The sequence below is a fragment of the Lactuca serriola genome, chromosome 9 (assembly GCF_051521515.1).
Source record: "Lactuca serriola cultivar US96UC23 chromosome 9, Lser_US96UC23_V15, whole genome shotgun sequence".
Taxonomy (NCBI): Eukaryota; Viridiplantae; Streptophyta; class Magnoliopsida; order Asterales; family Asteraceae; genus Lactuca; species Lactuca serriola.
In genome coordinates, this window is record NC_136416.1 from 181,428,364 (window position 1) to 181,500,452 (window position 72,089).

Sequence of the window (72,089 nt, forward strand, 5' to 3'; positions counted from 1 at the left end):
AAGGTCTTCGTTCCAGGGGGAGAACTCATCGCCACATTCTTCAAGCTCTACTGTAATTCCAACCAAAGAAGGGGATACCAATACTGGTCCTGAACAAAAGTCATTCTTCGAGGGGGAGAACACCAATGTCGGTGATGATGACATTCTGTCTGAGCTAGAGGAAGACATCAATGCCGAATTGGATCCTATCTATGGTCCAAATTTTCCTCCACTTATCAAATGGACCAAAGATCACCCTCAAAGTCAAATTATCGGGCAATCTTCAAAAGAAGTGTTGACTCGCTCTCAAATCAAAGCGAAACAGGCTGCACGCTTTTCTAAAGTCGAGTTTTGTATGTTCAACTCCTTTGTTTCCAAAGTTGAACCGAAGACTGTTAACTAAGCTCTTGATCATTCAAACTGGGTTCAAGCCATGCAAGATGAATTAAATGAGTTTGAAAGAAACAAAGTATGACGTCTTATTCCAACTCCAAAGGATGCTTCGGCTATTGGTCTCAAATGGGTATTCAGAAACAAGATGGACAAGGAAGGGAATGTCATTCGTAACAAAGTGAGGCTGGTGGTCAAAGGATATTGTCAGGAAGAGGGAATCGAAATGAACCAAAATCAAGTTCGACTATGAACCGAAATGAACTGAACGTTCGGTCTATTTCGGGTTCGGTCCTTCTGAATCGTTCGCTGCTTTTTCTTAACAAGGCATTTTGACTATTTTCTAATGTACACTTTTTTCATTACTTCTTTTCCACATATAAAATTCCAAAAATATTTTTCTCTTTTATTCTCTTTCGTTCAATTGATCAATTCTCTTAAAATTCAAAAAAAAAATTATATATCTAATGTTTTTATTTTTGTCTAATTATGATTCTCGATGGCGAAACTAAGGTAGGTAAATGGTTTTCTTAGTTAGGAGTCCCTAGAAGCACGCTGATGTATGTTGTCTAAAGCCTCGAAAGATTTTGAGTGAAGCCTTAATAACATGATATATACCAATCATGTTTTCCCAATCCAGGCTGTCAAATTCACTCTAATCATGAGCTACCTTACTCTACTCACATTAAGTTTAGAGTTTTCTACTTGGTCCTTCTTTTCTTTATAGTAGAGGTACATTCGCTTCTTATACCATCTCCATCACTTTTCTCCATTATACTTTGTTTCACCAATATAACCCTTGAGACTCTCAGTATTAACCACTGAGGTTTACGGTTACACAAAATCTACGTTCATGATCTTAGTTTCATGCCACTATGTACTAAGTGAAACCCAACGTTCAACACCACTAATGAATTGACGGTGAATTCTAATATTCAAGATCTTACTTGTTACCTAATGAAATCTCTTTTTTTCTTTTGAGTGATCTTTATGAGCTTGTCTTTCACCAAGGCTTCTCTTACCCTAAAAGATCCATTTTTTTTTTGAGATTTCCTTACTTCCTTTCGTCACTATAAAGTTTATCTTACCTACTTGTTCAACAAATCACAATGATCTCACAAGTACTTCATTCAGTTTCAGTCTTATGTCAAGTATCAAAATTATGAATTGAAGCGAAAGCCACCCATTATCACCTTCAAAAGATGTCTTTCAATACTTCTCAATAAGTAATTGATCGTTATTCAATGGGAAACCAAGCAAGCACTTTAATGTCTCTCTTGACTTTGAAGGAAGTGATTTCTTCCTAGAATCCGTTGTTTTATGTCTACTTAAGACATCACAGATTATACCTTAAATTTTGCTTTATTTCTTTATCTTTTACACCCTATGCTCGAAAATTTTTAATTTTCCATACTCTAGTTCTTTTATGGCTGTCCAATAAAGCATTATAGGCAACGGAGATTCAAACGTATTATGAAGAGACGATTGGGATAAAGTGAAAGCTGACTCAACAGCTATCTAAACGGTTTGGCGATTTGAAAAAGTGCATTTTATGGAATGGCGTGTAAAAAGGAAAAGTCATTTCTCTTTCCTGCGTCATATTCGGCATGCCAACTGTCCTTCCATCAAATCAGGCGCTATTTTTGAGATAATCCAAAATCTCAGCCGGATTTTTTCTCTCTTCCTTGTACGTATAAATGGATTGGACCGGTACTCTCTCAACCTTTACCACTTACCCTTCTCTATCAAAATAACACAGGCGATTTTCTGCAACTGTTCATCATCTTATCCAAGCTACTACAATGGCAGACTCTTCATCCATTCACGATACTTTCGTTCGTCAACCACTTCTCACCATCAAACCCCAACAGAACCTGATCATCGATCTCACCCCATTTATCTATGAGCCATACATGCTGTATGTTGTTGAATGTCTCAAATACTCACCTCTCGTCGACGCACTGACTAAAGTCGAAGTTGTTCCTATGTCTTGCCTGTCTCTTGTCTACTCTACTGCCTACTACGACAAGGTTAATGAACGAATTCACTTCGAACTCCACGATGAGAAGACCTCCATCTCTAAGCATCGATTATGTGCCATAATTGGTCTTTCTCAAGATCAATCTCTGGTAAACCCTGACTCCATTACCACTGGTCAATTGTTTTCTATGTTCTATCAGATGGGGTATACTGAAACCCTAACCACCATCACAAAGTTCAAGAAGTCCTCCCTTCCTCCTCAATGGAATGGCCTTTTCATGCTGTTGTTCAAGGGACTTTCTGAGCAAAGTGCTGGCTCAGATGGTGCGAGCAAGTCTTTCATGACTGTGTTGTATGGGTTGTACCATGGGATCGACCTAGATTATGGGTCTATTATCTGGCAGCAGTTGGTTCAAAGCTTGGTCTCTTCATCCAGGCATTCTGAGATCTCATGTGGGCGCTTTTGGTCGATCATCACCAACTGGGCAATGGACCGCCTTTGTGTTCCAATAATGGCGGATTCTCTGCTCTCATCCATTGCTACCTTTCACACGACAAAAATCATTGTCACTGATCCAACCAAGTTCTCTTTTATTGGATCCATTCCTAAAGCAATGCTCGGTCGTATCTCTGCGTCGAGTAATGTTCTCCAAAAGTACAAGAAGCGTTCATCGTCTGGTCCAAGAGAGCTTACGCCTGCCATGATTCGCTCTATTGAAGAGGCCGGCAAGCCAGCCAAAAGGGGTAAGAAGCCTGATACACAGAAGGAAGGCCCTGTCCTTAAACCAACTAAGGGGCAAACCCCCAAGAAGCAAAAGTCTAATAAGGCTGCAACTTCTCAGGCTCAACCGAAGAAGTAGAAGAAGCCCGCTCGGAGGCTTATTCATCAATCCACAAGTGATTCAGATTCAGAATACGTCCCTTCTAAGCATAAGAACGCTCCTCCTTTAGAATCTGAGAGCAAAAGTTCTGATGAAGAGGCTTCGAGCCGAGGTGATACTCCGCATCGCTCCCCTACCCCAGAAATTCCAGTTCGCTCTAATCCTCCTTCACATCCACCTGTCACCATCCTAGTATCCATCCCTCCTATATCTCCCATTCCAACCACTCAACCATTCACTACAATTCCTATCCCCACTCCCATTTTCACTGATACCATAACTACCACTACTACCACAAAACCTCACTTTACTGTTCCCAATCCACCTGTAACTGAACCACCTGTCACAACCGAACCTCCACCTACTTCAAAACCCTTATCTCCCACACAATCCACTGAAACAACTCCTATTCTGGGTGGTGAGGACTTGGAATTTGATTCCACGTATTTCATTCCTTACCGAGTGCAGAGCGATGATGATGACGATGAGCCTGTTACAAAGTGTCATCTCAACGCGGTAAATGAGAAACTTGATCAACTGCTTTCATCCTCTTCCTCCGGCGCTTATTTTGAAGCTGCATTGAAGGCCTTGTTCTCCTCTGTTATTACAGAACACAGTGCCACTTTATCTGCTGCAGCCAAAGCAATCGAAGCCTCTACTTCCCAGTGTCAACAAGCCTCTCTTGCGGTTGATGCTTCTACTAAGGAGTGCAAGGAAGCGACCGCAAAAGTCGATAAACTAGTCTCTGAAGCTCATTTGTTTTTAGATTCGTTGTAGGCTGCTGCTGCTAAGAACGCTCAAACTATCAATGCTTCAGTAGAGAACATTCAAAGGTCTCTTTAATCTGAACGCTCAAACCTTGAAGTTGCACGCCAAGCCATTGAAGCAGCCAACGAAACTCTACATGCTAACGTCAATGACCGATTAACTCAGCTGGAGGAGGAGTTAGCTGTAGAGAATCGTATTATGGATGAGCTGGACAGACGCACCGCACAGCTCAAACTACAAACCCATAAGCTGCGTACTGCTAATGCTGAGATTAATGACCTAAAGTTAGAAAGGGAGGTTATTAGGAGTTCTGCTACTAATGTTCACTCCATCCTCCTTCATCTCATTGAGGCTCATGATCCGCTCATTACCATAACCATCAGGCGTCATCTGGCAGACAAGCTCAGACCGGCATTGGACATCCTTAGTCGTATCGAGGGTGTTCTGGTTACAGGGGTCCAACCAAAACAATGGGGAGAGAAGGTGACAACTCAACCTCCTTCTGGACCGAAACCATCTACTGAACTGAAGGGTAATGAAGCTTCGGTCAGCAACAAGGAGAAAAAGAAGAAGAAAATTGGCGAGGACGACACAGACAATGAAGATGATGTCTATGCCTAGGATCTCAAGAAACCCTTCCAGAAGGTTAAAACCTCTGAAAAAGAAATGGAAGAAAGTATCAAGAAACAACGAGCTGAGCTAGAACAGAAGCGAAAGGAGGCGGAGCTCCTAAAGAAGAAAAAGTCCATGTTTCCTGTCTGGACCCTAGATGCGCTTCAAAGATGTGAAATCGATGAGCCAAGCATTCTCTGGCTTGAGCCAATAATGTCCTTTGGACTTGAAAACACCAAGGATGCACAGTTCGATATGCCAATCACTCGAAAGGCATTTATCTTCCACTGCTTCAGTTCGACTGCTGATATTCCATCCCCAGACCCGAAGGTAGACAGGGATCTTCTAGAGTTTTACTTGGAGTTTGCTCAACCTCAATACCTGACTTGGTGCTCAAAGAAAATTACTATTGTCAAGTTTATGAAGCCCTATTCAGCGGGGAAGTTTATTAATGTAAAATTCAGGGTGACTCAAGGAACCGAAGGCTCAGTCTACCACTTTACCCTCGCTGATCTACCGGACCTTAATACCCATGACTGGATACTCCTCAACAACATTCTTCTGTCAAATCCTTAGGAGTACCAGCCAATAATTGATAATGTCAAGCGTATGCTTGTTTGCTACATACATGAGATAGCGAAGATAGACCAGGAGATTGCCTCTGCCAAACAACGACCAAGACTATGGGCAGAGATGGCAATGTCAACACTATGATCAAAGGGAAAATAGATTCAAAGTACCACACCGTTATTTCTTCAGAGGCGAAGGTCAAAAATGCCTGTTCGCTCTTGTTGACAAACACCTCTTCTCAACGCCTTGCCTGGAGCATATCTTGGAGATTATTCAAAGGTGTGATCAAAACAGTGCTGCTGATAAGAAATTATTCACTGACATGCTGAGGTGGTACATACAGTTTAGACAGACTCTTCTCGCAATAACTCCTCGTCTGTTTAAAGTGATAAAGACAGTGAAGCCCACTCAGAAGAAATGATCTCTCGCCTCATTTGACGCAAAGGGAGAGATTGTTGAATCTATTAGATTGCATCATTGGCTCGGTCCTTAGCCAAATTTTGATTGCCAGTATTGGGCCTATCCAACCGTGCATGTTTTTGTACTAGGGTTTAGTATATAAGCTGCATGCATGCAGTCTTAGTTGTCATTGCTTTTATTGTTTATTTTCTCTAAGTTTTATAAACCCTAGCTCGCCTCTACAGCGGAAGTTCTTTATCGAGCTCTACTGAGGCGTGACTTTATTTTGAATCATAAGCATACATTTGATTCTATTCTGTGTTCATTGTCTTATTGTTTTCGACTGGTTTGATTTTCATAATCATACCTGTGAAAGATCTAATCGATCTAGAGTTTAATTCTCAACAGTTTCGAAGCCAGCCCCACAATCTTTTTTAACTCCAGAATTTCTTACTCAAAAGTTGAATTTTCTTGATCAAGTCATTCAGAGGGTTGTTGCTCCTATAATGAAATTTGCTCAAAATGTTGCCTTCGAATGCCCCACTTGCTGTCACAGGGGTGCAAGGAGCAGAAAATAAGGCCAATGAAGGCAAAAGCAAAGTTTCTGTTTCGAATGTGAATGTCTCAAAGGCTGCTAATAAAGAGAAAGTTGTAACTTCGGGAATTCCATCCAAAATTGTTTCTACTCAAATCCCAACTCCTATTGTTACGAAGGTCATAATAGAAGCAATCAAAACAACAACAAAACCGATTAAAGGAATTGTTATTGGTTCGTCTACAGAAGGAGGAACTTCAATCTCAGCTAAGCCAAAGCCTTCGGATGATGATAAAGGGAAAGGTGTTGTCTATGAAAAGACTAAGGAAGAAAAGAAGGCAGAAGTGGAAGCAAAAATAGAGAACCAAAAACAAATACAAAGCATAATGAGGCTAATAACAAGTGATCCTCCTGGTATAGATAAGGGAGATCCGAAAAAGCTCTACGGCTATGAGAGCATTGAATCCAGGGTAGCATTCAATTGAATGTATGCCATTGAAAAGAAGCCAAAGAAAAGCTACTCGATTGCAAACATTGATATGAGCCAACTGGATTTTCTTGTGAATAAGATGATATTCATCATGGATCAATACAAGATTGTTGAAAAGTTTGATAATAAAGATGACTTAATTTACTTGAAGATCAGATTGCACGCAGTTCTTGGGAAGGAGCCTGATGAGGTTTGGTCATTAATTAAGATCAAGAAAGTGGTGAGCATAACGAAGGACGTTTTATTCGAAGGCATGCTTCAAAATTTCAGATATCATATTATTCGTGCAAATAATCAGAGATGTGATTTTTCCATTGCTAATTTTCCTTTAACGAATCTGAATGATTTGATTGAAGTTGCTTTGATCCTTAAAGATATGGAAGTTTCTCAACTCAAAGGAACTGATAAAGATGTGTTTAAACTTGGTCTAGCACACATCAAGATTTTCATAGACAATTATTATGATTGTATAGCGTTAAATGATGAAGAGTTAGCTTCTGGAGTAGGAAGAGAAGTGAAGGTTGCAATGGAGTTGTCGAAAACTCAAGCTGAGTTAAAGAAATATGTTGATGGAGAAATCTGCTTAAAAAATTTTGGATTCGTCTTTGCAGGAAAAGATAAAAATGGAAAAGCTAAAAGGTTTTTGTTTCAAGTGAGCGAAGTGGAAAGGTATACGACAACTCAGTATATGAACTTTATTGTTCGTGTGAACAATTATACGAAGATTAATGAAGGAGACAAGACTGAGTTAAAGAAGGGCTTAACTTGGTCTCAGAGATTTGAAGAATGATGCACTTCGCTGCTCAAATTCTCACGAATTGAGTAGTTCGACTCGTTTACAAAGAGGAAGATTGGTAGGTTCTAGATTTTGTAAAGAGTCAAAGTGTCTCTATTGTAATTTCGTATGTATTTACTAAGGTACATGTTCAGTCGAAACTTAATGTTGAGTCCTTAGTATTTTTTGTACTTTCAGTATCCTATAAATAGGGTCTGAACTTGAGTGTAGGTAAGATAGTTCTCACAACTTGTATTATCTGTTTTTGTACTCAAGTTTCTGAAAGTAATTAAAGCTGAAACCAGATCATATTTACTTTGGGTGTTGATTCTGAATCATTACTTGAATTACTCTGTTTTACTTTCGATTACTTGTTACAATTCATCTACAAAACAATTTCTTGCCCCTTAAAGGAACTTCAAAATTTAATGTTTATCGGAGACATTCTGGACCACCCTTATTCAGATACCCCCATCTCATCATTGTCATCCCTTCATGAGACCTTAGACAAATATTAGTCTTTGATTCCTGACTTCAAAAGAATCACTATTTCATGTCCCGATTGCATGCAATTTCCGCCTTTGATATCCCTAGACCTGAATCAATCTTCATAACTTCCATGTAGCACATGTCGTACTGGAGTGTATATTCTGAACTATGGTCCTCCAAACAATTGTGTTATTGAGGAAATCATTCCTGAGATGTGGACATTACTCGGACCAAACTAACTCATTTTGGGCATCCTTGGATAGTGATGTAGATGAAGAAATTAGGTGTGGTGATGTCTCATCATTTAATTCCTTTGTGTCGAGCTTAAAAGTTGTTTATAAGATTACTTTAGCTCCTATGTGGTCTTGTTTCACAAATCCATATGTAGGACAATCTTCTAAGTCAACATTTGACTCCAGGAAGAAACCATGGTTGAAGAAGAAGGATATTGTTCATCCAAAGACGGAGGCTAGGAAAGCTCTTATGAAAGAAACTAGGACTAGAAAAAACTCTAGGTTCCTTGAGAAATCAGACTTGCTCTGCTACTAACATTAAAAATGAGTGTCACTTCTCGCCATTCATATCAATGGTTGAAACCAAATCCATCAAAGAAGCTCTAGAACATTCAGATTGGATTACAGTCTTGCAAGAAGAATTACAAGAATTCGATCGAAATCAAGTGTAGAATCTCTTCCCTCCTCCTCAGGATCACCCTATAACTGGAACTCGATGGGTTTTTAGAAACAAACTCGATGATGCAAGAGTTATCATTCAAAACAAGGCGATATTGGTGGCTAAAATATTTACTCGGATTGAGGGTCTTGATTACGTCAAGACCATTGCTCCTGTTGCACGTCTTAAATCAATCCGAATCTTTCTCGCTTATACTGCTCACAAGGCCTTCAATGTTTACTAAATGGATGTCAAGAGTACATTTATCAATGGTGAACTTGATAGTGAAGTCTATCTCTAACAACATCATGGGATTGTAAATCTAGCCTATCCGAATTATTTTTACAAATTTCAGAAAGCTGTGACTAGCCTTACACAAGCTCCATGTGCATAGTACAACACTCTCACTTGTTTTCAAGCATTCTGGATTTCAAAGAGGAATTCTCGATCCAACTTTATTCAGAATATCAAATGAAAAGCATCTCATGTTAGTGTAAATATATGTCGATGACACCATCTTTGCATCAACCAATCTGATGTGTAACAACGTAATTTTTCAAAACAATTTTTCATTTCTTAAAAACGTAAATTCATCCAAATCAAACCATAAAAATTCAATGTATCATAATCATAGTACAAAACATATCAAATCCCAAAATCAATTATATCCAAATCCGCCTGCGTGTATGTACGAGTCATGCCGGCGCCTTCCCACGGTCCTCGCTAGTACGAGAAACACATCACACAACAACTGTAAGAATAAATGCTTAGTGAGTTCCCCAATATACCACATACACACATACGCCTTCCAGGACATGACCTTCCGGTCCATGTGTCTCAGGGGACTTCCGTCCCGACCCGGTAAACCTTTCGGTCCCACCAGTATCGCTCTTCCGGTCCGTAACTCCCTGACCTTCCGGTCTACATCATAGTGCCTTCCGGCCCATAACATAATGCCTTCCGGCCCATATCAAGCATAGCATACATAACGCATACAAAACATGCAACTTAACATACAATGCATATATCTTATAGCATACCAGACCTTCTGGTAACACATAGGTACCCTTCCAGGTACAGTATAGTGAGAAGACTCACCTCGTCTGATGTCTATGTTTCACGTGCTCGATATTTCTGAATCTCGTAACCTCGACTTAGCCTTGCCTAATCACATCAAATAATCATTCTAAATCATTAACGGCTCGCAAGGCTATGCTACACCCCTTTCTACAATCCCACAGAAGGGTAAAAGACCATTTTACCCCTCTTTGACTCAAAAGTCCAACTGTTGACCGGAATCCTAAAGTTCAACGAAAGTCAACGATCACAGCTGACCCTACTCGCCGAGTGGAATAAGGTGAATCGGCAAGTACACGTCTGTCGTCTTCGTCCTTGGTTCTCCCTTGACACACTGTGTCAACCCAACATTCCACGAGTCGACACAGATCGCGAGTCACGAGGCAACCCGACTCAACTCGTCGAGTCCTCCCTTGGAGTCGGCGAGTACATGCCATGCACTCACTTAAAGGACCTTCTGAGGTCAGATCTATTCCTCTAATCCATAGATCTGGCCTTTCCAAGCACTATAATCATGTAAAGTCTCAATCTTGATTCACATGCAACAACCTTATGACCATATATGATGATTTACCCCCAAATTCCTTAACCCAAGGTCATGACCTCCATTGATCTTCATAAAGCTTGAAGAATAGGGCTCTCTGGACCTCTATGGGTCTAGATCCAAGGTCTCATCACCAGAAGGGACTATTTGGACCTCCAATCGATTTAGACAAGGGCACAAGAAACCCTAAAACTATCTATCTTTCCCAAAACAGAAGAAGGGTCGAAGTAATACCTCAAATGAAATGGTCTTAGCTTCAAATCCTCAGAATAGTAACCTCCTTTTCTCTTCCTTGGCTAGAACCTCCTTCTTCTTGCTAAACAACACCACAAAGGTCAAGAATGGCTCCTTCTCTCTCTCAAAACGCTCCAGCACTCAAGGGTTTCTCTCACTGGACTGGTGGCCACAAATGACGGCCATAAGGGCCTTTAAATAGGGCGCAAACCCGAGAAATTAGGGTTTCATTAAACAGCGTGGACTCGCCGAGTCCACTTATGGACTCGCCAAGTCCCTCATTAACCAGACTACTCCAATCGCGATCCTACTCGGCAAGTCGGGGCTCCTACTCGCCGAGTTTCTCTTTAAGAATTCATTATAAAAGAATAAAATAATATACTTGGGAATCCGGATGTTATAATTCTCCCCCACTAGAATCAGACTTCGCCCTCAAAGTCACTCTCAGCAAGTAACTTTGGGTACTGCTCACGCATCTCTAATTCTAGCTCCCAAGTTAGCTCAGACCCCTTCCGATGTTGCAACTGGACCTGAACCACTGGCACTTCCTTGTTCCTTAGAACATTGATCCTCTAATCCAAGATTAAGATCGGCTTCTCAGCATAATTCAGACTCGCGTCCACCTGGATATCGTCTAATGACACTATTGCCAACTCGTCGGTAATACACTTCCTCAGCTGCGACACGTGGAAGGTATCATGAATCTGGTCCAACTCCGCAAGTAGCTCCAAGCGATATGCTACCTTGCCCACCCTCGCGATCACTCTAAACGGACCAATATACCGGGGTCCCAGCTTGCCCCTCTTCCTTTATCGGATCACTCCTTTCCAAGGAGATACCTTTAGGAGCACGAAATCACCGACCTGGAATTCGAGTACGGACCATCGCCTATCCGCGTAATTCTTCTGGCGACTTTGAGTGGTCAATAACCTCTGCCAGACCTGTTGTATCTGCTCTGACGTCTCAAGCACTATCTTTGTACTACCCATCACACGCTGCCCTACCTCGCCCCAGCAAATGGGGGTACGACACCTCCTTCCATACAACAGCTCAAAAGGTGGCATACCAATGCTTAAGTGATGGCTGTTGTTATTGGAAAACTCACCCAAGGGAAAATACGTGTCACAACGTCCGCCAAAATCTAAAACACATGCCCGAAGCATGTCCTCGAGCATCTGGATCGTCCACTCGCTCTGCCTGTCGGTCTGTAGGTGGTATGCGGTACTGAAATACAGCCTCGTACCCAACTCCTCATGAAACTTCTTCCAAAACCTGGAAGTAAAACGCACATCTCGGTCTGAAACAATCGAGATCGAAACTCCATGCCGCAATACAACCTCCCTCACGTATAACTCTGCTAACTTTTCAGCAGATGAGCTCTCACTGATAGCAAGAAAGTGAGCGCTTTTCGTCAACCAGTCCACAATCACCCAAATCGCATCGACACCCCTGGCAGTCCTCGGCAATTTGGTGATAAAATCCATGGTAATCTGTTCCCACTTCCACTCGGGAATCTCTAACGGCTGTAACTTACCATGCGAGCGTTGGTGCTCAACCTTAACCTTGTGACAGGTCAAGCACCTCTCCACGAACCATGCAACATCCCTCTTCATACAGGGCCACCAATACTCCTTCTTCAGGTCCAAATACATCTTAGTGGCCCCGGGGTGGATCGAGAACTTCGATTTATGCGCCTCCTCCATCAAGACGGTACGCGTTCCGCCCACAAACGGTACCCAAACCCAACCCTGGAAGGTCATAAGTCCTCGACTATCGGTAACAAACTCCGATACTTGCCCGATCACTCGCTCTCTCTTGCGGTTCTCCGGTCTCACGGCTTCCGCCTGGGCCCCTCAGATGGCGTCCCATACCGAAGTCATCATTTTCAATCTCATGCAAATGTCTCGAATCGAGGCGCCCTCTGCTCTACGGATTAGGGCATCGGCTACCACATTATCCTTGCCCGGGTGGTACAGGATCTCACAATCATAATCCTTTACTACATCGAACCATCTCCTCTGGCGCATATTCAGGATGGGCTGATCCATCAAATACTTCAAGCTCTTGTGGTCTGTGTATATCATACACCGAACCCCATACAAATAGTGACGCCAGATCTTGAGGGCGAACACTACCGCCCCCAATTCCAGATCATGAGTGGGATACCTCGACTCATGAGGCTTAAGCTGCCTCGATGCATATGCTATCACATGCCCCCTCTACATAAGCACCGCTCCCAATCCGGATATCGATGCATCACAATATACCATAAAATCCTCTTTCCCTTCCGGAAGGGCTAACACTGGGGCTTCGCATAATTTCTGGCGAAGTGTCTCGAACGAGGTCTGCTGCTTCGGACCCCAAGAAAATGCAACACCCTTCCGGGTCAACTTGGTGAGTGGCACGGCGATCTTGGAGAAATCCTTGATAAATCTCCGATAATAGCCTGCCAACCCTAAGAAACTCCTGATCTCAGAAGGTGACCTCGGCACTTCCCAACTCATCACAGCCTCAATCATGGCTGGATTGACCAATATCCCTTGCTGGTTAACGAGATTCCCCAGGAACTGGACCTCTCGTAACCAAAAATCACACTTGGAGAATTTGGCGTAAAGCCTCTCCGATCTCAGAACTCCGAGGATTTCCCTCAAATGCTCCTCATGCTGCTCTCTGGATTTTGAATATACCAATATATCATCGATGAAAACAATCACTGATCGATCCAACATCAGTCTGCACACCCTGTTCATGAGATCCATGAACGCGACTGGTGCATTGGTGAGCCCAAAAGGCATCACCATGAACTCCTAATGCCCATAACGAGTTCTGAACGCCGTCTTCTAGATATCTTCATCCCGAACCCTCATCTGATGATAACCCGACCTTAAGTATATCTTGGAGAACCAAGACGCTCCCTGCAACTGATCGAACAAATCGTCGATCCTCGGTAACGGATAACGGTTCTTGACCGTCAGCTTGTTTAACTCCCGGTAATCAATACACATCCGGTGTAAACCATCCTTCCTCTTGACAAAAAGGATCGGCGCTCCCAGAGGTGAGCTACTCGGTCTAATAAACCCCTTTGCCAACAGCTCCTAAAGCTGCGAGGATAACTCCTGCATCTCGGACGGCGCAAGGCAATAGGGTGCCTTGGCAATGGGTGCCGCCCCAGGCACCAAGTCGATACAAAACTCCACGTGCCTCTTGGGAGGCACACCCGGCAAATCCTCTGGGAAAACGTCAGGGAGCTCCCGCACAATTGGGACCTCATCAGTCAAACTTGGCGTCCCAGCGGCCACTCGTGTGTCCATCACATAAGCCAGAAATCCCATACAGCCCTGCTGTAAACTCTGCCTCGCCCTAGCAGCCGTACAAAATGCTAACTCAGGACGGGCACCCTCACTGTACACCGTAAGTACTCCCCCAATAGGGTCTCGTATCATCACTAACTGATGCTCACAATCTCTAACAGCTCCAAATCGGCTCAACCAATCCATGCCCACTATGACACACACGTCCCCCATCACAATCGGGACTAGATCTATCAGGAACTCAACACCAAAGATCTCAAGGATACATCCTCTAATCACATCTGTGGCATACACTGCTCGCTCGTTAGCTATAGAAACTCACAGAGGTCGACTCATGGCCTCTCGACAAATACTGATATAATGACTGAAGGCTAACGACACAAATGACCGACTCGCTCCCGAGTCAAATAACACTAAGGCAGGCACAGAATTCACAAGAAAAGTACCTACGCATAACATAATATAAGCGTAATATCTCAGACTTAAATAAATAGAGAGAAGAATACATATCGGCCACAACATCGGGTGTTGCACGGACCTCCTCCGCTGTCAACGGGAAAGCTCTTCCACGAGCCTTCGGAGACTCACCCTTCACCGATCGAACCTCGGTAACCCTAGCAGCAGGTGCAGATCCCTGCGTTGTCCCCTGATGCAACTGCGGACACTCGGCCTTCCGATGGCCAGTCTGGTTGCAATGAAAGCAAACCATAAATCCCTTGGGGAAATCCTTGGCTATATGCCCCTCCTTGCCATATTTGTAGCAAGCACCCGATCGACAAGCTCTCTCATGACCTTTGCCGCACTTCCCGCAAGTGCGGCCCTTCTGGCCTCCAGTCCTCGAATCAGCGGGCTTGGCCCGCTTGGCTGCTGGCTGAGACTGAGCTGGACGTCGATCCATCCTCTGGGACTCGGCCTCCTCCCTGGCCTGAGTCTCCAACTCGATCTCCCGCTTTCGGGCATTCACCTGAAGCTCAGCAAAGGCACAGTACGTTGAGTTCGACACGAACTCTCGAATGTCCCTCCTCAAAATGCCCAAATATCGGCTCATCCGTACCTGCTCAGTCGACACCTGCTCAGGGCAGAACATCGCCCTCTCATGAAACTTTCGGGTAACCATAGTAACCGAATCATTACCCTGCTTGAGGGTCAAGAACTCCTGAATCAACCATTCCCTCTCCACCGGGGGAACATACTCATCCCTGAATATGGCGGTGAACCTCTCCCAGGTCACCTCAGAAATCTCTGCCAGAGTGAAGCTTACCGTCACGAACTTCCACCAATACTTCGCTCCCAAGCGAAGCTGGTTCAAAGCGAACCGCACCCTCAAGTGTTCCGGACAAGAACGCGTATAAAAACATCCCTCAATGTCAAAGATCCACCTCATCGCCGTAATCAGCTCCTGCGTCCCATCGAACTCTAGTGGCTTCATGTTGCTGAACTCTCGAAACAACAACGAGTCACCTCCCTGAGGTCTGGCAGTAGCAATATATGTGGTAGCTGCAGCAGCTACAGCCTCAGTCACTGTTGCATACTGCTCATCAAAGGTCTCGATCAGTGTGGTCTTGATGTCCCCAAACATCTCTGGAATCTCATCCCAGATGGCAGCAGCCACCTCCTCACCAATCAATCAACGAATCTCCTCGTCACTGACCCCACTGCTCTCAAGTGTGAGTCGTGTCGCAACCATGATGCCTCTGAAATACAACATAAAAATATCAAAGACTCGATCGAGCATACTCGCACTCGATATCGCCACCCTACTCGTCCTCCAATACCCAAAGGATTCTTACATGGGCTGCTCACTGATCCAGTGTCTTCAGTAATATGGGCCCTATACTACTGACTACACCGCATCAGCATTCACCCCAAGTCCTCCTCCTTGGATCCCGGATCGCAAGTACTCTTCTCTCGCTATGCATTGACTACCTTATCGCTCTCAAGGCATCTCATAGCAACAAGATTCTCCTAGGCTAAGGCATCACAAATCAGGCCACTCTAGTCCTAATATGAATACCTAGCCTACTCTAGCATGCATAACATAACATAGCATATCTCATAACAAATATTGTAAGGGTATTTTTGGGATTCACCGCTCGGGTTTTGGCTGACCGTACACACTGCTCTGCTCTGTTTGTTTCAAAAACTGCTTGCTTTTTTAGAAAATTTAGTTTTTATTGTTGAAAATTTCTCAAATCCTCAGTTTGAGTTCAGATACGCCCAAAGGTGCATCCGAATCCTTCAAAACAAGGCTCTGATACCAACTTGTAACAACGTAATTTTTCAAAACAATTTTTCATTTCTTAAAAACATAAATTCATCCAAATCAAACCATAAAAATTCAATGTATCATAATCATAGTACAAAACATATCAAATCCCAAGATCAATGATATCCAAATCTGCCTGCATGTGTGTGTACGAGTCATGCCGGCGCCTTCCCACGGTCCACGCTAGTACCTGAAACACATCACACAACAACCGTAAGCATAAATGCTTAGTCAGTTCCCCAATATACCACTTACACACATACGCCCTTCCAGGCCATGACCTTCCGGTCCATGTGTCTCAGGGGACTTCTGTCCCGACCTGGTAAACCTTCCGGTCCCACCAGTGTCGACCTTCCGGTCCGTAACTCCTTGACCTTCCGGTCTACATCATAATGCCTTCCGGCCCATAACATAATGTCTTCCGGCCCATATCAAGCATAGCATACATAACACATACAAAATAGGCAACTTAACATATAATGCATATATCTTATAGCATACCAGACCTTCCGGTCACACATAGGTACCCTTCCAGGTACAGTATAGTGAGAAGACTCACCTTGTATGATGTCTAAGTTTCACGTGCTCGATCGATATTTCTGAATCTCGTAACCTCAACCTAACCTCACCTAATCACATCAAATAATCATTCTAAATCCTTAACGGCTCGCAAGGCTATGCTACACCCCTTTCTATAATCCCACAGAAGGGTAAAAGACCATTTTACCCCTCTTTGACTCAAAAGTCCAACGAAAGTCAACGATCATAGCTGACCCTACTTGCCGAGTGGAATAAGGTGACTCGGCACATACACGCCTGTCCTCTTCGTCCCTGGTTCTCCCTTGACTCACTGAGTCAACCCTATATTCCACGAGTCGACACCGATCGCGAGTCGCAGGGCAACCCGACTCAACTCGTCGAGTCCTCCCATGGACTCGGAGAGTACATGTCATGCACTCACTCAAACGACCTTCTGAGGTCAGATATGTTCCTCTAATCCATAGATATGGCCTTTGCAAGCACTATAATCACGTAAAGTCTTAATCTTGATGCACATGCAACAACCATATGACCATATATGATGATTTAGCCCCAAATTCCTTAACCCAAGGTCATGACCTCCATTGATCTTCATAAAGCTTGAAGAATAGGGCTCTCTGGACCTCTATGGGTCCAGATCCAAGGTCTCATCACCAGAAGGGACTATTTGGACCTCCAATCGATTTAGACAAGGGCACAAGAAACCCTAAAACCATCTATCTTTCCCAAAACAGAAGAAGGGTCGAAGTGATACCTCAAATGAAATGGTCTTAGCTTCAAATCCTCAGAATAGCAACCTCCTTTGCTCTTCCTTGGCTAGAACCTCCTTCTTCTTGCTAAACAACACCACAAAGGTCAAGAATGGCTCCTTCTCTCTCTCTCTCTCTCTCTCTCTCTCTCTTAAAACGCTCCAGCACTCAAAGGTTTCTCTCACTGAACTGGTGGCCACAAATAACGGCCATAAGGGCCTTTAAATAGGGCGCAAACCCGAAAAATTAGGGTTTCATTAAACAGTGTGGACTCGGCGAGTCCCTCATTAACCAGACCACTCCAATCGCGATCCTACTCGGCGAGTCGGGGCTCCTACTCGCCGAGTTTCTCTTTAAGAATTCATTATAAAAGAATAAAATAATATACCTGGGAATCCGAATGTTACATGATGATGGTTGATGACTTTTCCAAATAAATGGTTAGTAGATTTCAAATGAGTATGAATCACGAATTAAGCTTCTTCCTTAGTTTGCAAGTTAAACAAACCAATGTAGGAATCTTTATACATCAAGAATAGTACATTTCCGAACTTCTGAGGAAATATTCAATGGACGCCTGTGCATCTGCAAAGGTTCAAATGGGTTTCAGTACAAGATCTTTTCGGACCCATTTGATGAAGTCGTTGATCAAAAGAAGTATAAGGGAATGATTGGATCTCTACTCTACCTTACTACAAGTCATCCTGACATTATGTTCGCAACATGTCTTTTTTCCCGATTCTAAGTTAATCTTAAGGTGTCACATTTCTTAGTCGTAAAGCAAATATATAGATACCTTAAAGGGACTTAAAGTCTCGGAATTTGGTAACCAAAAAATGAGAGTTTCCTCTTGTAAGCTTATTCAGACTCAAATTATGGTGGAATTCAAATTGATTAGAAAAGCACATCTGGTGGTTGTCAATTATTGGGTGGATGACTGGTTAGCTGGTCATCTAAGAAAATGTATTGTATAGCTCTCTCTACAGCTGAAATGGAATACATTGTTGTTGCAAGTTGTACCTCTCAAGTTCTATAGATGAAGTCTCAACTATTAGACTATAGTTACCATTTTCAACAAATTCCTATCTATTGTGATTCTCAAAATGCAATTGCGATTTCTCACAATCCAATTCAACACTCCTTGACTAAGCACATTGATATTCGATTCTAACGAAACAAAGTTCAATCAGGATCGTTAGATTCTATGTAGACAAACAATTAAGAACGTAATTATGAACACGAGAATGGCTTTGAATGTGTTGTATGACTAATGATTCAACACCTCAGAAGATCTCGATTAAGAACTTCAACTATAGAGGTGTTTAGGGTTACAAAATAATAAACGTAATAAACTCATTGTATCTAATACATACATGCATGCATATTTATAGTATAACCCTACTAGATAATCATGGATGGACAGGCCCAATCTGGATACAAAATACAAGCCCATGACGCAACATAATTAAACTCAACAATCTCCCCCTTTGCGTCAATGGAGCCGAAATCTCACTTCGGTTGAGCTACAGAGAGCTTCTTTACTGTTTTGAACACCTTCGGTATGATGGCCAACAGATGATGTCGAAACGTTATGTACCACCGCAGCATGTCCATGAAGTTCTTCTTATCTGCATCCGAGTTCTGCTTACACCGATGAATAATGTTGATAATATGCTCCAAGCAGTCTGTTGAAAACAGATGTTTATCAACAAGAGGGAACAGAAATCTGTGAGCTTCGCCTTTTGTAAACATCACAGTGAGATGTGTAGAATTTATTGGCCCATTTTCATTTTGTTCACATCTCCTGGTTTCGGTGTTGGCTTGGCAGTTGGTTTCTTGTTCATTACTTTCGCTATCTCCTGATCCATAGCAGAAATCTCATGGATGACGGAAGCAACATCCTCTTCAAGTGATCCAGTATCGGCTCATATTCTTTCGGATTAGTGAGCAGAATATTAAACAAAAGAATCCAGTCATGAGGATTTAAATTCAGAAGATCTGCTAGAGAAATAATCGATACAGAGTTTGCTGATCCTCGTGTGATTTTGAAATTAACATTTACGAACTTCCCAGCAGGCGAGGGTTTGAGTACCTTGACAGTGATAATCTTCTGTGCGCTCCATGTCAAGTATTGCGGTTGACCATACTTCAAATAAAAGTCAATTAGCTCACGATCAACTTTTGGATGAGGAAAAGGAACATCAACAGTCGAATCGAAATAGCGAAATGTGAATGCCTTTCGTGTTATTGGCATGTCGAACTGTGAGTCCTTAGAATTGTCACAGTCAAACGAAGCAACAGGTTCCAGCCAGTAAACACTTGGAAACTCTATAGCCTGATTGATAAGTGTCTCTTTTGTCCAAAGGGGAAATAAGTCCTTTTTGCAGTTTAAGGCTTCTTCTTCCTCCTTGTTCCTCCTTTCCCTCTCCTCAGCTTCCTTCACAACCTTTAGAGTTTCATCCAACTCTTTGTCCCTCTTCTTTCTTTTAAGAGCCTCAGCAATGGTCTCTTCAATATCATCATCCCTATCAGCAATGGTCTCTTCAATATCATCATCACTATCATCTTCAATCTCCTTCTGCTTAGCTTAAGAACGAGAACCTGAAGCTTCATTTCCCTTGGGTTCGGTTGTGACTTTGACATTCGGTTAGGCAGATTCGGTTTTCACAAAACCCTTTGCCTTCGGTTGAGCACCTTCTCCCCCTTGTTTTGGAGGTACTAATCTCTCCGAAACACCCTTCATCTCGTGTAACAATGCAAGGGCAGGAAGAAATTTTGTAGTGAGATGATTCCGTATGGTCAAAGTGAGGATAGGATCATGAGCACCAATAATGTTGGTCAGCATATCCTTGACATCCCCTGCACAGCTCCTAAAAACAGCTCTTTCGGTTTTCAACAAAGAAATCTCCTTTTCGGATTGAGAAAGCTGAACCTTCTGAGCTTCAACGGTGGATGCTTGTCGGGCAAGTTCTTCCTTCAGATTACTTTCGTTTGCTAAATCATCGTGAAGGGATTCTAGCCGAGAAGACATAGAACTGAGAAGTGAAGTGTTCTCTGTGTGGATGGAAGAACAAACAGCCTCAAACCTTGTTTGCTCCTCTTGAATGGACTTGGAAAATGCATCCATAGAGGCTTGCACCTTAGCTGCATTTGTATCAGCATGCCCCTTGAGTGAGTCGAGAAAGATCTGAGTTGTATGTACAGTGTCTGCAACATTAGTAGTAGCCTTCTTGCAAGCAGAAGAAGAGTTATTAACAGCCTGTGTGGATTTGTTAATGGACTCTGTGTATTGCTCAAGAGCAGTGTCCAAAAAGGCTTTTAGCATAACGCCACTATAGGACTTGTTGTCATCAAGCAGTTTATCGAGTTTCTCATTAATGGTCTGCAAGTGTTGCCTTGTGCTGGGAGCATCATCATCTTCATCGGTAGGAAGCCTATAGGGACTATAGTATGTAGAATCAAACTCATCATTAGCACCACCGAGAGTGTGTGACAACCCGATATTTCAACTCTATGTAATGACCTAAAAAGTCAAGTATCGTAACCACTTTTGATATAATGAAATTAACTACGAAAATAAAATGCTCAAAAGTCTCTATTTGGTTATCTACTATGTTAGATATCATTAAACCGTGATCGTACATAAAAAAACGTCCAAATCTGACTTCGTATAAGGAAGTTATGATTTTTCCAAGTTCGGCATAGCGACAGATAGCTAAAAACTTGAAACAGAGATCGAGCGACTTATGGCCGGAATGACCTAAATGAGAATCGAAAGTCTCGACAATGGTTTTTCAACGGTAAAAAGTCTAGCAAAAACAGACATCGGACAATGAAGTTATGGATTTCTAACGAAATTTTCTTACCGCGAACTTTTAAAAATAAATAATAAAAATAACTTCAAAATTTGCCGACGGAGTCTAAACGAAAGTTGTAGAGCGTAGTCTCACCTACGCGTGGATATAAAGAACGTCGAAAACGGAGTTCGTATGAAAAAGATATGAATTTTTGAAGTTTATTAAATAATAAAAATTTAAATTTAAATTAAATTTCGGTATTATCCGAAGGAGGAGTCACCGGGCCAATCCGAGTTACGCCCAGCATACTCGAGGACTTAGCCTCAGATCATCCACGTCGCCCCCTATGTGAGGCTATGCCCCGTCCCATTTGAGCTCCGAGGCAGTCGAGGATGCGGTCACGCATGACGCACGCGTACGCCCAGCGTACCGAGGCGGTTCCCAGCCCCTATAAAAGGGATGCGAGGGTTCCGAAGAAAAGGCTCATTTCATCTTATCTTTCTTGCGTTTTTGCCTCATTTTCCGTGCACATGATATCCCGAAGCCCCGGTTTCCATACTCAAGCCCCGAGGGTCATTTGTGCTCCCGAGATTCCTGAGAATCCCAAGAAAATCCGCTTTCTCGAGTCGAAGTTCTGCTCGGTTTTCATCTCGCCTTCTTTGATCTTTCAAGTGAGTTCATACCCTTATAATCCACACTTTTAAATACTTTATAAATGTTTTTATATGCTTTTAAGGGGGGAATACAAGTAAAACACACGATTATTATCGTGTGTTATATATAAAGTTTCATTATACACTTTTTATCAATAGAATCATATGTGAATCATTACTATTATAGGGAAACTTTCGTATGAAAAATATATCACGATAACATCTTGCCTTTTGAAATGAAAAATGTTATATATATATATATATATATATATATATATATATATATATATATATATATATATCAAACACTCCGCTTATACTGTATGTATATGTGTCCATCTTTGGCATTACAAAAGTTATACGTTTCATAACAAGTGAGCATTTCACAAGGGTTTACAATACAAACGAGACACACTTTTAGAAAACTATAATAGGTATAGTTTTACGAGAACATCACGAACTTTTACATACTAGAAACACTATTTCAAAGAGATACATTCATATACAAGAACAAACGAACATTTTCATACGTAAATCTGTTTTATACTAAGTTTTGTGAGCCATTAAACTTCACGTACGTTCGAGTACACATTTCAAGTCCTGTATTACATACCAGAATCCCTTGGAGGGGGAGCATGGTGTTTATGTATAGATCTATATGGGATTGACAACCCCGCGCCCTGACTTTTAGCTACAGTACATTACAATGCCTGAAGAACGTTGTGTATAGGCCGTCCTAGTCAATGGCATGGTTATAAAACTCACATGGAGTATTAAAAACACATTGATTTACGGGGTTTTTCAGACATCTTGGCGACTTTACACGTACCTAAATTAACTACTTTAGGCATGAAAAACATTTTTGTGTTACAGTTTTGGAACTTCTAAACTGCCACCCACATACGGAAAAACATCAATTTTCTAGAAACAAACATTGGTCTTGATAGAAGGCTACATTTATACCAGTAGAAAATATGGGATTTTCTAGGAACAAATAAACAAAAACAAACCATTTCATTTTAGTTCATACAAACATTGTCATTTAATACTTATGAAACTCACCAGCTTAAATGTTGATCTACTCTTTCGAAACTACTTGTATGTCCCAGGGATTCAGTAAATACAGGTAACAAATAGCTTTTGAAGAAGGGACTTTGCGGTGCTAGTTAATTTCATATTTTTGCATCATATTGTAATTGGTTTTCAACATGTACCTTTTAACAATGTAAACTTTCAATTATATATATGATGGTTATATTGTTTTCTTTACTATGTATTCATTTGTTACGGTAATACATGAAGTCATCCGCCCCAGAACGTTTCCGTCGTTCCGGTTTGGGGGTGTGACAGATTGGTATCAGAGCATTGTTTATAGTGAACTAAGTATACCGAACCACATAAGATATACAAACTATAAATGCTTAAGGGACTAATACTCTATGACAAAACATTTTTTTTGTTTTTCGCCTAAGCTGCGTTTCGTTTAACTTAAATTGTTAGTTCATGTAAGTACAAATACATGCATACAACAACTTATTTTCATGATTATAACTATACAAGAAGTATTTAGACAAGTTGGACACTATGATTAAGACTCGATATATGTAATCAGATTTGGGCCAAATATAGCATGATCAACTATATTTATCCGAGATCGGAATAATGTATATCGAGGAATGCTCGTAGTGAGCAACAAGTCGAAACTTACCAAAACATCACAAGGATCAAACACACGAATTTAAGTACTATAGGAGTATTTGTTACATAAAATAGTTTAACCTACATGTTTAGTCTTACATGTTCCAAGGAGGACAAAGAACCCATAGAATTGGATGAAGGGGAGGACTCCGGTATCGACTCAGAGCCGGAAATAATCAACCCACCACCCGCACAACCTCCCGTCTTCGTGAGAAACTTTCAAGGACCGACTCCCGTTTGGGGAAGTCACCTCCACCATTGGAGCCAGCAACAAGGGATACGTTCTCCCTACGACATGTGTCAAGACTTCTACGATGTTCGTGGAGGAGGTTCAGCCGATCGAGCACTCCTAGTCTTGGTGGGCAAACTAGCCAACCAGTCCTATCAATCCGGAGTTCAAGCTAGTCGGATTCGGGAAGTCAACGTGGAAGTACAGGTTCACACTTCCGACATCCGTAGGCTGGACAGAGCTCAGGATAATGCCTAACTCCAAACCGAAGTATTCCAAGCACAAGTGATTGCAGCCCTCTCCGAGATGAGGGAGCAACAAGCCGCCTTCGATAGGCGTCTTATGGAATCAAAGCAATCGAATGCGGAGTCAAGCTCCAAGCGCAACCTACGTCGCAAGTAGTGCTTGCCAAATCCCAAATTTTGTTATAAGTTAGGACCTCGGCTAAAAGTTTTATTTTTCTTAAACTTTGTAACCGGAGACCCGGGTCAAATTTTCGTGATCGTTGTATCAACTATCATATTAATATAATTGGCATGCTATTATTACTACATTGAGTATTTCGTTCAATCCTTAAAATATTATGGAGAAACCATACGCTTGTTTCATATATTCGGATTTGCGAATAACTTCCATTCTTCTATCTTTAAGACTCATACTATCATCTGTTGTTGAACTATAGCGATTTAGTTCATGAGACACATTCATTTTCTATGCTATGGAATTCTTATCTTTATCTTCTCAACCTATAGTTGAAGGATGCCTCCGCGCAGAAACCCGAGACGAAACGACGGTGGGGAAGCACCGATACCACCACCGCCTCCACCTATTCAATTTGATGCTGTTATGTTCCAAGCAGCAGCCACAACAGCTGTGGCGGCTGCCATGTCACATATCAATACCCCTGTTACTACTGGTTCAGGAATTGGCACACATCCTTCCAACCATGGCAAGAGTCATGGGCAGCCCCGGGAGTGCACCTATAAAGACATTACGAATGCCAAACCCCGGATGTTTAATGGAACTGGTGGTGTGATGATTTTGAGGCAGTGGATCAAAAGGACAGAGTCAGTCTTTGCTATCTGCTCCTGTCCCGAGCATAGAAAAGTCAAGTTTGCAACTTACACGCTTACTGATAGAGCTTTAACTTGGTGGAATGGCCACGTTAAGGTACGTACTCTGATAGTGGCGAATTCAATAAGCTGGGAGAGCTTAAAAATCATGCTGATGAGAGAGTACTATCCACGAGGAAAGATTCAAAAACTCGAGCACAAACTCTGGACTCTTGGAATGATTGGTACCGACATATCAACTTATACCAACAGATTCTGCGATCTGACAATCCTTTGCCCAGATATGATTGCTCCTGAGAGCAAGAAAATAGAGACATACATTTGGGGACTGTCGCCCCAAATTCAGTCAAGCGTGTTAGCTTCAAAACCTGACACTTTTGAAAGTGCCAAGGAGCTGGCACAATCTCTTATTGATCACGGAAGTCATCAAAACTCAACGATTTCTACACCAGAACCACAAAAAGGAAACAACAACAACAATAATAGGAAGAGAGGATGGAATAAGGGGAAGGGTGGGTCTTCCCAAGAATCCTCGAAGAAACAACAACTACTTATAGTGAATGTTGCTACTATACCTACTACCGTTCCTACAAATCTCTACCCAACAAAGCCTTATGTGGGTAACCTTCCAAAGTGCACCAAATGCACTAACCACCACAATGGACCTTGTCAGGAAATGCAGTGCTCCAACTGCAATAGAAAGGGACACACTATCCGTTTTTGTAAATCCCCCATAAAGCCGATCACTCAAGTTTCCAATTCTGGTGTAGGCCAAGCTTGCTACGGTTGTGGTGAGGTGGGCCACTACAAAAGAAACTGCTCGAAGGTAGCGAATACCGGCGGAGTGGGATGAGTTTTGGCTATAGTCCACGAAGAAGTTGTAGTTGATCCAACAGTAGTTGCTGGTACGTTTCTTCTTGATAATTAATATGCATGCATACTATTCGATAGTGGAGCAGAGAGAAGCTTCGTGAACCAAAATTTTATTCACTTACTTAAACATAAACCTAGCATGTTAGAAAAATCATTCACTGTAGAAATTGGAAAAGGAAAAACGGAACACACTAATTGCGTATACATGAGTTGTACATTAACTTTAGACGGTCATTCTTTCCCAATCAACCTCATGAAAGTCCAAATTAAAACTTTCGAGGTCATAGTTGGCATGGATTGGTTAAGTCTTCTTCGCGCCGACATCATGTGCTTTGAGAAAGCAGTTCGTCTTAATCTCCCTAACGATGAAACAGTAGTGATTTACGGAAACAAATGAAGTACAAACCTTCACATCATTTCATGCATCCAAGCTCGAAAGTGTTTGCAGAAGGATTGTCATGCATTTCTTACACACATCGTCGATACGAGTCAGGAAGTAAAGGACATTAAGAGCATTTCAGAAGTACGCGACTTTCCCGATATCTTTTTAGAAGAACTACCGGGATTACCACCGCAACGTCAAGTCGAGTTTAGAATCGACTTAGTTCCAGGGGCTACCCCAGTAGCAAAATCGCCTTATCGTCTGGCACCAGCAGAGATGCAAGAACTTTCTAGTCAGCTTAACGAACTCCACCAAAAAGGATTCACTAGAGACCAAGCTTCTCACCTTGGGGAGCACCGGTCTTGTTAGTAAAGAAGAAAGACGGATCGTTCCGTATGTGCATTGACTACAGAGAATTGAACAAACTTACTGTCAAAAATCGTTATCCTATGCCCCGCATTGACGACCTATTTGATCAGCTTCCAGGAGCAAACTACTTCTCGAAGATAGATCTACGATCCGGATATCACCAATTACGAGTACTATAGGAGGATATTCCCAAGACAGCTTTCCGAACTCGTTATGGACACTACAAATTAGTAGTGATGCCGTTCGGATTAACCAACGCACCAGTGGTATTCGTGGTCCTAATGAATAGGGTGTGTCGTCCTTACTTGGATCAGTTCGTCATCGTCTTCATCGATGATATACTTATCTACTCCCGAAGTAAGGAAGAGCATAGTCAGCACCTACGAAGAGTCTTAGAAACATTACGATCGATAAGCTCTATGCGAAGTTCTCTAAATGCGAATTTTGGATTCGAAGAGTCGAATTTTTGGGCCACGTTGTTAGCGAAAAGGGGATACACGTGGACCCCTCCAAAATTAAGGCCATTGAGAACTGGTCGGCACCGAAGACACCTACAGAGATTCGTCAATTTCTAGGTCTCGCTGGCTACTATCGAAGATTCATAAAGAACTTCTCTAGCATTGCGAAACCTCTTACTACATTAACCTAGAAAGGCGTGACCTTTGACTGGGAAGCAAAACAAGAGAAGGCGTTCAAACAATGAAACAGGCCTTGTGCACCGCACCGATACTATCCCTCCCCGAAGGGATAGAAGATTTCGTACTGTATTGTGATGCATCAAATCAAGGACTTTGTTGTGTTCTTATGCAAAGAGGGAAGGTTATTGCCTATGCCTCCCGTCAGGTTAAGATACACGAGGTAAACTATACAACACACGATCTTGAGTTAGGAGCAGTAGTATTTGCTCTGAAGATCTGAAGACACTACCTGTACGAAACAAAGAGTACTATTGTCACCGACCACAAGAGCCTTCAACACATTTTCGATCAGATGGAGCTCAACATGCGACAAAGACGATGGGTCGAGCTACTCAATGACTACGAATGCGAAATTCGTTATCATCCTAGAAAGGTCAATGTAGTAGCTGACGCCCTCAGTCGAAAAGAATACACTGGTCGGAGAGTCAAATCTCTGACTATGACTATCCATTCCCACTTATCCACACAAATTAAGGAGGATCAACTGGAAGCTCTGCAACCTAAAAATGTGACGGGTGAATCCCTGAGAGGAATGGAAAAGAATCTAGAAATCAAGGGTGGCGGAGCATATTATCTCATGGACCGTATTTGGACACCGAGACATGGTGGCTTTAGAGACGCAGTCATGAACGAAGCACACAACACGAGATATTCTGTTCACCTAGGTTCAGATAAAATGTATCTAGATCTTAAGAAATTGTACTGGTGGCCTAACATGAAAGCAGAAATTTCTACTTTTGTAAGTAAGTGCCTTACTTGCGCTAAGGTTAAGGTCGAGTATCAGAAACCTTCAGGATTACTACAACAACCGAAGATACCGGAATGGAAATGGGAACGGATTACTATGGACTTCATAACCAAGTTGCCCAAGACAACGGGTGGACTAGATACCATATGGGTCATCATCGACAGATTGACCAAATCCGCGCATTTTCTACCAATCAAGGAGACTGACAAGATGGAAAGGCTTACAAGAACTTACATAAGGGAAATAGTACGACTGCATGGTGTTCCAATATCCATTATCTCCGATAGAGATAGTAGATTCACTTCAAGGTTCTGGCAGTCACTACAAAGTTCCCTGGGGACTAGGCTGGACATGAGTACAGCCTACTATCCATAAACAGACGGGCAAAGTGAGAGAACGATACAAACTTTGGAAGATATGTTGAGGGCCTGTGTGATTGACTTTGGAAACGCATGGGATATCCATTTACCCCTTGTCGAATTTTCATACAACAATAGTTATCATACGAGCATAAAGGCTGCTCCATTTGAAGCCCTCTATGGCCGTAAGTGCAGGTCCCCTCTGTGTTGGGCTGAAGTTGGCGACACACAGTTAGCTAAAGGATGAGTTCCTAAAAGCACACTCACAGGTCCGGAAATCATACGAGAAATGAAAGAGAAGATCGTTCAGATTCGTGAACAATTGAAAACCTCTAGAGACCGACAGAAAAGCTACGTTGACCAAAGGAGGAAACCTTTGGAATTCCAGGTAGGAGACCGCGTTCTATTGAAGGTCTCACCTTGGAAAGGCTGGATACGCTCTGGAAAGCGTGGAAAGCTAAATCCAAGATACATAGGGCCTTTCGAGATTCTCACCAGAATCGGCCCTGTAGCTTACAAACTCAATCTACCACGTGAACATAGTAACATACATCCAACCTTCCACGTCTCGAACTTGAAAAAGTGTCTGTCCGATGAGACTCTTGTTATTCCACTCAACGAGATCGAGATCAACGAGAGCCTCAACTTCGTGGAAGAACCGGTAGAAATCATGGACCGAGAGGTCAAACAAACAAAACAAAGTCGCATACCCATCGTGAAGGTTTGCTGGAACGCCAAGAGAGGACCTGAATTCACATGGGAACGCGAAGATCAGATAAAACAAAAGTACCCACATCTTTTTCTCCAATTCACAAGTATCTTTCTTACTTTAAATTTCGGGACGAAATTCCCTCTAACGGGGGGATGATGTGACAACACGATATTTCAACTCTACGTAATGACCTAAAAAGTCAAGTATTGTAACCACTTTTGATATAATGAAATTAACTTCGAAAATAAAATGTTCAAAAGTCTCTATTTGGTTATCTATTATGTTAGATATCATTAAACCATGATCGTACAAAAAAGAACGTCCAAATCTGACTTCGTATAAGGAAGTTATGATTTTTGCAAGTTTGGCATAACGACAAACAGCTAAAAACTTGAAACAGAGATCGAGCGACTTTTGGCCGGAATGACCTAAATGAGAATCGAAGGTCTCGACAATGGTTTTTCAACAATAAAAAGTCTGGCAAAAACAGACATCGGATAATGAAGTTATGGATTTCTAACAAAATTTTCTTACTACAACCTTTTAAAAATAAATAATAAAAATAATTTCAAAATTTGCCGACAGAGTCTAAACGAAAGTTTTAGAGCGTAGTCTCACCTATGTGTGGATATAAAGAACGTCAAAAACGGAGTTCGTATGAAGAAGATATTTGAAGTTTATTAAATAATAAAAATTTCAATTTAAATTAAGTTTCGGTATTATCCGAAGGAGGAGTCACCGGGCCAGTCCGAGTTACTCCCAGCATACCCTCGTACGCCTAGCATACTCGAGGACTAGGGCTCGGATCGCCCACGTCGCCCCCTATGCGAGGCTATGCCCCGTCCCATCCGAGCTCCGAGGCAGTCGAGGATGCGGTCACGCATGACGCACGCGTACGCCCAGCCCCTATAAAAGGGATGCGAGGGTTCCGAAGAAAAGGCTGATTTCCTCTCATCTTTCTTGCGTTTTTGCCTAATTTTCCGTGCACGTGATATCCCGAATCCCCGGTTTCCATACTCAAGCCTCAAGGGTTGCTTGTGCTCCCGAGATTCCCGAGAATCCCGAGAAAATCCGCTTTCAAGTGAGTTCATACCCCTATAATCCACACTTTTAAATATTTTATAAATGTTTTTATATGCTTTTAGGGGGGGGGAATACAAGTAAAACACATGATTATTATCGTGTGTTATATATAAAGTTTCATTATACACTTTTTATCAATTGAATCATATGTGAATCATTACTATTATAGGGAAACTTTCGTATGCAAAATATATCACGATAACATCTTGTCTTTTGAAATGAAAAATGTTGTGTTATATATATATATATATATATATATATATATATATATATATATATATCAAACACTCTGGTTATACTGTATGTATATGTGTCCATCTTTGGCATTACAAAAGTTATACTTTTCATAACAAGTGAGCATTTCACTAGGGTTTACAATACAAATGAGACACACTTTTAGAAAACTATAATAGGTATAGTTTTATGAGAACATCACGAACTTTTACATACTAGAAACACTATTTCAAAGAGATATATTCATATACAAGAACAAACGAACATTTTCATACGTAAATATGTTTTATACTAAGTTTTGTGAGACATTAAACTTCACGTACGTTCGAGTACACATTTCAAGTCCTGTATTATATACCAGAATCCCTTGGAGGGGGAGCATGGTATTTATGTATAGATCTATACGGGATTGACAACCCCGCGCCCTGACTTTTAGCTACAGTACACCATTTGGGGTGACAAACGTCAGAACATTCCAACGACTGAAGAACGTTGTGTATAGGTCGTCCTAGTCAATAGCATGGTTATAAAACTCACATGGAGTATTAAAAACACATTGATTTACGGGGTTTTTCAGACGTCTTGGCGACTTTACACATACCTAAATTAACTACTTTAGGCATGAAAAACATTTTTGTGTTACAATTTTGGAACTTCTAAACTGCCACCCACATACGGAAAAACATCAATTTTCTAGAAACAAACATTGGTCTTGATAGAAGGCTACATTTATACCAGTAGAAAATATGGGATTTTCTAGGAACAAACAAACAAAAACAAACCATTTCATTTTATTTCATACAAACATTGTCATTTAATACTTATGAAACTCACCAGCTTAAATGTTGATCTACTCTTTCAAAACTACTTGTATGTCCCAGGGATTCAGTAAATACAGGTAACAAATAGCTTTTGAAGAAGGGACTTTGCGGCGCTAGTTAATTTCATATTTTTGCATCATATTGTAATTGGTTTTCAACATGTACCTTTTAACAATGTAAACTTTCAATTATATATATGATGGTTATATTGCTTTCTTTACTATGTATTCATTTGTTACGGTAATACATGAAGTCATCCGCCCCAGAACGTTTCCGCCGTTCCGGTTTCGGGGTGTAACAGAGTGGCACCGGAATCAGTTGAGTGGGTGGGAGAAAGTGGTTTAGAAGTAACTGGAGGTTCAGTTCCAGTAGTTTCCCCCGTATCAGATACGTTGACTTCTACTGCCGGTTCAGGAATGGTAGTGGTAGTTGATTGGGAAATAATGGGAGGTGGTAAGGGGGTTGTGGATATAGGAACAGAAGTAACCGGTGGTGGTGGTGATAAGGAAGTTGTTGAAGTTGTTGTTTGAGAGGTGGTAGGTGGGTGAACAGGAGCAACCGAAACTAAAAATGTTTGTTTCGGAGATGGAGGTGGTGTAGAAAGTTTTTCATGAAGAGAGTTTGTTGGAGATGGGGATCGGGGAGGGTTGTTACCTCTCGGTGATTCATGATGAATTTCCTCTTCGTCATCCTCCTCGTCATTTTCTGAACTGGGAGGAATGGGACTCTTGGAACTTTTTTCCATCTTCTTAATCTTCTTTGGTTTAGAAGAATCCCCTTTCTGGGACATTCGCTTCTTGGACTTATCATCATCCGTAATTTCTTTCTTGGTAGTAGTCTGTTTCCCTTGGTTGTCAGGCTTGTACACATAATCCAGGGCATCCTGCTGTTCGGGAGAAAAGACTCTCGGTTCCTTGGGAGGAAGCTTGCGATAAGTTGCCATGACTATACTCTCGACTGTAACACACCGGTACATTGTCTCCGGGATAGAGCCAATGTGAGGGAACTTCTGAGGATTGGAAATTATGATTTTCTTGGTGTGAAACATGGCAATAGACGCAACTAGGGCATCCTTCATGACCGGAACTTCCAAAGAATTAATCGCCCTTCGTGTAATGAGATTCCAGAATCGACCACATGAAATTTTAGAATGCCTCGTAGAAGTGTTGAGGCTTTGCACCACTTGAGACCAGATAATCGACCCATAGTCGAGATTGATACCATTATAAAGACCGTATAGAAGGGTTAGAAAACCCTTGCTGGTGCCATCAGATCCACCACTCCTCTCTGCCAAACTCTTAATGAGAAGAGTAAGCAATCCATTCCATGGGGACGGTAAGCATGACTTCTTAACTTTTGTAATCGTGGTTAGCACATCAGTATATCCCATCTCGTAGAGCATCGAGAACAGTTGAGTAGTAGTGATGAAGTCTGGTGAAATCACAGACGAATCCACTCCAAGGTGCAATAGGGAACAAAATCTCCCTTTTGAAATAAAAGCCTTTTTAGAATGGATTTGAAATTAGATTATTTCCTTGTTCTTGTCATATGAGGCAGTGGAGTAAACTTGTGATAGAAGTGACATAGGAACGGCTTCCACCTGTGTCAGGGCCATAACCAAAGGTGATTATTTCAAACACTCAACCACTTGTAGCATATACGAATCATACAGAAACGGATTGAGTTCAATAATCATGTTCTGATTTGGCTTGATGGAGAGCAATTGGGATGAAGCAGTTTGGTCATGAGTCGATGAAGAAGTCGCCATTGTTGATTGAATGAAGAAGATGAACAGTTGGGAATCGCCGTGTAGATACAGAGACTTTGTTGCAGGTGAAAGAGACAAATGGAATTAGAACTCCTTTATATACCATTGCCAAAAGAGATAAAGAGTCGTCATCATATTTATGAGATCACTGAAACGTCGCCTGAAAAAGCGCGATGTGACAGGTTGGTTTCTCCTAGGTTTACGTCAGCACGTGTGGTTTAAGTAACCGTTCAAATTCACACGCCTAAAATCTTATTCTCAATCGTCGTTTGAAATTCAGCTTCCCTCCAAAAATAAACAAAAACCGAACCAACAGCAACCAGAATGTAGGAAAATAAAAATTTCCGTGCAATAGGGTGACAAAAGATAAAGAAATAAAGCAAAATGTGTATGGGATGTGAGTGATGTCTTATTAGAAGACATGAAGCAGATGATTTCGGGCAAGAATCACTTCCTTCAAAGTCAAGAGAGACTTGAAGTGCTTGTGTGGTTTCCCGAGAAAATACGATCAACTGTTTGTAGAGAAACATCGAAAGGCTTCTTTTAATTTGTAGGATAAGGGTAGCTTATCTTCAACCGAACATCAATACTTAACATAAGATCGATCGTTAGTAGAAGTACTTGTGAGACCGATGTGGTCTGTTGAACATGTAGGTTGGATATAATCTATAGTGACTAAAGAAGTGATAAAAATCCAAAAAAAAAAAAAAAATTGGATCCTTTTGGGAAGAAAGGCCTTGGTGTTAGACGATTTCTTAAAAGACCACGCAAAAATAAAAGAGATTTCAATAGGTACACAGTAAGATCTTGAATATAATAATTCACTGTCAATGCATTGTAGGTATTGGATTTTGGGTTTCACTCAGCACGTGGTATACGTATCTAAGATCACAAACACAGATGTTATGCAACCATAAACCTCAGTGGTAAGGACCGAGAGTCTCAAGGGTTACAGTGGTGAACCGAAGGTTGATGGAGAATAGAAGGAGGATGGTTTAAAGAACCGAAAGTACCTCTACTATATAAAAATGACAAAGGAGAAAACTCTTAACTCATATGAGAAGACTAAGGTAGCTCTTGACTTGAGTTAAATGTAGCAGCCCGATTGGGAAGAAACGATAGGTATACATCGAATCATTAAGGCCTTACTCTTAGTCATAGAGGCTTTGGTCAACATGCAGCAGCATGCTTCTAGGGACCCTTAACTAGTTCAAATGAACAAAAACAAAAAAATATATACCAACCTTAGCTCCAAATGTTGTTGTACTGACATACTTGGGACCTATGTAAAAGAACAAGCAAACAAACACACAACACAAACAAAACAAACAAACCAAAAATAAAAAAAATCTTTTTGAGGTTTTGAGATTTTCTGAAAAATAATAAAAATAGAAAGAGAAAATATAAAGTAGCATAAAACACCAAAAAAATATAGTTAATAGTATAAACAAAATGTACAACCAAAACCTTATCTTAAAAGAATGAAGTGAAATAAGCCGAGCGTTCGGTTCATTTTGGTTCCGTAAAATTTTAGAGCCAAAATAGACCGAGCGTTTGATTCATTTCGTTTCCCAAAAATTATGGAACCGAGATAGACCGAGCGTTCGGTACATTTCGGTTCCCGAAAAATCCGGAACCGAAATAGACCGAGTGTTCGCTCTATTTCGCTTGTCTAATTTTTAGTGAGAGATTTGAGGATTCGGTACCGACTCTGCTTCCATCACACCCAGGCCTTGTAATATTTTATTGAAGCACGATTCAGGTAAGGCTTTAGTGAATATATCTGCCAACTGATCAGAGGACCTAACGAAATGCACTTCCACGTTCCCATATTCTACATGGTCCTTGATAAAATGATATCTCAGTGCTATATGCTTTGTCTTTGAGTGTTGCAATGGATTGTGACATATTCTTATTGCACTTTCGAAGTCACAATAGAGAGGAATCTTCTTCTTACTCAACCCGTAATCTCTTAGCTGAATTTGAATCCATATTACTTGTGAAGTACAAGATGTCGCAGCTATATACTCAGCTTCAGCTGTTGAAAGTGACACACAGGTTTGCTTCTTGGACTGCCAGCTAACAAGTTTACCGTCATGGAACTAACATCCACCTGTAGTGCTCTTTTGGTCTAGACGACATCCTCCAAGATCAGCATCAGAAAAAGCTTGAATGAAGAATCCAGATCTAGCAGGGTACCAGAGACCGAGAGATGAGGTTCGCTTTAGGTAACATAAAATATTTTTCACAGCTACCATGTGAGGTTCTCTTGGATTAGCTTGAAACCTAGCATAATAACAAACAGAAAACATTATGTCTGGTCTACTAGTTGTTAGATACATAAGGGACCCTATCATTTTTCGATATAGTGTTATGTCAACAACAAGTTTTTCCAGAGAAGGTGTTAACTTAGTTCCAAATGCCATAGGAACCTTCACTTTCGAATCTCCCATCATACCGAATTTCGCCAGCAAGTTCTTTGTATAAGCCTCCTGGTTGATAAAGATACCTTCTGGTCCCTGTCTAATATTCAAACTAAGGAAAAAGTTAATTGGACCTATTGCGCTCATTTCAAATTTAGTCTCCATCAACTTCCTGAATTCAGTCGTTAAGCTAGGATTCGTGGAGCCGAAGATGATGTCATCAACATAAATTTGAACTATCATTAGATGTTCGCCTTCTCTCTCGGAAGAAGGTTGGGTCAACCGAACCTTGTTTGAATTTTGACATTTTCAGAAAGCGGGTTAAAGTTTCATACCAGGCCCTTGGTGCTTGCTTTAAACCATATACAGCTTTATCCAGCACATAGCAATGATCAAGAAATTTCTCGTTCACGAACCCGGGAGGTTGCTCAACATACACCGTTTCTTCTAGTTCTCCATTCAGGAAAGTGCATTTCACATCCATTTGGAAGACTTCGAAGTTTTTATGAGCAGCATATTCCATAAAGATTCTAATAGATTCCAACCTTGCTACAGGAGCGAAGGTTTCCTCATAGTCTATTCCTTCCTCTTGGCAATATCCTTTTACTACCAACCGAGCCTTATTTCTAATAACATTCCCTTCTTTGTCCAATTTATTCTTGAAGACCCATTGCAAGCCAACCACTGAAGCATTCTTTGGTGTGGAAATCAGCCTCCAAACTTGATTGCGTTCGAACTCATGGAGCTCATCTTGCATTGCTTGAACCCAATCAGAATGATCAAGTGCAGCATTAACCGTTTTCGGCTCGACCTTGGAGATAAACGAATTAAACATACAAAATTCAACTTTAGAGAATAATGTAGTTTGTTTCACTTTCAACTGAGAGCGAGTAAGAACTCTCTCAGATGATTCTCCAATAATTTGAGCTTTGTGAAGATCCTTGGTCCATTTCACTAAAGGAGGATAATTTGGGTCATAGGCTGGATCCAACTCTGTGTTTACTTCCTCTTCAAGTTCTGATTGATCAACTTCGTCAGTTGCATTTTCTTTCTCCCCCTCGACTGGCGAAGTGTAACCTTTGTGAGAATAATAGTTTTCATCCTCAGTGGGAGTCGGATTCTCCCCCTCGATTGGACTACTATTGGGTGGGTTTGGAACTGTATGTTCCCCCTCGCCTGGACCTTTATGAGTCGGGGACGGAATTGGATTCTCCCCCTCGAAAGATATTTCGGTTGTCTTTGGTGCTGATGAACTCTTCCCCTTGAACAATGAGCCACAGTTTGGAGAATCAGTGGAGGGTTGCCCATCTGTCGATTTAGGAGGTTTAGTTTCTATTTGTTTGGTAGCTTCATCTATAATCCTTTTGAAATTATTGATTTTGTTGTCTTCCGCTTTCGCTTCTGAGTGTACTGCTTTCTTTGGTTCATCAAATAACCGAATGTACTCTTCAAACAAGTTGGATATGGGAACCGAGATTTGTCCTGATTCATGAAAGATTTCCCTCAAGTCATTTTCGCTCCTTTGAACTTTCTTCATGTAATTATTGTCAAAGGTTACATAATATGTTTCTTCAATTCGTTTGGAACGTTTGTTCAATACTCTGTATATTTTTGATGTTAGCGAATAACTCAGAAATATTCCCTCATCAGCTTTGACGTCAAACTTATTTTGGTTCTCTTTAGAATTGAAAATAAAGCACCGTGAACTGAATATGTGGAAAACTTTAACATTGGGCTTTCGATTGTTTAAGATCTCATATGGAGTTATTGAGAATCCTTTATTGAGCAAGGATCGATTCTGAGTGTAGCACGCGGTTGCAACAGCATCAGCCTAGAAGTATAACGGAAGGGAAGCGAAGCTTAGCATGGTTCTGGCTGCCTCACATAAAGAACGGTTTCGTCTTTCAACAATCCCATTCTGTTGTGGTGTATAAGGGGCTGAAAAGTTGTGAGTTGTCCCCATGTCAGCCAGAAAGTCCTCAAATTCTTTATTTTCAAATTCCAGCCCATTATCACTTCTGATATTCCTCACCGTCTTTCTCAGTTGTACTTCAACTTGCTTGATAAACACCTTAAACTTGGGAGTGGCATCTGATTTCTGTTTGAGAAATAAAACCCAGGTGAAGCGTGAAAAATCATCTACAATGACAAGAATAAACTTACTACCACCGAAGCTTTCGATAGCCGAAGGTCCACATAAGTCAATGTACAGAAGTTCGAGAGCTTCAACAATCTTTCTATTGATTCATGTAGGATGGCTCTTTCTGCTCTGTTTTCCCATCTCACACGCTGCACACAGATGTTCCTTATCAAACTTGAGAAGAGGAAGGCCTCGAACATGATCACCAAGCACCAACATATTAATTTCTTTGAAGTTTAGGTGCGATAGGCGTCGATGCCATAACCAGCTTTCATCAGTATTCGCCTTTGATAGGAGACATATTGTTGGTTTTCCTCGAATTGGGTTGAGATTTAAAGGATACATCTCTCCCTTGCGTTCAGACTTCAAAAGAACCTTTTTAGATTGCTTCTCAATTATCTCAGAGCCCTCATCATCAAATGAAACCTTTAAACCTGTGCCCACAACTAATTGTGACACACTGTTGAGATTATGCTGCAATCCTTCCACATACGCAACTTTTCGAATTGAGAAGTCTCCATTGGTTATCATCCCATATCCTTTGATTGTTCCATACGAGTTATTGCCAATTTGCCATGCTTCACAGATCCACCATCCTTAAGGGACCGAAACTCCCTCAGCTCTTCCTTCCTTCTTGTCATGTGATGCGAGCATCCACTATCTATATACCATTCATCATCAAACTGCTTGTCACGTATCACCTGCAAATTTAAGCAGATTTAGGAACCCAAAATTTCTTGGGTCCTGGTGAGTTTTTCACAGAAAAAGGAATTGCAGTAGAAATATCAACCAAATATGTTCGTTTTACTAGAGTGGATTGATCTTTTCTTTTGATAGTATACACCTTGATTTTAGTTTTATCTTGTTTAAACTTTGGTGTATTAGTTGGTGTGTTGTTAAATGGTTTTGGTGTTTTCTTTTGAATCCTAGGGTTAGCTGACTTTTTCTTATTATGAATCTCATAATTGAGCTTTCCCTTTCCTTTGATATTCTTTACTAAATTTGATTTGCTGGAAGGACCGAAACTAGACTTTGGACCGAAGCTTGACTTTCGGTTCTAAGAGCCGGTTTGGGGACTGAAACTTGACTTTTAGTTCTGAGAGATGGTTTGGGGACCGAAACTTAACTTTCGGTTCTGAGATCTGGTTTGGGGACCGAAACTTAACTTTTGGTTCTGAGAGCTGGATTGGGGACCGAAACTTAACTTTTAGTTCTAAGAGTTGGAATAATAGGAATTCGGGCTGAAATTTTCTTTTCTTTTCATTTTTTCCTTTCCTTTATCACTTGATTCTTCCTTTGGAGGAACATACTTTGGATTTTGAGATTGCCAATGACATTTTCGCTCATTCAGATTCTTCATATATCTTTGATTTCTTAAGCGTTTATGTTCAGCTAACTCCTTCTGCGATTTGTGGATATTGAAGCTAGCCTTTGGCTTCTCCTTTTGAGTTTTGGTTGTCTTAGTTGGAACTCTTGGTTCTTTCATTGGTTCTTCAGGGATTTCCTTGGTTCCACTTGTGCTTGGTTTGTCGAAACTCGAGGGTTTGTTGATGGGTTCAGGAACATATCTTCCTTTAACCCTCCATGAAGTTTGCTCAAATAAGCCTACGGTTGCGTCTGCGTTGTCAATAGGAGTTGACTAGAAGTAATCGTCACATCCTTCAGCGTTGTCTTTGTCGACCAAGATTTTTAACTTTGTCGTTTGTTTTGCAGTGACACCAGTAACTGCATAGACCTGATTCGACACTGTTTGAACCTTTTGATAGACCATAGCTTTTTCTTTGAGTTTCTGTGGCTTTTCTTTTGACAGGCGAGCGAATTCAACCGAATTTTTAGATATGAGAGGTTTCTCATTTTCGGTTTCACTCTTCATAAAATCAGAGCATTCGAATACGTCTTCCACTGAGATTTCGCACATCTCACTTTCCTCATCAAATTCGGATGTATTATCTAAGTTAATTTTATTTTCTGAAATTAATTTGGCGTTTGACGTGTCAAAAGATCGAATAGTTTCAGACTTAATTTTTAACCTATCATTTTCATCCAAAAGATTTTTGAGCATACATTTATGTTCCTTAGAATCGATGAAGGTTTCTATCTTGTCCGGTCCAATTTTGTAAGACATGGATGTCTCTTCTGACGACACTATTGATTCACACTCAGCAATGACCTCATCCTACTTAAATTCAAGGAAGGGTAAGATCATCTTATGAATCTTCTTCCCTATCTCACAACTTAAATGCAATTGAGCAATATTGGTATATAACCGCTTAGCAATTAAACAAAAAACATTCCTTTGTGTTAAAAACTTTAAATTGTCTCTTTGCAAATAAATACTTTCATCCCTAGCTTTATTTAATTCCGCCTCCTTCAGCTTAATCCACATCCTTCTCTCCTCACTTTTTGAAGACACCCTGCCAAGTTGGTCAGTTAGGTTAGAATTCGCTAAGCGAGTTTGCATGAGACTACCACTTAAGTTAAAAATTTTGAATTTTAATTCTTTTAATTCTTCTTGATAATCTATTGCTAGAACTTTAAGTGATGCAAGGATGGATTGTACCTTTTTGATCAGCCGATCGCAGTCGTTGATCTTCTCACTCACAGGCTTGGTTGCAAAACACTTGTCCTCAGTCAGGTTCGGTTCCTCACTTGCACTTTCAGTTGATGAACCGGCTGTGACCATTAAACACCTTCCAACCGCACCTACTTCCTTTCCCACATAATCCCTTCCATGAGTGGGCTTTCTCACCTCTTCATATTCAGAGTTGGTTGACCAAACTTCAACGCCACCGAACTCATCTTCATTTGCATTCTCCTGCACAATCAAGGAATTCATAGAACCGTTAGTCTCTTTCTTTTTCTTGATCTCTGCCAACTTACACATATAGTACGCCTCATCATCTTCACCATCTCTTTTCTAAGCCATTTTCCTTAGCATGAAATCTTTGGCAAAGTGATTCTTTCCGTGATAGTAATTGCAGTCAAACCCGAAGTCTCCCCCAAGCTTGCTCTCCTTATTGTCTTCATCCTTTTTAGAAGAATTTTTTGCTTCATCCTTCACCTTCTCATAGCTGTAACTTCCCTGCCATTTTCGGTTCTTGTTGACAGGAAATTTTCTTCGTGCAAACTTCTTAGGATTGGTAACCATCAAAGCGTACTCCTCGCTTGTAAGGTCACATTCAGACATATTAGACTCCTCTTCTTCTTCTGCAATGCTTTTTCCTTTTGAGAAAAGGGCCAGCGATCCCACACCTGAAACTACCTTTGCTTGTTTGGTCACTACACTTTCATGGGACTTAAGTATTCCCATAATTTTCGCTAGTGAGTAAGATTTCAACTATTCATGTGCTTTCACGGTTGAGACCATGGCCATCCATTCTGGTTTGAGACCGTTCATGAAGTTCACCTTCTGCTCGATCAACTTTCTTTCTATTCCGTGCTTGATCATCTTACTTAGGAGATGATTGAACCGATCGAAAGTTTGTATGAGTTTTTCTTCTGTTTTCTATTCGAAAACTCCAAATTCTGACAGCAACAAGGTTTGAATGGAGTGTTCCAGATCTTCATCGGTTGAATAAAGTTCTTTCAACATATCCGAGATTTCTTTAGCTGTCATGCATGAACCAACCAACCGAAAAGTGTCAGACTGCAAGGCGAATCTGATCATTCTCATTGCCTTCACATTACACAGCAACTTGTCTTTCTCGTCCTGTGGCATCTTCTCTACATCCGCCACCAGCTTGTTATATTCCTTTTGGGACTTAACTGTTGTGTTCGTTCCTGAGTGAACAAACAGGCCAAGCGTGATAGCTTCCCAGATGAGATAGCCATTGTCTTCAAATCCAACCACGTAATCTTCAAAGTGATGCGCCCATACTTCATAGTCTTGAGTGTAAAGAATGGGAATTCTTGGTAGTTGATCCAATCCTGTTTGGGATGTTGATTGGATTTGTTTGCGAATCTTCGTGAGACATGGTGAGCTGCTAGAATCAAACCTGTAAACTTGAGATTAGGGTTTTATCAGAAACAGAGTGACCGTCGATATGAAGAAGACGGCTTCTATTTATACGATAAAAGCGGAAAACCTAAAGTATTCTGAATACAGAAGGAATGTGTATTGATCACACAGTCTCCTGCTCTGACACCAATTGATGAAACAAAGTTCAATCAGGATTGTTAGATTCTATGTAGACAAACAATTAAGAACGTAATTATGAACACGAGAATGGCTTTGAATGTGTCGTATGATTAATGCTTCAACACCTCAGAAGAGCTTGATTAAGAACTTCGACTGTAGAGGTGTTAGGGGTTACAAAATAATAAAAGTAATAAACTCCGTTGTATCTAATGCATACATGCATGCATATTTATAGTATAACCCTACTAGATAATCACGGATGGACAGGCCCAATCCGGATAAAAATACAAGCCCATGACGCAACACAATTTAATTCAATGGATACCATTTCATAAAGGATCATGTTCTCAAAGGTAAAATCGAACTCATTTTTGTTCCATCTGACAATGAAGTTGCTGATGTTTTTACTAAGGCATTAGATGATACCAAATTCAATGGTATTCATAACAAAATGAGAATGATGATGCCCGGTCATCAATTATTCCAAGAAGTTTTCCCTCTCTGATGGAAACATCAGAAAGTCAAAAAATTCTGAAGCAAAATGTTTTTTTCACCTCATAATTTTTCTTCTTGGATAATAAAGGACCACTTTATGTTTTTTTGTCTAACCTTTCTTTTAGTTTTGATTTTTTAGGTTTATTGATTATTTTGTTGCTCTAAAAGTTTGTTGTGATTGATTGTGATGTGTTCTGATCGATCACAAGACATTGTAATCATTTAAGTCAATTCACACTGTTGTGATCCATTGCGATTCGTTGAAATCAATCGCAAGTACACAAGTTGTCGTTAAAGGAAAATGAAATTGAGTGCGATCCATCATGATCTATTGCAATCGATCGCAAGCCATCACAAGTTGTCAAAGTGCCATAAAAGAAAATGAGACCGATCGGGATCTGTTGCGATTCGTCGGAGTCTATCGCAAAATTGGAGTTTACTTCAAGAGTGTTACAACCCATTGTGATCTGTTACAATCTATCGCAAGCCATCGTAATTCATCAAGTGTCTCTATCAGTTGCACTCAGTTGCGATTTATTGCGATCCGTTGTCACACCCGAGGTCGGAGGCGGAAACGCCAAGCGGTGCAAACATGGGGAAATTGGATCAACGCATACACACATACACACACACACACATATATATATATATAACATAACACAAATGTATATCACAAACATTACTTTTATTTGTTACAAATTATTTTCGGATGACATTGCTTGAAAGAGAAGTACACAACCTAATGTCACTAGAAACGATAAAAGATGGAACTAAACTCCAGCAAGCTTCCTTGAAGACCTCTTCCCCCTCGACACAAAAATCCTCCGCACTCATCTCCCTGACAATACATGTGTTTTTATAAATGTCAACATAATGTTTGTGAGTGGCAGATTTTTATAGTTTTTGGCTTTTATTTGGTTGTACAAATTTATGAATCCTTTTTCTTTTAGAAAAATTTTCCTAACGTATTTTATTAACCCTAGGTTACTATCTTTTTACGATGCCTAACGATCTTATCTTGTTATCTTTTTAAGATATCTTATTAATCCTAATTAAATATCTTTGTAGGATAACTAGCAACCCTAACGTATTTTATCTACCGTTATAAGGCGTCCCTGATGGCGGTCAGATCTTTAAGATTTTTGTAATGTATTACCATAAGCCCCCACAATCGACATTGTTTGACTAATAGATTTCTCCTCCACGACACTTCATCGGACATCAAACAATGAGTAATAAGAATGTTATCTTGTCGGGATTGTAGGTAGCAATCGCTGGTGGGGGTGTCATTCATCGTATAGATCTATACATATCTTTCTACCTCTCGCATAATTAATGATTTTAGGTACCGTGGAATGCCAAATTTAATCAAATCCATTGGATGAATATTGACAACTCACTAACGCATTAATCTTAAGTATTTATCTTTTATCTTTTATAATTTATCCTTCCTAGAGATTTCCTATAACTATCACAATATAAATATTTTATCTTGTATTTGATAATTATAACTTTTGATATCATAATTATATATATATATATATATATATATATATATATATATATATATATATATATATATATATATATATATCTACACCCTAATTATGGTTATTTGAAAACATGATAGTTGGGCAGAGTAACAATTAGGGACGGTGCATATCCCTATATTTGACTATCATAACTTCTAGGTACTACCTTATCCCATGAATTTATCCATTATAATGTCTAGGTATTATCTCTTCCTAGCCTACTGGGCATCATAACTCTTAGGCATAATATATAGCTTACAACAAGGCATATTGTCTACAGCTACATTATCCTAAGGCTTTAAGCTTTAAAAAATGATTTGATATTTAAAGATATAAATATATTTTGATAAAACCTCTTCATAAGCATGTATTCCCCCCCCCCCCCCCACAAAACATTTAAAATAGTGAAATAGGGGTCGTGAACTCGCCTCAGTTGCATGAAACCTTTGATGTAGAGTTGAATCGGGCTCGGGACTCCAGGGAACCGCTCCAAGGGAAGAAGCTTTCGAAAATGCAGAGATAGTGAGGGTTGAAGGTATGGAGAAGTGTTCGGTAGAGCCATCTATTTATATTCATGGATTTGGGGTGTGTGCAGTGGAAAAATCTGTGCGCGTCATGTATGATCATTATGGCCCATCCAAAGAATGCCATGTGTCACTTCCAAAATTGGTCATATCACTTGCTGTCTGCTTGAATCCGATGTCAAGTGCATGGCGTGCAGCGACGCGCACCACGTTCACACAAAAAAAATTTGTTAAAATCATAATTCTTCATGTGAGCTCTGGTCGAGTCCCTCTTTATATCTATGTGATGATCTCGATGGGTACTACAACTCTCTTTTAGGTTGTTTTAGCTAGCTTTGACTTTCATTTCCGTGCTTAACAGGGGTAAAAATAATAGATTTTACAAATTCATATCTCTCTCATACAAATCCCATTTTTGGCGAACTTTGTCCTACAGTTTGTATCTTGAGGAGTACTACGAAACTCATATATGCACTTTTAGTCAAAACTTAACCAATCTTTAAGTAACATTTAGACATTTTTAATTTTAATTATGTGGTTGATTTCTATTTCTATAAAATCCAAAACTCTTTCCTTTGGATTCAGATTTTTACGAATCTTATATCCTTGTGATCACATTATCGAGTACTATCTATATATGTTAACCAACTTAGAAAATAGTACAACTTTTCGGACGCTAGTTTTTGAGACTAATGGATGTTTTAACAGATAAATGTAACGACACATTTGATTCTTATTATCTCAAAACTCAAATATTATAGTACTAAGATATTACATCTATTTCTTACTCTTTCCTAATGGTGATTAGTGACGGAAACCTCTTGGTTGTCACGTCCGTTGCGATCATTCACAGTTAATCGTAACATAGTAGTTTTTCTCAATGTTATTGAAACTCGTTGCGATCCACCTCAAGTGCTCCAAAAGTTAGTGTTCAACTCCCATCAATCGCAACCAATTGGAGAATGTCCACTTACAATTGACTCCAATCATCACAAGCAATCTTAAGACTCAATTTTTCTTCAAGTTACTTCATGCATTACAATCAATCAAAGAATTTCTTATCTTAGTGTTCAAAACTGAGTTGGTAATGTAACTTCATTTCTTTTACTTTCTGAGTTCTAATCCTTTAGATCCCGGAATTTCACAACTCTTTTTAAAAAAAAAATGACTACGATCTTCGATGCAACTTTTGTCTATGATATTCAATCATGAAATTGTGCCACCTCTTGAATCAACATCAAACACTAGTGATTTTTTTAAGATTCTCAAAAGTATCATATGTCATGTTATCTTGTAATTTTTCTAATTCCAAGATTCCGTCAATAAAAAGGTACCTCGGACTTTTCATTGTTCCGCGATACATAACAAATGTGATTTTGAAGAATTTGGATAACTGTTCATTTCGACATGTCAAAATTTTTTTCTCAACAGTTGCTTTCTTTAACTCAAACACACTTTTGCCACAAGTTTCAATAAAGTAATAAGTGTTTATTCAAGAAATGAACCGACCTTCTCTTCTTTTCCAATCAAATGTCTTGTCTAGGAGGTAAAGTTATTATATATGGAGGCTCTTCATAGCCTATGCACTTAATGCCAATCCATTTATGTGTTGGGTGTCATCATCGCACTCTTCGATCTGACTCGAAACACCATCCTATATAAATATTGTGAATCCTACTTTCCCCATTTACGCTTCTCTTTGTCTTCTTCTTTAGAAATTTCTCTCTATACTCGAAGCATTCAACAATGGCTTCCAAGATTTCCCAAACTTCATCAAAGATCAAACCCGCCAAAGGATCTGCTTCTTCATCATCCACTGAAAGCATTCTCAGAGATTCCACACCAGTCTTTTCACTCTATCCTTTTGTTATGATGCATATGTTTGAGTTATGGTTGAGTTCATCTCTCATCATCTCATCACCATCCCTCTCACAAAATTTCCTAACCCTAGTTTCCCACTTTGTTTACTTTTCAAAGCCTTTGAGAGTATGAAGATCGATGAAGTTGTTCTTCAATGCAAAATATCTGATGATATTTGTTCCAATCTCCAAAGATATTTTTTCTGCGTGCTATTGGGTTTTCTCCAAACCCTAACAAATTCAAGGTTCTTAATTCCACTGCTGAAGAATTTCAAGAGTTTCTTGCTCAAATTGGTTACAAAGAAGATTTCAAGGCCAATAAATTCAAGATTTTGATGCATATGATTGTTCGACGTTTATCCGGAAAGCATGGAGGTACTGACACTATGAGAAAAGAATGGATATATGTTATTTATAGCATCTTTATAACTCAAACTAATGAAGTTGATCTACTGGAAGTCTTGTGGCAAGACTTTGTGAAGCTCACTGAGAGAAGGAAGACAAACAAAATACCAAGTCCTTTATTTTGGGCTTTGACATTACAAAAACTCTATCACGATCATGATCAAGCCATTACATCGCATCAGTCATCTCTCACTACTAGAAAAATAGCCTTTTATGACGAGCAATGTGTGTCGTAAAACACTTAGACGATGCGCAAATGCGTGTCAAGAAAGGCCATGTCATAACGAGAGACGACACGCTTTTGCGCGTCGTCTATTTACGACGCGCATTTACGACGCGCATTTATGACACGCATTTACGACGCGCGTCGTCGTGAATCCACTTGGGTTGATCAAGCCTGTTACTAATTCTGAATTATTTATAGTTTATACTTATTGAAACATGTCCATGGCCACTCAATGAAAAGCTTTCCCCTCACTATGCTTCTGATTTACCTACAATGCCAGTTGAAATAAATTTCCCAAACAAAAATAAATAAATTGGTCAATTACAAAAGCATAAATAAAAATACTTACAGTTCCAAGGGTTAGAAGACTTTTGTTAATGTAAGATCTTTCTTTTCTCCTCAATCCAGTTGATTCAATTTTTGAGCTTTTTGTCCATTCCTTTTCTGATTCCACCACATCAAACACTACTTAAGTTTTTATAAAATGGAAAAAAAGTGAAGAGTCATACTCCAGAAATGGTATCTGTTAATGGTGTCCAAAGAAAATCGGTTATTAATTCCAACTGATGAACAACAAGTTCAGTAATAACAAATGTTGAATGTGGGAACACTGTAGCTTTTGCCATTGGCAAGGTGCATACATACATACACTTACTTTTTATTTTAAGAGAATATAATAATAATGATAAAGAGATGTGATGTGTATATCTGACAATCCTGTAATATTCACAAGACATCTAAATAATACGAAATAGTGTAATTTTCATAAAATAAAATTACAAACCTGTACATGATGAAACCAGAAAAAAACAAGAATGTATCCGTATAGCCCAAAGAACCTTATGCCACCTCAGCGTGGGTTCTTTCTCAGATTTGTTTTCACTTTCCTTGTCATCTTGTGGCTCTCGATCCTTAAAAAGGCTCATGCGCTCCTCTTTCCTATACAAAGCAATAAACAGTACCTGATAACAAAGATGTTACAAGTTACATGGATCCCAAGAAGATTTGTTCCTTTTAAAATAGGGATCAGATTGAACACTTACATCTAATTTCTCGACATGCATAAATTCTAAAAACCGCATGATGTCATCCTTAACTATTACCAGGTCATGCCCTTCTTCAGTTGTTCTATCGCCTCATCTGCCAAACAATACCACACCCGTTTGAAGTTGATGAGGAATCCAAGTACTCTCCTCTTCTATACTCATTTCATCTATTGGTGGAGGACCAGTGCTTTCCTCAGATATCTACAAAGACAAAAGTTGAACAACAATTAACACATAGTATGTAAATGTGAATATTCTAACCTGCATTCTTTCTGGAATATCTATCTCCCAAATGTACTCATCTTTTTCAGTTTTGTATTTATTGGAAAGAATGGTGGGTTCAAATTCATCTTCAAGCCTCATTTCCTTCCCTTCACCACTATCATCATATCTACTGATTCGTTCTAGTCCCAACTTGCGTTGCCTCAACAGCTCATCCACATCACCAAATATATCATGAGCTTCATGTAAGTGTTTGTTGCTGCATTAACTCATTACTTTTACCAAAACAATGATTTTTTGTTTATTATGTAAATGTAAATTAACAGGTGAATGGTGGAAGAAAGGGTCGTCCAATTGGAGCATGTGAGCTTGCCAAAGCTATTAAACAATTGGGAGCTGGTGAAATGTTGCTCAACTGTATTGACTGTGATGGTAACTAATTATTCAATAATCAAACAAAACACAACATATTTTTCTATTTTTTTATATTATTTGATTTTCAGGTCAAGGAAAAGGATTTGATATCGATCTAATAAAACTAATCTCAAATTTTAATCAAAGTTATGGGAAAAATGTTAATCATGATTATACACGATAATGACTACTAAAATGTGTTTTAAGAAAGTCAAGAAAATCCTGATTGCCCTTCATCAGCATCAGAACTTGCTTTCTTTAGCCGCTTAAAGTTTTTACTCTCCTGACAGATTCATAGGGAAAGTTTTAAAAAAAATCAAAATTATATCAGTTTAAAAGGGTAAAAGGGTAAATATGAAGAAATAAATTTATTGATGCTTTCTTTAGTCGCTTAAACTTTTTACTCTCCTAACAGATTCATATGGAAAGTTTTAAAAAAAATCAAAATTATACCAGTTTAAAAGGGTAAAAGGGTAAATATGAAGAAATAAATTTATTGATTGCACCGTTCGAAATCGGGAAAGAATGGAAAAATCTCAACCGGGTGTAGTTTTTTGTTGGTTGCATGAGCAGGATGGGACTTATAAGCCTCAAATGAAGCCTTAATGTCCTTAATTTTCCTTTTCTTGCAAAAAAAAATCAGGAGCAGATGAAAATACAAATATACAATACATATTTATATACAGATATAAGATTAGAAATGGAAAATTGAAAATTATATACCTACTATTATGGCTATCTAATAAGGTGGTACCACGTCTTTCCCGTAGTTCTTTTGCTTGTTGTCCAGTAAAAGACTGCAAAGAAAAAAATATTTGAAAACAATTTTGAGAGAAAATATAAATGTTATAAGTTATAACTTAAAACCAACCAGTCTTGTGGAGTTGGTGCTAAGAGGAGATATATATTGTGTCTTGACCAGCCAAGACATGCCTTTATCTGTGGGACGTTCTTTTCTCATCTTCAGGGGCAATATGTTGAATTTCATCCTTCCCAGCACTAACATAAGTATAAATATAATATAAGGAGGAGAGGTTCATTTTTTGATGGAAAAAAATGAAAGACAAATCTTGAAGAAGAAAATGAAAGATAATTGCTGAAGAACCATCTAAATGTAGAGCAAGAGAATATATACCACAACGAATTTAAAAGTTACAGTGAAGAAGATACTGACCTCTAAGGTTATACTTAAATTCACAAGTTGTCAAATGTTTTGCAAGTTCTTCTCCCAAGACTTTTTGCCAGTCTGGTGAATCCTTGGCTTCAGATACAGGCCATACATCTTTGTTGCAAGCAGTGCAGGTTGGTTTAATAGGAGGCAACTTGTGGATTAGATGATACAAGATCATCATAGATGAATATTTGGCATGGGATAATGTATCAAACTGAAAATGGGATTTCTGGCATTTGCTTAAGAAAGCATCATGAGTCTCAAAGAAACTGTTCACAAACACATCATCTTTATCTTTCGTATCAACAGTCACATTCTTCACCATAACCTGTAAACTCAACTACATCAACACTAACAAGAAAAAAGAAAAAAGAAAAAGGAAGATCTTTAAGGTGTTTTTATGGAGTTTCTCACCTCATAGAGTAGATTCTTTTCACCAGAATGGCATGTGTGCATTTCACTCCTAGAAAGATTCTTCTCAGCATTAAAACATCTGCAGTGAAGCACACTATAATCATCAGTAAACACATATGTTTTTATTTAAGAGAAAGAGATGAAAAAAGAGCTCATTTACCTTGAACATAGTTGAATCTTTTTGTTGTGGCTGCAAAACCATGTTCTTCCAGATAATATCACTTCATGGAACTGAGTGCAAACATGTTGTAAATGGACAGTCATAAAGTTTTCCTTCATAGGTAGAATAGTTTGGCCCAACTACAAGTAAAATCTAGAAAGAAGAATATTAGTCTAAGTGAGCCAGCATATACAGCACGCAAAAAGATTAACTTTTGTTGTTGGAATAGTGTCTAAGGCTGCAACTATAATGAGAGAAAAAATATTATTAATATATTATGAGAATAATATAAGGAATAATAATATTGTTATTTGATTAATATAAGTCATAAATTAATTAGGAATTAATTTGGTGACTTAAAGAGATTAATTAAATAAAAGGGCATAAACTGTCAATTGTATGATAGTTGTACTTTGGGCTATAATCCCTTATGGATAAGGGGTGGACGGTTTTGGGGTTTGGAAGGACCTAGAAATCGTCCAAGGCTTATCATTAGGGAGATTGGATTGCTTAGGGCCTAAGTTATCCAATTAGGGTTTAAGGGTGAAACCCTAGGAGGCTCACTAGTATAAATAGACCCTTAGGGTCAAGGAAATCGACACTCTTGCTTTTGAAGAAACCCTGGCCGACTTCCTCCCCTCTCCTCTCTCTCTCTCTCTAATCATCCTCTTGCTAAGTTGGTGTTTGTAAGCCATTAGAGGAGTCACAATTGTGACTCTAAGCTCCAAGGACAAGAAGATTCAAGCAAGATACTTAAGGTAATCCTTTAGATCTATTTTCTTATGTTATTATACTAGATCTATTGATCAAAGTCTTGATACATTGCATGTTCAATTAGAGAAACCTAGATCCAAGCATTAGGGTTTGTATGTGCACATAGGAATGTTCTTATGGCTCAAACCCATCAGTGGTATCAGAGCCTTGATTGGTTTCTATTGAATTGATGCATTGGTTGGTTGATTGTTGATTGCAAAATTCGATTTTTGTCCTTCTACCTGATGAACTCGGCGAGTTCCATAGTGGACTCGACGAGTAGGCCTCAACTCGGCGAGTCCATTGTGGTACTCGGCGAGTTCAAGCGTCAGAAGGAGCTAGTTTCGGGATTTCTTGATGTTTATCTTATGGAAACTTGCCTTTATCTTAATGGGTCAATATAAATCCGATATTAACATATATTTAAGTATATTCTTGAGCTAATTAAAGATATTTATCAATTAATTGAATAATAATTTCCTTATGTGATAATTTATTGATTATTTTAATTAAATTGGTAAATTGTTTTGCAAGAAACATTTAAATAAATCAAATAAAGATAATTATGAGATTAAATGGTTAATTTGAATTATTTGTTATTTGATCCCTTATGTTTTGAAAAGTTTAAAACTTGTCCTCAAGTTTTGAAATTTATGTTTTGTGATTAAAAGTTTAATTTAGACAATTTAAATTTTAGACCCTAGAATTTTACAAGTTTAAAATTCAACCCTATACTCTATATGATTACAAGCTTAATATATATATGTATAATTAAAATGCTAGTCTTACCGTTAGTAGGCCTCATTCACGAAGCCGGTCTATAAGGTGGGTATAAGGTTGCGGCCTATAAAATGGCGCTTAATGGGTGTACACTCACACCCACCGCTTGCTAGATCGGTGGAGGGTCGTTAGCCGAACGGGTAGGATAGGGCAACCTCATCTCCTCATTAAAAGTATAATATTGAAATACAAAGTAACTACATGTTTTTTTTTCAAAATTCCCAATCCTAGTTACTGTAGGAAAAGTGAATTGATGCAATCCCATGAAATTACACTTTGCACCCTTGCTAAGAAGTTAGTGGAGCGTGTGTGGTTTACCAGCACACTAATTGGTTCTAAGCATAGGTGGCAAAGGGTGATTCATTGTTTATCATAGTTCGGTGGAGTGTGTGTGGTTTACTAGCACATCGAATAGGTGATTGTTACAATGAAGTCACCGTGTAGATTTGCATGGTTATTCACACCCACTTTGTGATCCTCGGCATCCCAGTCACAAACGAGAGGGGCATATCGAGATTTAAACATGCCATTGAAAAGTTCAATGAATCTCATCGAAACCTAGGAATTCTCAATACATTTAGAACTTAAGGTTATGTTTTCATGGTGGAGAATTAGTGAATCGTCATTCACTTACCTTCAAATTGTTTGCATGTTGGATCACGGCATCCCTTTTCTAATATGTAAATATTGTTGTTGGATCCTAGCCCTAATTTTTCTTATTGGGTAACAATTAGGGATTCAAATTCTAATCTATCTTTGTCCTTTGTATTTGTAGATGTCGAACGCAAACAACGTTGCTGCTAGTTCATTCACATTGATGAGCCTTTGCCAAAAGGTGACATTCGATGGAACGAACTTTAGCGAATGGATAAGATACATTCGCACGATTGCGCGCTACGAGGACAAGGAGTATGTCCTTGAAGAGAAGCTCGAGAAGATCAATCTAGAAATCGCTACTCCAGCTGAAATGACTGCTTTTGAGACTCATGAACGAGATGCGACGAAGGTTCATTGCATCATGATAGCCACAATGAACGCCGAATTCCAAAAGTCCTATGAGGACATGTATCCGTACGAAATGCATCAAGACTTATTGGAGAGATATCATTAAAACGCGAGGCAGGAACGTTACGAGATCTTCACTAACATGATCTCCGCTAAAATGGGACATGGAGAATCTCTAACCGTGCACCTGCAAAAGATGCAAAGGTATGTCGGTCGTCTTCGCAAGTTGAATGTCGACTTTGGGGAAGATTTGGCTATCGACATGGTGCTTCATTCCTTGCCTCCGTGTTACAATCAATTTAGGATGACCTACCACATGAACAAGGAAGAGGTCACCCTAAGTAAGCTCGAAGGTCTCCTAAAGGTTGCTGAGAGCAACCTCAAGGACAAGTCTGTTGCACCAACTCCTAATCCACCTACTGCTCCTGTTTTGGCAATTAGGCAAGGAAGGGGTAAGAAGAGGAAGGCTCCGTCTAAGAGCTACCGCAAGGGAAAGTCCCGAGATGGTTCCTCTTCTAGTAGGACCAAAGTTGATCCTACTAAGCCCAACCCTAACCCAAAGGAGGTAGAGTGCCACCATTGCCACAAAATAGGGCATTAGAAGAGAAGCTACCTAAAATACCTGCAAGCCATCAGGGAAGGAAAGATCAAGCTGTCTTTCGCAGGTATATACACAATTAAATCTAATGATTCATCTCATGCTATTTCTTGGGTCCTAGATATCGGGTGTGGTTACCACATTTGTTATGAATTGCAGAGACTAAGAAGAAATAGGGATGTGGAGCGTGGAAGAATAAATCTAATCATAGGGAACAGAAGATCGTCGCCTGTGACCAAGATTGGAGTGTATTCTCTAGTGCTTAGTAATGGATTATGTTTAGATTTGAATAATTGTTGCTACTCGCCAGAAATGGCAAGAAACATCATTTCGTTTCATGGTTTGTTTAGACAAGGATTTAGATTTTCTTTTAATAATGAGAATGGTTCAATTTATGCTTATCTAAATGGTGTCTTATATTTTGAAGCAATGCCATGTAATGGAATTTATGAAACTGTTATGATTGTAGATAACCTAGGAAATGATGTTTTATGCATGAATTCTTCCAATAGTATGGATACAACATCCTTGTGGCATTGTCGTCTTGGACATGTCAACAAGAAGCGCATAGCCCAAATCCAAAAGGATGGAGTGTTGGAGTCATTCGACCATAGGGAAGATGACACATGCGAGTCTTGTTTACTTGGAAAGATGACCAAGTCACCCTTCACTAGCACATGTGAAAGGGTTTAGGGTTTATTGGACCTCATACATACCGATGTATGTGGACCCTTTAGATCAACCACAAAGGATGGGAACCGCTTCTATGTGACTTTTACCGATGACTATAGTAGATATGGGTATATCTACTTAATCAAGCAAAAGTCAGAAACGTTTGAAAAGTTCAAAGAGTTCAAGAATGAAGTGGAGAATCAATTGGGCAGGAAAATCAAGATGCTTCGATCCGATCGAGGAGGAGAGTACCTAAGTCTTGAATTCCACGACTATCTCAAAGACTGTGGAATAGTTTCACAATTGACGCCACCTAGGACACCGCAATTGACTGGTGTGGCAGAAAGGCGTAATCGAACCTTGTTGGACATGGTCCGCTCTATGATGAGTCGTGCTTCACTACCTATCTCATTTTGGCGGTATGCCTTAGAGACTGCCGCCCATATCCTTAACCGAGTCCCTACTAAGAAGGTTGCCAAAACACCTCACGAGATGTGGACAGGGAAAGCTCTCTCGTTAGCACATATCAAGGTTTGGGGTTGTGAGGCTTTCGTAAGACGAGATACTCACGACATGCTCGAACCTCGTAGTGAGCGATGTATTCTCATCGGCTACCCGCAGAAATCCTTTGGATATCTCTTCTATAGACCGAAGGACAATGTTGTCTTCGTTGTGAGGAGAGGAGTTTTCCGAGAGCAAGAGCTCATAAGCCAAGGAGACAGTGGGAGGCAAATCGAGCTTGAAGAGATTCAAGAATCGATTGATGAAGGAACCTCTACCGCTGGCGCTCAACCCGAGGAGGAAACTCCGGTTGAACCGATTGACGAGTCCTTACCTCTTAGGCATTCCAAAAGAGTTAGAGTTGAACCCCAGTTTTATGGTTTTCATATTACTACCGAAGGGGACACGTATATTAGTGATGGTACACTAATAAATCTAGATGAACCTAATAGCTATACGGAAGCTGTGGCAGGCCCAGAGTCTGCAAAATGGAAAGAGGCAATGGACAGCGAGATTCAATCCATGTATGACAACCAAGTTTGGAATTTGGTTGATAATGTGCCTGGACGTAAGACCGTTGGGTGCAAATGGATCTTCAAGAAGAAGACCGACGTGGATGGAAACTTACACACATATAAGGCGCGATTGGTTGCAAAGGGCTTTACTCAAACTCCCGGAGTTAACTATGATGAAACCTTCTCACCAGTTGCGAAAATAAAGTCTATTAGAGTGATGCTAGTTATTTCCGCTTTTCATGATTATGAGATTTGGCAAATGGATGTCAAGACTGCTTTCCTTAATGGGAAGTTGGCTGAGGATGTTTACATGGCTCAGCCAGAGGGTTTTGTTGATCCGAAGCATCCCAATAGAGTGTGTAAACTTGAGAACTCCATTTATGGACTTAAGCAAGCGTCTCACAGATGGAATCTTTGCTTCGATGAGAAAGTCAAAGAGTTTGGATTTGTACGAAGAGAAGATGAATCATGTGTATATGTCAAAGCCAGTGGGAGTATAGTAAGCTTCTTCGTTCTGTATGTCGATGACATACTACTCATAGGAAACGACGTCCCGACACTGCAGGAGGTTAAGTCCTGGCTCGGGAAGTGCTTCGCTATGAAGGACCTCGGAGAGGCTTCCTATATTTTGGGAATAAGGATAGTAAGAGAACGAAGTAAGAGACTAATAGGACTTAGTTAGAACACTTACGTGGATAAAGTACTGAAACGTTTTAGTATGGAAAATTCGAAGAAGGGAGGATTACCGATACAAAGTAAGGCCAAGTTGAGTAAGACTCAAAGTCCGAGTACCGAAGCAAAAATAGCAGAAATGAGCCGAGTACCATACGCTTCCGTAGTTGGCTCAATCATGTATGCTATGACTTGTATTCGCCCTGATGTAGCCTTTGCTTTGAGCATGGTTAGTAGATATCAAGGGAACCCTGGCAGAGCCCATTGGATTGCGGTCAAGAATATCCTTAAGTACCTTCGGAGGACCAAGGAATGGTTTTTAGTCCTCAGAGGGAGTGATGACTTGAAGGTGCGAGGGTATAGTGATGCCAACTTTCAAACCGACAGGGACAACTACCGTTCGCAGTCGGGCTGGGTCTTTACCCTGAATGGAGGAGCAGTAACTTGGAAAAGTTCCAAGCAGGAAACTGTAGCTAATTCAACGTGCGAATCATAGTACATTGCAGCGAGCGAAGCGTCGAAGGAGGCAATATGGTTAAAGAACTTCATCGGTGATCTTGGAGTTGTACGTGCCATAAGGGAGCCTATGGAAATTTTCTGTAATAATGAAGGAGCGGTTGCCTTGACCAAGGAACCAAGGGATCATGGTAGATCTCGTCATATCGACAGAAAATATCATTTCATTAGATTCTCGGTTATGGATTATGACCCAATTATTAATTGGGGTTTTGTTTGGTTGGTTAGTACGTGGATTCTCCAGTTCAACAACCCGATCATCTATTGACTGACAGCAGACGAAGGTGAGTTTGCTCACTATACTGTAGGATAATAGGATATCTTATGTGTTTGTAGTCTTTGTGACTCCTATCGTATGTGTTGTATGCATGGGTGCCTGTTTTCTATATGTATGTTGGATGAAATAGACCCAAGGGTGAAATAGACCCAGTACAGCCTTGTGTTGATATATGAGTTGAAATAGACCTGGGGGTGAAATAGACTCAGAGGTGAAATAGAGCTGAAACAACCTTGAGCTGGCATATGAGTTTAAATAAACTTGGAGGAGAAATAGACCTGGGGTGAAATAGCCCCGACACAGCCTTAAGGTGGCATATATGTATGGTATGCGGTATTTTGGGGAACTCACTAAGCTCCGCGCTTACGGTTTTCATTTTATGTTTTAGGTACTTCTGGATCGAAGGGGAAGAGCTCGGGATGATAAAATCGCACACACCATGATTTTTCACTTATTTAACTCTGATGTGTTTCAGATGACTATGAATACGCTATGATTTCCCTTTGTTTTGATCAACATGTTTGGTTGATGCTTTAAATTAATATGAAAACAAAAACTTTTTGGTTTTAAATTTTGGGACGTTATAATAAAGCTCAGGGACAAGTAATTCCGAATGTAGGTATTTATCATCTAGACCAGTATTCTCGAATGGTCAACTTTATGTTGAATTGTCCAAAAGTGTCTCACGTAACAATACAAAAGTGTTAGTGAAGCCTAACGAAAATTCAAAGGTGATGGTATCTATACAACAAATGTGTTATTTAAAGAAGTGTTGCGGGACATGTATTTTGTTTGAAAGACTTATACAAGTTATATTTTTTCCGGCTTGAACCATTTATTCATATCAATTATTTGATGTATCATGTCAAAAATAACTCTAAAGTTATATTTCATTGTCTTGGACATGTATTTTCTTTTGGAACATAACATTTTTGTAAATGAAACATATAACTAAAAAAAACTATTTGTCGTCGTCACTGTGCGGGTAACAACTACTATTTATATATATATAAATATATATATATATATATATATATATATATATATATCAATGTTTTAAAAAACCGTTTATCGGACGGTCGAACCTAACTGGGAATCGTGGAAGAGCTCGGTTCAATTATCATGAGTTTTATGGTTATTTATGAAACGGAACAAACCGGCCGGTTTTTTTACAATAACACGGTTAAACCGGTTAAATTAAATTGGTTGAACCGGTTAAATTGAATAAAACATTTTCGCATAATAAACATTGATGGTCTTTTTCACATCTGTGTAAATATCTCTAAATAAAAACATATGATAATTGTTATAAGTTTTTCTATCCGTTTGTATTCATCTAAAACTTTATTTTGTTTCGGTATTATACTTTATTTTCCTTTTGATGTATATGGATTGATGTAAAACTTATGCTTATGTGTTATTTTAATATATTTGGATTTATCTACAACTTGTTTTATATATATTTTTAATGTTTGAACTTATGTATTTCAAAATTTTGATTTATGTATGTATTTATATGTAGGAAAATAGAAAAAAAATGAAAATTATAGAAACCGATTAACCTGGCTGGCGAACCGGTTGAACGAGGAGCCAATCATCATACAGGTTCAACGAAAAAGCCATTTTAAAACATATATATATATATATATATATATATATATATATATATATATATATATATATATATGGTTGAGTTCAAAAAGGAACCATTTTAAACCTTAAAACCAAGGAATCGATCTTATCTCAATTTTTAGAGCAAATTTTCAACAATATATATATATATATATATATATATATATATATATATATATATATATATATATATATACACCTTTTTATCCTCCATCCATTGATATCAAATTTAATAAAAAAAAAATTGATCAGTTCAGATTCAAATTGTGAGTTTATTTAGATTCACGTTAACAATCTGTACAGATTCATCCTGTGAAATCTGTGCAGATTCACAATTTGTGAATGTGTGCAAATTCATATAGTGAATTTATACAAAATTAATGATTTATAGTGCAGATTCACAATGTGAATCTGAACAGATAAAAAAAAGTAAAAAAAAAATTATTAAATTTGATATCAATTAGAATTTTTATTCGATAAATAATAATATCTAAAACTTGAAAAATTAATGGTTCCTTGGTTCTATCTTTTGAAATGGTTCCTTGTTGAACTTTTCTCTCTCTCTCTCTCTCTCTCTCTCTCTCTCTCTCTATATATATATATATATATATATATATATATATATATATATATACACACATAAGGCTATGTTATAATGTGGATGGACAACTATTGTCCGGTTGTATGGACAGTGTTATTCTATAAGAATTACTAAGAGAATAAGTTGTTTAGTACAGTGAATACATTCAACTTCACACAACTATCGTCATTTTCATGCATCCTTACTAATTCTTATTAATATTTGTTCTCACATATCGGTTTTCACTCATTAATTTTATTTTTACAGAATACGAATTAATAAACATTATGACAGAATGAGAATGATAATAAAAGGTGTATAATAACATTGTAGACGATTTAATTAGTGGAAATGTGTGATAATAACAATAGTTATGTAAGATTGAACGTATTCATATTATCAAACAACATATTCTCTTTGTCATTTTCTCATAATAACATTGTCCATACGTCCGTACAATAGATGTTAATTCACATTTGAACCTATATATATATATATATATATATATATATATATATATATATATATATATATATATATATATACTCGCATGTCATTTTTATGAGCAAGCTTTTAAGATAGAATCTAACTTTTCAATTATTAGTTAGTTTTTAGCTAGTAACCATGTTTGACATTTTTTTTCAAACCTTACGTTTACTTATATAACCGTTCAAAACATCAAATGGAGCATTCTTACTTTTTCCCATGGTGTTGCCATTTTTTCAATTGGTGTTGACATTTTTTCAATTTTAGATGTTGAGCAATATACGCTAACTGTTATATAGTTGTCTAATGAACAGTTTATGTTATTAAAAGCTTAATAAAGTAATACAAATTAAGATACCATAAAAACAATAAAGAACAATTGGTAAATTACATAAAACTCATGATACGAATATAAAACATAGAACATATGAGATGATACAACGAGTTGTAACATTCGACAAGATAAAAAGTTGCAACATAGGACAACATACGACAAGATAACAAGTTGCAACATACATATAGCACACGACAAGAGAAAAGCATAGCAAATAATAACCATGACATGTGATTCTTATGCCAAACGAAACAAATAATTTAAACATATTCATTAAGATATTCATCATTTGTGATGATATTAACCATGAGGGCTTAGAGGAGGAACAAAGTGGACAGCTACATGGAACTCAATTTTTTTATTATATGTTTTTATTTAAAAATACCAAATTATAATAAAGATAAGGGCTATTTTTTCCTTATTAGTCCTAAACCTTTAAAAATATTTCATTTTTCAGGATGAGCTTGATATTTTCACTAGCTATCACTAGCCTCCACACCAAATGAAGGCTCAATTATGAAGCTGGTTGCACTTCGTTTCACAAAAGTCGAATAAGATATAGACGACATGATGTTTTTGCCTGGAGAGTCTGCAAAATAAGAAAATTTATTTTTTTACAAAAAAAGAAATCATGTTATTGTATATAAATGTTAAACTAGTCTAAATGTATTAAATAGTATGTCATTAGATGTCTTTCATATCCAATGGCGGAGTCTCTTAGAGGCCACAACGGGCCATGGTCTCCCCGGTTTTGAGGTTGATAATACATATATGTATATAGGTCACTTAAGAAAAAAATCATTAATATGACTAATTGGACCTTTGATTATGAGCTTCCTATAATTATGTAATATAACTCATAAAATTTACTTTAAGAAACTAGATAATGAATCAACTAAAAAGTCCGCAAATCACTGAAAAAATCAAAGCTAACCTTCAGTCGTTCGGAAACCAAATCAAAGAAGAAATTACTCTCATGCTACATAAAAACAAATAATCATAATCTAATTTACAATTTTTTTAAGGGATAATGACTTGAAAGGGTAACGAACTTTCGACTTTTTTCACATTTAGTCACTAAACTTTTTTTCGTTATCTATTTGCCATTGAACTATTGAAATTGCTCACATTTTACCCTTATGACCGGCTGTTACCGGTCATAAGGGTAAAATGTGAACAGTTTCAATAGTTTAGTGGCAAATAGATAACAAAAAAAAAGTTTAGTGACTAAATATGAACAAAATCGAAAGTTCGTTTCCCTCTAAAAAGTTAAATGACTAAATGTGAAAAAACTTCCTCTTGTATTATGTTTTAGCAAATTATTATTTTTGTTAAATTGTAGCAACATTTGTTGATGAAGAAATCTATGAAATAAAGAAAAACAAAACCCTTAAAATATATTTAAAAAAAACAAAAAACCGAAACCGAAATAAAAAACCAATGGTTTGACTTCCAAAATAAAAAATCAAAATTTCCAATCTGATTTTGGTTTTACAAAAAAATGAACCATTCTCACTAATGTGAATTATGATCATTGGTTTGGCATGCAGAATTTGTGACATCCCATGAATACGTAGTTACAACATCGTCTGAACTCATAATTCATAGTAAGGGGTTAGAGTATCATCGCATGAATACGTAGTTACAACATCGCCTGAACTTGTAATTCATCACGTACAGGTTATGGGCCTGCTGGTGTTTTCATGGGTTGTCTAGAAAAGTCCGTGGTCGCCATCTATACTCTGGTAGATGACTACATCGCCACATTGTCGGTTAAGGTTATGGTATCTCCTTTCATCCTACATCACCTATTCATCATCATCTATTTACCTAATTATTATCACCTTTCTATCATCACCTATCTCTCATCATTTTATTTCATCACACACCAACTATTTCATCTACCCATGTTTCATCCGCTACATATTTGTAGATATAAAATAAATATACCATTAAAATTTTTAAAACATGTATAAAATCGTTCATCCAGCATAGACAACAAGTATTCAAATAATATGCACACATAGCACGTAATTTATATAAAATACTTCATATCTATGTGTAAGATGAAAGTAACTATATATACCATAAAAATCCCATAAATGTTTCCTAACTTCAAACCCCAAGGTTTACTCTACTAAAGCTTCATATTCTCGGCTCTCTGGACCTAGAAGGGTCCAGATCTATAACACAAACTTGCAAGAGGGGTTTGAAGTGATTCAAGCCCTAACCCCAAAATGGAATCTACACAATAGGGAAGGAAAGGGGTTCATTTTTGTACCTCAGAATGAAGCTCCTTGCTTGAATAACTCAGAACAATAACCTTCCTTGGTCCCTCTTGCTGGAACTCTTCTCCTTTCTTGCAAAATCACACCAAAAAGCTCAAGATAGCTCTTCCTCTCACTCTACACACTCAAGCTCGCTAGGGTTCTCACTTATGGGAAAGGTAGTCGCAATTGAAGGCCATAAGTGCCTTTAAATATAGCTCGGGCCCAAAGATTTATGGTTTCTGCCAACAGCGCAGACTCGTCGAGTCGTCTCACAGACTCGTCGAGTCCATTCATTAATCCGAGTCATCAGTCGTGACCTTACTTGACGAGTTGAGGCGTCAACTCATCGAGACTCTCTTCTTAACTCAAAAGAAAAATACTTAAATTATGATACCTGGAAATCCGGATGTTACATTTTGTTTTTTTATTTCATAGATTTCTTCATCAACAAATGTTGCTACAATTAAACAAAAATAAATAATTTGCTAAAATATAATACAATAGGAAGTTTATTCACATTTAGCCATCAAACTTTCTAGAAGGAAACGAACTTTCAATTTTGTTCACATTTAGTCACTAAACTTTTTTTCGTTATCTATTTGCCACTGAACTATTGAAATTGTTCACATTTTACCCTTATGACCGGTTACAGCCGGTCATAAGGGTAAAATGTGAACAGTTTCAATAGTTCAATGGCAAATAGATAACGAAAAAAAGTTTAGTGACTAAATGTGAAAAAAGTCAAAAGTTCGTTACCCTTTCAAGTCATTATCCCTTTTTTTAATTCAAGTTTTGAGTAAATAAAAACAGTAAACCAAAAATACTTATTCTGGCCACCGGAAAAATATCTCAAAGTTGCTAATAAGAAAACATGTCGTTGAAAGAAGAAATCTCAAATCTGACCAGAAACCGAACAAGTTGTTTTGCTCCTCACACCGGTCACGAGACTCCTTGCCTCTAACCTCCGTTGTGCTCTCTATTGGCTGCTACCCTATCCTCTCATTGTCTCCTCACCACCGGCGCAACAATAAAGCTGTACATATTCCTTTTGCATCTCTCTTTTTCCTTCCATCCTACTCATAGATAATATTGTTTATACCTTGAATACTGTGAACAAATCTATACAAAAGATATGATATAGACTTTTGAGTCTAGAAGCTGCCACTCTTAAAATAAGTGAATACTATTACTTTATTAAATAGAAACTTTTATTTCTAGCTTGTTATTACTAGTTAGTATAGTTAGAAATTTATAAAGAAATCGTTAGTAGCTTAGCATAGTTAGAAATTTATAATAAAACATATTTATTAAGTTTATTTATATGTTTTTGTTTTAAAAAAAAATGATATAGTCTACGTAGACAATAAAGTAATTACTAATTATTAAGATATGAATATATAACATTATGACATGAAGGTAACTAAAATCCTAATATAATAAAAATCATAATCCTAATATATTAGAAATCGTAATATATCATGAAAATGTAAGACTATAATACAAGCAAACAAAATAAAGAAATTTTAGAAATCATTAGCATGGTTATAAATTTATATTAAAAATTGTATTTATTAAACTTGTTTATATGTTTTCGTTTTGAAAATCTTATATCAGCCCCCGTAATTATAGTCTTTGTGTTCCGCCCATGATCATATAAAATTAATATAATACTAGTCTTTGGGTGTGTTCGGTACAGAACGTTTGGAAGCGTTTGAGAGTTTCTATCTTTTAGTGTTTGATAAAACGCTCCATTTTGAACACAAAGTCTCGTTCGGCACTACAAGCTTCTAGCGTTTAGTTTAAACAAAAGGCTACAAATCCGAATGCTACTTCATATAGCGTTTAACAAAACGCTACAATCTATAAGCTACCCGTTACCAACTTATTTTGTCGAAGACACCTATACTATTATATTATGAATATTTGGTCTCTTGTATAATTATACCATGGACTTATCGTAATTTAGTGACAAGTCCGTTCCATAATTATATAAGAGTTTAAAAATTCTTAATGGAATGCCATTAGTAATATCAAATTATTTAGTATGAAAGGTTTATCTAATAATATAGTAGTTATGGAACCCATATATCAAGAATAGAGTGGAAGGGCTAAAAGAGTAAATTGGGAAAGAGTGACTCGGCGAGTCCATGGATGGACTCGGCGAGTAGAGTCGCGATTTAGTCGTGTGTTAAGTAGCCGACTCGGCGAGTCAATGAGGTGGACTCGGCGAGTAGGCGCTGAGTGGAGAAAACTCTAATTCTCGGGGTTGAGCCCTATATAAAGAACATTATGTTTTCCTCCCAGCCTCTTTATTCCCCCTTGAGTCCCAGAAACCCTAAAATCGTGGAGAAGCACCGTTGTTGAGCAAATTGGAGCTTGGAGAGGTGGTTATTGAAGAGATTCTAAAGATGAAGAGGCTTGGATCAAAGGGCTTTGCAAGGATTCGGGATAATCTTCTCTTGGAGCTTCCTTTTGAGGTATCTTTCCATTGTTTGAGCTGCTATTGTCTAGATTCTTCATTTTGGGGGTGTTGAGATCATATCTTTGGATGTATTGGGGTTTAGAGGTTAGATCTGAGGTTGCTACCTCAGATCTGGAATGGAGAAGAATTGGAATGCTTGAAAGTCCCCGTGTTGAGTGTTGGATAAAGCTACCATGTCCCAAACCTTAGCCCTAATGTGCAAAATGCATAGATCTCTTTGGATTCACGTAAAGTTTGCCACTTTACGTGATGGATGAGTTGTAGGAGGCTAGATCTATGTTTTGGAGCAATTGCATGGCCTGGAATGCTTCTGAATGGATTCAGACCGGTGGTACTCGGTGAGTCACATGGGTGTACTCGACGAGTTGCTTGAAGATGAGCTGGAACTCGACGAGTTGGAAGAACAACTCGGCGAGTTGGATGAAGGTGGCCTGGAACTCGGCGAGTTGTATGAACAACTTGGCGAGTAGGTTGAAGATAGCCTTAGACTCGGCGAGTCTGTTTTTGGGCTCGGCGAGTCTTGTCGAAGAGTCCCAATATATTTTCTGGTCGAGTCAAGAATTGGTGAGTCAAGGGATGACTCGGTGAGTTGTGTGCGAGTGGACTCAGAGTTGTTGAACTCGACGAGTCTCGGGGTGACTCAGCGAGTTAGGTCGCAGATTGAGGGAAGTTCTGAGTATGGGGACTCGGCGAGTCATCGGGTTGACTCGGCGAGTAGAGTTAGTCAGGGGTTGACTTTGACCTTGTCTTTGACCAAGGGTTGACCAGTGGTTTCCAGGGGCATTTTGGTAATTTTTTATTATTGTTTTGAGTTCAGTGCATTGGTGGTTGTCCAGTGGTGGAGATCGTATCAGTGATCGGAGCAGCTTGGGTTATCTGTTCAGTCGGCAGTTTCGAGGTGAGTTATCCTCACTATATCAACAGGGTCTAAGGCACCAAGGCCGGCCCTTATCGGATTGAGATCCGGGTAGTTGTTATTATGTTGTTGCTATGTTATGTTTTCATCCCGAGAGCTAGGATGGTATATAGAGACCTGTTTGAGATCGGTACCCTGAGAGATAGGGAGATGCTATGCTAGTGACCTGTTAGGTCGGTATTCTGGTTAGGATGATGATATGCTGTGTGATCTGTTTGATCTGCTCGTTGACTGTGAGTTGCTATATGATTGTATGTATATGTGCACATGGTTGTTGGACTGGAGTTGGGTTGAGGCGGGTCTTGCTACGTGCTGTAGGCCAAGATACCCAGGGCGGACCGGTTGTCCCGAAGGCCCAGCGAGCGGTCCGGAGAGGCTGTAGGCCCCGAAAGGGCGGACCAGACGTGCCGAAGGCTCGGAGAGTGGACCAGATAGACTGAAGGCCCGGTGCGAGCGGACCAGTCATCATGTAGACTCAGAGAGTGGACCAGGTGGATTGAAGGCCCGGGAGCGGGCGGACCAATCACACTGCAGACTCGATGTATGTGGATAGACTCAAAGGGTGGACCAGGTGGACTGTAGGCCGGTGCGGCAGACCAGTCACACAGTAGACCCGAAGTGCATGGCTGTTCTATGATCGGATATGTTATGGCATGTTATGCGTGTAATGTATTTGTGGTTGGTATTTTGGGGATATCTCACTAAGCTTTCGGGCTTACAGTTGTGGTTTCATGTTTTCAGGTTCTTCAGGAGACTGTGGCAAGGCGAAGGTGTGATCGTACCGCTCCTCATGATTTTGTAGTATTGTGATTCTGGGAACACGTTAAATGTTTTGTATTGAAAACCTTTTTGTAAAGTTTTAATGGAATCGAGATGTTTTTTGAAAAATTTAAAATTGGTTGTATTTTTCGGTCGTTACATTTTTTTTTAATTTCATAGATTTCTTCATCAACAAATGTTGCTACAATTTAACAAAAATAAATAATTTGCTAAAACATAATACAAGAGGAAGTTTGTTCACATTTAGTCATTGAACTTTTTAGAGGGAAACGAACTTTCGATTTTGTTCATATTTAGTCACTAAACTTTTTTTCGTTATCTATTTGCCATTGAACTATTAACACTGTTCACATTTTACCCTTATGATCGGCAACAACCGGTCATAAGGGTAAAATATGAACAGTTTCAATCGTTCAATGGCAAATAGATAACGAAAAAAAAAGTTTAGTGACTAAATGTGACAAAAGTCGAAAGTTCGTTACCCTTTCAAGCCATTATCCCTAGAAACTACTTCATTAGATGACATTGTATTGCCTGGAGGTATGAATATCAATGCCTTATTCAAGGTACGTGGGTTGTCGACTGTTTTGATAGTAATCAATGTTATATCCTCTTCTTTGACGAAAACAACTAGATATATTGGAAAAATTTTAGAGTTTTTCCCAAATGCATCATCTTGTTGTACATTATGTATTAGAAGTTGTGCCTTTTATAGTTCCGTTTCCAAGGATGGTAATTTATTTTTCGGTCTTCATTAGGCCTATTTTAGGTAGAAAATATTTTGCAAAACCATTGCATACTACAAGAGTATGTGGGATATTTTCAGTTTTGACTGTCTTACGAATTTCAGCTTTACCCTCAAAGATGCTCTTGGCGGGGTCGACTGCTCCATCCAAAATACCATGGACCACATCGATTCCGAATTCCGAAGGTAAAAATCTCTAATAAATATAGTTCAGTATTTCTAAATTAGTTTTATAGCTTGTAGGAAACACATATTGAAATTTGAGTTATAATAAGAGGCACACAAAAGGAATTAATTTTTCAAATATTTTTGTCATTAATAAAAGATAATTTCTCAAAATTTGGATCTTATAGAATGTGAATCCATTATAGACCCCTTTCTAGCCCATATTCATATCTTGGATCGGACCTCGTTTCTTTACACTAACTTTACTGGACCGATCTTATCAAGTTCGATTAGGAACGATTTTTGTGCACGTTTTGGTAAGAGGTCAAAACATCAAAAGTCCATACTGCTTCACTTACTGTCATCCTGCTTCACTTCTTCACTTCTTCCTCCTTATTTTTTTCTCTCTCTTTCTTCATTTAAAACCTCATACTGCTTCCAAAACGTTACATGGTGATGAATTTCAAACCCATTAGATAAAGTCCATATAACCTACTAAGCTATGGTTTGTTGGAAATTAGATACGTATGTATCAAAGTACACCCAAATACAATAGCAAAAATGAAAATAAACACTCTTAGTTTTGGGAACTTTTCTCTATTGTATTACTTCAATAACACGAAAATCCTATAGGGGATATGAAAGCTTCTACAATAAATAGAATAGAAAAGAACAACTAATTTCCTAAACTAGTGGATAGACTTCTAGTAACAAGCTAACCCATATTTAACTAATTATTCTCCACTAATACCTAGTCAACATAAACCAAATCAAAAGTACTGGTAATAACCATGCAACGTCATTACTCTTTGACCGACCTGTAACCCGTGAACGAAACCCAATTAACCAAAAATCACCCTTAATTAGCTTCCTCACACCACTTGTTCACAATAGCCTTTAAGCACCTTATTTTCATCTCGATTCTCGACCTTTCGTTCACTGTTATATATAGGATGATGTTATATGGTAGTGATATATAAATCTATCTGTGAGGCTGTTGACTGCCTATATGATTATCTGTTTGCTGAATATATGTTATATGTTATATGTCGACATAGTATGGTTCGCTTGAGACTGTACTGCTTCGTGCGGGCAGTCAACAAACCTGGGGCAATCCAACCGAGAGATTGTGGTTCAAGGCAATCCAATTAGGAGGTTGTGGACCCAGTACATTATATACAGGGAATTCCAACTGGGAGGTTGTGGGCTAGGGTAATCCAACTAGGAGGTTGTAGACCCAATATGCGATATTTAGGTCAATCCAACCGGGAGTTTGTGGGCTAGGGTAATGCAACCAAAAGGTTGTGGACCTGAGGGTATTCCAGTTCAATGACCGATTGGACCCATCATGCATGATTGTATATGTTATATGTTGTGTGGTGGTACTTTGGGGAAACTCACTAAACTTCGTGCTTACATTTTAAGTTTATTAGTTTAGGTACTTCAGATGATCAGGGCAAGGCGAAGGCTTGATCGTGCACATCCTTCAAATTTTATGATATTTGATCTTGGGATACTCTAGTTTGTAATTATAACTTTTGGAAACAATGTTTTGTAATCAATTATAGTCATTGGGTGGTTTTTTAAAAATGAAAATTTTACCGTGATTTTTGAGATGTTACATATATCATAGGTTGATTTTTATGCCACCTAGTTTAAGTGTATTTGATGCATAGAAATCCCACCAACAAGTAAGTATAAAGAAATACTCAATCCTGTTATCTATTGTTAAGTTAATTCAAATTCCAATTTTTTGTCATTATGTTGAAAATTTAGAAATTACTAATTAAGTTTGTCAAATTAGGGACTTAGGTTTATTAATTACTGATTATTTGTTACTGAAACTTGAATTCAAGTTATAGTTGATATATTTTGATTGTAGGTTGCTATTTCTTTTTGAAACTTAAAATCAAGTTCATATTTGATATATCTTCATAATTTGATTGTAGATTCCTATTTGTTGTTGAAACTTGAAATCAAGTTTATAGTTCATATATTTTGATTGTAGGTTGCTATTAACAAATTTTTCAAATGATAATTAGATGTTAGAGACAACAATGATGAAGGAACATCCAAAAAAAATAGGGCTAATGAAAGTACCCAAGTTCCACAAACTAATCAACCTACATCAAAACCACAAGAACCATAATCCAATGAAACTACTCCAAACCACAAGAACCACAATTTAAGGAACCTACTCAAAAACCAAAAGTGGAAGAGATGCATGTATAACTGAAGGCAGTGACAATTGGAGTAAAAAAACTCATTCTAGAAACACGTGGGTAATATTCAAAGTTATCACTATAAGGCCCAAGAAAAGTGTGATTTTCTATTGAGAAAAAATCAATCTATTGGTGAAGTCTTGCATAAGGAAATAGGACTTGAGAAAAGTAATTATGAAATTCGATTACGTGCTATAATCCGTACTTGTAGATTTTTATTGAAAAATGCATTACCATTTCGTGGACATGATGAGAAGAAAAAGTCTAATAATAAAGAACTTTTCATTAAAGACTTATATTTGATTAGAGAAGATAATAAGAACATTTTTAAAGTTACTTTACAAAATGCTCCAAAAAAAATGAAAAGCTGACTTCTCCGAGGATTCAAAAAGATGTTCTCACGGAGTTGATGGAGAACATGGTGCCTTTGAGTCCTTATGATTCATTTTCTATTTTTGATAAGGAAAAGTTGTTGAAGCTAAGCTAGATATACAAAAATGATTTTCAAGATTCAAAAAGGGTGGAACTTAGTGGGCGACTTGATATCTATTATCACTCTTTGCTCCATGATGAGAGATACCGGTAATTCCTGAGACGCCGCTGGGCTACGTTGATTGTCCGGGAAGCCTTCCCATTTGAAAAATCTACAGGGAAGGGAATCAAAGTGCAGACACTTATTTTTCAAATTGAAGGGAATTGTATAACTCTCTCGTTTATTGGTGGAAAGTGGGAAGCACCTCTTTTTTTTCTTTAGTTTATAGATTATTAAAATTATCTTTGGTTTTTCCAGTCGCAACTGCAACTGTTGAGCGGTGTCTTTCTGTAATGAAGTTCTTGAAGACCGATTTTCGTAATAGAATAGGTGACGATTTTATAAATGATGCTTAGATTTGTAGTGTAGAAATGGAAGCACTTGAGAATGTTAAAACTGATAATGTAATTACTCATTTTCGTAAAATGCAAGAGCGAAGAGGTGAACTTTACAACATAACTTTGTTATGAAAGTTGAAATTTATGTCTAATAAAATTGCGGGTTTTCTTTCTTTGTATATTACGCGATCTTTTTTGGGATATCCCTATACTTTGACACTGACTCCACCACTAGGGCAATATTCAAAGTTATCACCATAAGGCCCAAGAAAAATGTGATTTGCTATTGAGAAAAAACCAATATATCGGTGAAGTCTTGCTTAAGCAAACAGAATTTGAGAAATGTAAATATAAAATTCGATTACGTGCTACAGTCTGTAGTTGTAGATTTATATTGAAAAATGCATTGCTATTTCGTGGACATGATGAGACGAAAATGTATAATAATAATAAAAGACTTTTCATTGACGTCTTATCTTTGATTTGAGAATATAATGAGAACGTTTTTAAAGTTACTTTAGAAGATGCTCCAAAAAATGAAAAGTTGACTTCTCCGACAATTCAAAATGATATAGTCACCGAGTTGACGGAGAACATGGCAGCTTTGAGTCCTTGGGACTCATTTTGTATTTTTGATAAATCAGGGTTTTTTACGCTAAGCGAGATATACAAAAATGATTTTGACGATTCAGAAAGGGTGCAACTTAACAGGCAACTTGATATCTATTATCACTCTTTGCTCCATGATGAGAGATTTTCAACTTGAAGGGAATTGTAGACCACTCTCGTTTATTGGTGGAAAATGGGAAGCACCTCTTTTTTTCTTTAGTTTATAGATTATTAAAACTATCTTTGGTTTTTCCAGTCGCAACCGCAACTGTTGAGCGGTGTTTTTCCGTAATGAAGTTCTTAAAGACCGATTTTCATAATAGAATATGTGACGATTTTATGAAAGATGTTTTGATTAATGTAGAAAAGGAAGCACTAGAGAATGTTAAATTGATAATGTAATTACTCGTTTTCATAAAATGAAAGGGCGAAGAAGTGAACTTTACAATGTAACGTTGTTATTGAATTTGAACATTATGTCTAATAAAATTGTGGGTTTTTTTATCTTATTGTATATTACGCGATCTTTTTTTCGGGATACCCTATATTTTAACCCTGGCTCCACCACTAGGGAAATATTCAAAGTTATCACCATAAGGCCTAAGAAAATTGTGATTTGCTATTGTGAAAAAACCAATATATTGGTGAACCCTTGCTTAAGCAAATGGAACTTGAGAAAAGTAATTATAAAAATCACTTACGTGTTACAATCCGTAGTTGTAGATTTTTATTGAAAATTGCATTGTCATTTCGTGGACATGATGAGACGAAAAAGTATAATAATAAAGGAATTTTCATTGAAGTCTTAACTTTGATTAGAGATTATAATGAGAAAATTTTTAAAGTTACTTTAGAAAATGCTCCAAAAAATGAAAAGTTGACTTTTCCCACAATTCAAAAAGATATTGTCACCAAGTTGACGGAGAACATGGTAGCTTTGAGTCCTTGTGACTCATTTTCTAGTTTTGATAAAACAAAGCTTTTGACGCTAAGCGAGATATTAAAAAATGATTTTGATGGTTCACAAAGGGTGCAACTTAACAGGCAACTTGATATCTATTATCATTATTTGCTCCATGATGAGAGATTTTCAACTTGAAGGGAATTGCAAACCTCTCTCGTTGATTGGTGGAAACTGCATGGGAAGCACCTATATTTTTCTTTGGTTTATAGATTATTAGAACTAACATTAGTTTTGCCCATCGCAAACACAACCGTTGAACGGTGTTTTTTTACAATGAATTCCTTGAAGAAAGATTTGTGTAATAGAATAGGTAACGTATTTTATGAATGATTCTTTGATTTGTAGTGTATAAAAGAAAGCACTAGAGAATCTTAATACTAGTAATGTAATTACTTGCTTTCATAAAATGAAAGAGTGAATATGTGATCTTTAAAACGTAACTTTGTTATGGAAGTTTAACTTTATGTCTAATGAAATTGTGTTTTTTTTCTTATTGTATATTACGTGATTTCTTTTTGGGATACCCTTAAATATAACATTATAGGGTTAACTTAAATATAAATTTTAGTTTAACTTAAACCACCCAAAAAATATTTTGTAAATAGTTATATATGATAAGCTGTAGTGTCTTTCTAATAATGATTATAAACTGGTTAATAAAGTTAAATAAATACCAACCTAAAGTGTAATCATAAATAAACCAAATTTCAATTTTAAAATAATATATTTACATCTACTTATAAAGTTATGTCTTTACCTTTTAATATATTATACTTAATTTATTAGATTTAAAATGTTGTTATATGCAAACTATTATC

At 38.6% G+C, this 72,089-nt stretch overlaps 1 protein-coding gene across 1 annotated transcript; it reads right to left on the reverse strand.

The window, feature by feature from the left end:
* Nucleotides 1-32,512: 32,512 nt before the first annotated feature.
* Nucleotides 32,513-36,718, reverse strand: LOC145076350 (uncharacterized). Its single transcript, XM_079022257.1, has 2 exons — nucleotides 35,816-36,718; nucleotides 32,513-32,590 (listed from the first exon to the last, which is right to left on the reverse strand). The coding sequence occupies exons 1-2, from the start codon at nucleotides 36,716-36,718 to the stop codon at nucleotides 32,513-32,515; spliced, it is 981 nt and encodes a 326-aa protein (XP_078878383.1).
* Between the last annotated feature and the right edge of the window lie 35,371 nt (nucleotides 36,719-72,089).

Bases quoted from the DNA above. Each gene is read 5' to 3' on its own strand.
- LOC145076350 (XM_079022257.1), bottom strand. From the start codon at position 36,718: ATGAAGAAAGTTCAAAGGAGCGAAAATGACTTGAGGGAAATCTTTCAT. The intron at 32,591-35,815 runs GTTATTAGAAAT...GCCCTGACACAG, and splicing joins AATTGGACAAAGAAGGGAAT to GTGGAAGCCGTTCCTATGTC.